Genomic DNA, 69,176 nt, shown 5'->3' with positions numbered 1-69,176 from the left:
GATGAACTGCCTGCTCTGCAAAATAAAAGAAAAAAAATATTATTTATTTAGGTATTTATAAAAACCAAAAAAATAGAGGAAAAATAGAAATAAAGACATGGGAAATGCTACATGTTTTCATAAGAATATATATATATAGCTAGATAGATAGATAGATACAGTAGATAGATAGATAGATAGATAGATAGATAGATAGATAGATAGATAGATAGATAGATAGATAGATAGATAGATAGATAGATAGATAGATAGATAGATAGATAGATAGATAGATAGATATAGATATATAGATATATATATTAGTTATATATTAGTTTTCCAATAAATGATCATGTGTACTTTTACCAGTAAATACCATTGATTTAATTTTATTCATTCATTTTATTTATTTAATTATTTTGGTTATAAGGTCATTAAGTGAATTCATAGCATGAAGAAATCAAACTCTTTAGAACTTCACAAAGAAAGTCTCTTAAATCTCATCCACCGTGCATACAAACTCAGTAATTACTGAAATTTGCCAGAAACAACAACAAAGATACCCTGTGGTGTTTCAACATCTTATACCAACATGGAGTCGTCTTTATCAGTGGGTTTTGCCTTAGTTGTGCATGCACATATGAGCATTGCACATTCCTGTCACTGGTTTCACACCATTCCCCTGATAAACAGCTGGTGTCAGTAAAATTTTAAAAAGACAGCATGGTTTCAAAGCAGCAGTGTGTGCATAATGCAAATCAGCAAACACTGAGGTGTGAAATCCTTAAAACAGATTTTATATGCATGTCTACAAAAGGAGTGTGTGCCACACAATGTTTGAAATTGTTCAAAAATATTCTGTTATGGCAATAGCACAAAAAATTAAAGAAGACAATCAGTGCAGGATTGTGCATGAGTGTATACGTCTTTGTTTAACATGACTTATAGTGACCCAAAATTGATGCCTTTCACCAGGAGGTATTGTATAACCAAGTATTTTTCACTACAAAGGAGTGCTTGAAGTTTGCCATAATAGTGAATATACTCTGGGTGTGTGTGTTAGTATATGTTTAACAGGAGGGGGAGTCTTGTAAATAAACACCAGATCAAAACAAAGCTTGTGTTACTCTGCTATGTATCAGATTTAGAGTTGTAACTTCCGAACCTTTTACCTGCCATTTTTTGTGGGACCCATTGTTGGTTATTACTGTGTGAAAATGAATCACTCAAAATCAGTGCGATAACTTTGAAAGTGCTCTGAAATGTAACAATACATACAATACCTTGTGAAACTACTATTGATCAAATAAAATTCCTGTTTTCTGAATGCAGATACCTAACCCAGACCTATGCTGCTGTTTTTGTCTACATTAGTATGCACAGCCACCTTTGTGTTATCCACACAACACAAGGCAAACTAGAGGAATTAAACTGTAGTATATGACATTAAAGCAATCAGGTATGTTTAGAAAATAAATGATGTAACTGTTGTAATTATTACCTGGTACAAGGATCACTGAATTTGGAAACAGTGGCTGATTTGAGGGCATAATTGTTTTGACATAACTTGAATTTTAAACATAAAGTTTAAAATGAATAATTAGAAACAGAATCAAAACAGAATTTTCAGGTATACAGATTATTTACCTGATGATGGTTAAGTGGTGGAAAAAATAATGCAGTGCCTATAAGATTGCCACATAGTCAATTTTGTTATTATTCTTCCCTTTCCTGCAGCAGTTGTTTAATGCAACATATTTACAATGCTCCTTATCTTGGTGCAAAGTGAACAAAGAAATATAAATTGAAGAGAGGTAAAAAGAGTTTGGAATTGCTGCCACCTAATTCTGCTCTGGGCTGCACCCTTGCACTGGAAGATATGTAGAGCCTGTTAGCTACTTTCATTGGACCAGGTGAAGTTCCAAGCCCTGGCTACCCTCCAACTTCTTCTAAATCAACTTCCATTCACACCACATATTCTCCCAGGAACTTGCCCTTAAAAGATTTCTAAATGAGAAAGGACTGATTTAGCAATTCCTGGATACAAACAAGATGCTGGCCAAGCACAGTCTAAAAGTTTAAGATATTACAATTTCAACACCTTCTCAAATTGAGTCATTTAACACATCAATTTCATGTCTAGTTTCAGAAACAGAATCCTAGAGAGGTTGAGTCTTGGAGAGGTAAAGACTAGGAGGATTTCACAGCTCTGTGAAAAGCTGCATCAGCAGCATATTAGATGTTTTTTGAATGCAAAACAAAATATGGGGATTTCGTCACCTACAGAACATACTGCAATATCTTTTAAAGATTTAACACAACCGGAAAGAATCTGCACAGGAGGAACAAGGGCTGAAAACCAGAACTGAATGACTGTGATCTTTTGGCCCTCAGGCTGCAATATATTAAATTATATTAAATTACTGGCATTCTTCTTTTTGAAAATCCCTTCAGGGGCTCAGGAACACTTCTAAAAAAATACAAGGTCATTTAACAGTCAACTGATCCACACATGCCAGAAAAAACTACCACTCAAAGAAGACTCGTGTGTAAACATCAGTGTTAAAGACAAAGGTCAATTAAAAATAGACTAACTTTGGAGAGAAAAACTGTTTATTGAAAGAAGGGCCACTGTCTGTTTTGTTATCTGAACACAGATAAAAACATAACATTTTAAATAATACAGGAGTGTATAGCCACAAAACAGTAAGGTTACAAGTTTTGAAGCAACAATTGTTTCCATATAAACCTTGTTAATTTCAAGAAGGACATTTTATCTTTCAGCAAGACAAACATAAAACTGAATCATCAGTCAACACAGTTGTAAACATACATGTAAACTGGCATGTCAGATAAGCATTAGATTCATATATATATATATATATATATGTATATGTACTTTCAATATAATATGCTATTTAAATTATATGCAAATCATTGTAAAGATTTTGTTCATTTTCTTGCTGCTTATCTGGGGTCGGGTCACGGGTGTAGTTGCCTAAACAACAAAGTCCAGATTTCCCTCTCCCCGGCCGCATTTGCCAGCTCATCCGATGGATCCCGACATGTTCCCAGGTCAGCCAAAAGACATAGTCCTTCCAGTGTGACCTGGGTCTATCCCAGGGTCTTCCTCCAGTGGGACATGCCCGGAATGCCTCACCAGGGCTTTACCTTTTGGCTCAGTTCCGTATTCACTATGACAGACCGGTGCAGAGTGCGCATCATTGCAGACGCTGCACAGATCCGCCAGTCAATTCCCCCCCTCCATCCTTCCCTCACTCATGAACAAGACTTTGAGACACTTGAACTGCTCCACCTGGGGTAGGACCTTGTTCCTGACCCAGATAGGATACTCCACCCTTTTCCTGTTGAGGACCATGGTCTCATATTTAGAGGTACTGATTCTCATCCCAGCTGCTTCACACTTGATTGTGTATTGTTCCAGCGAAAGCCAGAAATCATTTCTCAGTGGAGCAAACAGAACCACATAGTCTGCAAAAAGCAGAGACTTAATCCGGAGGCCACCAAACTGGGTCCCCTCAACAACGCGGTTGTGCTTAAAACTTTTATCAATACAAGTTATGAACAGAATTGTGAGAAAGGGCAGTTTTGGTGTGTCAACCAGCCCCACAGCTGGTTGACACACGAACACCATGTTATGCCTGAACATGGTGTTCGTCATGGACAACCCATGGTGAGCACAGACATCCAGAAACAAAAAATGGTTTTGACACAAAGCCTGGTTTCTGTTAACAGAATACTTCAATGTTGATGTGTCTGCATATTCAAATTTTCCTTAAATATGTAAGCAAGACCTAGCAAATCATCAGTGCAGTCGTTTTGTACTTTACTCTTTTTGAAAAGTTTTTGATCAATATTTTTATTTTTTATATGCAGTCACAGTTCTGCTAATGAGTCAAGGTTGGAAACTCTGAGAAAAGATCACATGGATTCCACTTTTTGGATCAAAAAGCTGCATTGTATCCCAACGTGATGAGTGTATTGCTTCAAGTTTCAAGGACCTAATAAATGCATTATATCTTTTAGTGAGCCATTCTAGAGATTAATGTCCCCTATACTGCTTCCCTGAGCAAATGATGCATCGCTGTCAGAGGCTGGGTTGGACAGACTTTCAGTTACTTTCAGGATGAGTGTCTCAGTGACTCCTACGCTTGACTTCGTTCCATAGAAAATGTCTGCCAACAACACTTTTCCCGTCCTGGAAGGAAAGGAGAAAAACAGAGTCTGCATGTAGTTGGGGTGGAAGGGGAGTTGTGCAGGATGTTGGTGAACTAAGGCCTTTTTACAAATTGAATCAGGTTCAAGCTTCCCTGTTACTGCAACTTGTATGTGTGAGCTAATTGGCTTTTTTGACATTATGCCCTTTCTTCGACCCGTATGAAAACGCTGCTCTCTCTCAGTTCGCCGAGCCAAGATCTGCTCAACTTTCTTTTGCTAGCATAAAGGTAATTGCTACTGACTTTTGACCTGAAAGTGTTAACTCTGTGGACCACAGTAAATAACATTCAGTCCACTTAAAGCTGAAGCTGCTGCGTATGTTTATTTGGTTTCCTGTTTGCAGGGCTTGCATAGAAAGTAAACAATCTCATATTTAATCTGGTTATCTTAATATGTAACATATCAATGTTTTAACATATAAATTTTCTCCATGAGGCAATGTCCACAGCAAAATGTTGCATTAATTTGAAAATACCTTCTTGAAAAAGCAGTCCCAGTAATGAACAAAGAAATCTGGTGTTCACTGACTAAGACTGTCCTCATTTGATTGAAAACATGTAGTACTCTTCCTGTAGCTTATTATGCCGCATAGGAGCTGGGTTTTACATGGCTGAGATAATCAATTTTAATCCCCCTGACAAGAATAAGCTCTTTTACAGCAATGGTTCCTAAACCCTTGGCTCTGAACCTCAGAACATTTCCTGAAATTCAGAGGGGAAATGTTATGCTGTTGCGTTAAAACACATCATAAATTAGTCATTTTGAACTAAAGTAGGCCATTATCAACTAGCATCATTGTCCACCTAAAATTATATGCTTTCCGGGTCATTAAACTGTATCTAACCCCAACCCCACCCCTGTGTTACTTTCTATGCCAGATTATCTCACACAGAAACTTGAGTAATTGATTGGCCAGGTGTGAACAGATATGCACATATGAGAAGTCAAATTCTCCTCCCTTGTTTTCTCGATTGCTATCAGAATCCCGTATCAACTAGATAAACAGATGGAAATGCTATTGTTGCCAGGTCTAAGATGCATTTTAATGATGCTGCACTGCCCTTCATTGTTCTATTTTTTTTTATTTTTTATTTATTTTTTTTTACCTTTGGCTGCTATAAGCATTCAGTACAACCTGGATCCCGATTAGTGCACATAACTGCCTGATTAACCATCTCCTACTGCACTTTCAGAAAGCTTTCTGGTCCTTGAATTCATATACAATAGGATTAGAACAATCAACTCCCAAGGCAGCGACAGGTCTGACACGTAGACACAGACGACCAGATATCCTGGGATGTGCTGGGAGACTGGGAGAGAGGGTGATGTCATTGTCCCCAAGTCAGTTGAGAGCTGGTTGCCTGGGAGTGATTATGCTGATAAAGCAGGCAGATTCTGTATCTTCACCAAGTAGCTGCATGTCAGAAAAGACTATTATTTCTTCAGAGAGACTGCATAAGGAGACATAGAGACTGCAGTTATTATTGCCTAAAAGGGTACATTGAGAGAAACAAGAAAAAAGCATGAGTGAAGCAGTTGAGTACTTTTGGACTGAGAATAGAAATAGTAGCAAAAGTGACTGTGCATGCAGGAAGAAGCTCTGCATGTTTATGTGCTAGGCAGTGTTTTGAGTCAAGTACTAACAGTAACATGCCCAGCTGTCAACAGTGACTTTAACAGGAGTTCAGTGTCCACCATGTGTACCAATTATTGTATGAACTTATTATCCAAATTACCACAGAACACCTCAACCACAACACTCATTGGTCATTTACTAAAGCGGAGAACATGTTTTGCCCTGTTGATGACTCTAATTCTCAGAGGGTTAAATTTATTCCAAAACTGTCCCATTCCAGAAATGTTCATTACTCAACTAGGTGATATATTTAGAAAACAGACAGTAGTGGAGGCATGCTGAGAAGATGTCATGGGAATTTATAGTTTGTAACTGCAATGTCTTGCTGTTCTGTGCAATAAAATGTTTGGAAGGGTCAGGATTCCCAAAGTGAAACACTTTCCTGGCCACAATAAGTCACAGGACCCCATGTTTCATCATTTAATAACCCAAAACTTTATTATAGTCCATCTAATAGTGAAAAAAGGTGGTAATGCGGCTCCAGAATAATAATAATAATAATAAAATCCCTGATATAGTTACATTGATACATAACTATTTTGTATATCTTTGGGAGTGTGCAAACATGATTGTATTGTTTAAACTTAGGGTGTGTTAAGGCTCACCTTTAATGTTTTGATTTGGTGGTAAAATTATTTTAATTTGGTATTTTATTATTTTTTTATGTAAAGCATTTTGTGCTGCTCTTTTGCATGGAAAGTGCTATAAAAATAAATTTGATTGATTCGTTGATTGATTGATAGACTCTTCTTGCTGATAAACACCAGCTCAAAACAAGCGTTGCTCCATTACAACTTCTGTTTCAAAATCAGTTTAAAAACACTAAAAAATTATATGAACCACATAAAACAACATAACAAGAGGAAACATGAGTTCACGGTTGTCAAAAATTTGAAGGTACCTTGCAAGTACATACATACAAAACCTTCTGTACTCAACCTTTTCCTTTCCCAAGCTATGATATGGAACCATTAATGGCTCCTCTGGGAGTTTGGGAGGAAGGCTCAACCAGCACTGACGCCTGGAGTGTTCAAAAGTCTTTCTTTAGGTGCTTGAGGTTAACAATGTCTGTTGTTTTAGACAAAATCATTTTAGCTTGAAATTCCAATACTCAATTGATAAATTAGCATAAAACGGGAAATCAGCATCTCAGAAAGCATGTTATCTTCTGGAGGGCAGACTTTTTTCTATATCCTCTCAGAACACATGTATTACAGTGCAGTGAATTACTCTGACCTTGTGTTTGAGCTCAGCACATGACAGAGGGGTGGAGAAAGCTTTGTAAGGGGCATGGCACTAAAATCTCCCATGGCCAATAAGACCTTGACTGACTCCACTATTTAGCCCCACAGTGATCCAGATCAACCAGCGGTTTGATCAGGGCACTGTATGAGCTCAACTTTTTAAAATTGACTTTAGTCAGTGGAAACAGTTACAGGTTGAGGTGCCACCGGCAACACTTGGGCTGTCAAAGTGGATAGAGACAGACAGATCCGCTCAGGAGTATCTGACAAAAATATATGATTTTTTTTCTTTAATTATATCCATGTTCAAAGCCACTGTGATGTCTGCACTGCATTAACGTGCCTTCGAGAGTTAAACTGCAGAGCTCATCTATTCTCATTCAAGAGCTCCTGCCAAGGTAAGATACTTGACACAGGCAATGTGCACATTTAACATTTAGCTGACACTTTAAAAATAATTTCTCTGACAAGTAGTGTAATTTTAGGTGGATTTTCACAAATACAGCTTTGCTTTGTCAGAGTTAAGAATATTTATTATGTGGATGTGTGATTTCTTTAAGCAAATATTTAAGACACCCTTCTCATTCATATTTAATCAAATTCATTGGATTTATTTTTACCAGAAATAGAAATTTGTGTTTGTTAACAGCTCTAATTTTTGCCTTTTTTTGTTTTGTTTTGGTCTCCTTAATTTAGACATAATTGCTTTAAATAATTATAATAATAATAAACATATAAATCCTAATTATGTAACACAAAAGAGCAGTTGTGGCTATGAATCTACAGACAGTAAATCCCGTTTATATCTCAGCTCGTGTCCCTTGCTAAGCTAACCAGACTTTGTGCTGGTATGTGTGTTGTGTCACTTTCAGGCCGCTCACTTTGACTGCTTTATTTAGACCTGTACAGTGTGACAGGTTTCATGCCTCTGACCATTTTTCTTCTTTTTTTTCCTACCTGGCTTAAATGAATCAGCTCTGTAGTTTGGACTGAATTCCATGATATTTTTTCCCTCTGTTTTAGGGCCAAGCAATCAATCCTCAGCTGGAAACTTAGTGTTTTATTCATTGTTTCTGCAGTTTTGCAGTTTATCAGAAAATCTTGTCTGTCAAAATGTGTTCCCCCATTTATCATGTGTTAGCTAAAAAAATCTTAACTATTTAACAACACAGACAACACTCTTTTTGTGGCCAGTAAAGGACATTTCCTCTGCATACTGTCTTATTCTAGAGGCCCCCGAATGATTTGTGTTGTCTGCTTCACACACTGAAAATATTCTTATCTCTCTGTTTCTTCAGTGTGCCATTTTTGAAGAAAGGAGACAGTGCTGGTAGATCAACAAAGTCCACATCCTATATTTATTAAAGGTGAGCACAGTTTTGAAATTTTATACTCAACCACCACACACTGATACTTACTGTAACCTGCATTAAGCAGTACTGATAGATTAAAATTAGCTTTTGAAATAATAATAAAAAAAAATTAACTTTTTCTAGTTCTAAGAAACTTAGAATCTCAGAATTCGTTTTGCCCAGGTTAAATGAGCTTGGGTAAAGTCTTTCAGATTTGTTACAAAAGGCAGTTCACTGTTCCTGCTACCACCAACTCATCTCAAGCAAATTGAAAGTTTTTTATGCATGTTTTAGCCTTCTGTAACTTTGTCATGTGTGTGTTTTTCTAATAAAGTTTCATTAATGGTCAGTCTAACTGAGCTGATGGCAGGGCGTGCTTAAAAATGCTAATTTAACATTAGTTTTCTCAATGTTTAGCTTTATATTTCAGCAGAAATTGATACTAATGTACATTTGGCATAAGCTGACCCTTAAAGCCCAACCCACCCTAACCCACCATAAGGGCTGAAAATAAGGGCTGACATACTCGGAGGTCCATAGATGTCCCTAGACATCAAGGACATGCATATGAACATCTTTATTGTCTTTTAAAGAGTTTTACTGAAAATGTGGTCAGGGGTTTTTGAATCCATCATGTCATTTTTTTTTTTGGAAATATAGCATAGCGTGTATCAGACGTTATGTGCACCTCCAACTTAGAATAATGTTTAGTGCTTAAAGCACCAACATGAAACTTAGGGAAACAAACCAGTGTCCTGTCTCTGTTAAGTAAGGGCAAAACACATTTTTGTTTTTAATCTCCCACTTTGTTTTGCTGCTTTGCCTCAAGAGACTTTGGATTTTTAACAAGCTGTGAATTTTTATTGCACTAACTTTGCAATGAAATGTGTAGGCTTTAACAATAAGTCAGAACAGAGGACAGCTGTGCATAGCTTTGAGATGAAACCAAGCAAAGTACAGTTATTAAAAATGAAGTACCATTGAACTCTTATGAGGACTAGAAAATAAAGTAGGCACTATATATAAATGGAATATTAGCATTTTTTTGGACTTATTTGCTGGGCAGAACATGAGAATATGTTTAGTCTAGATTAAGACAAACAAGGGGAAATAGCAAACAATCAAATCTACGCAAAAGCATAAGTCATTATTTTTAGATTTCTGTAGTTAAAAAAACAAAACAGCAGACATACATCCAGTAATGTTTGCCTGTAATATTGCATACAGAAATCTACTTCAAGTTAATAAATGTTATCTTTATAAGTAATATATATGCAAATTTCATTAGTTTCACCAGCATTGTTAATAAATTATTCCAAGTGGCCTATAATAAATGAATAAGAGATTCTCTGAGTTCTTATTTCTTTTCCACTAACCATTGGATCTGTAGAATAATGCAGGCACATTTACAGCTGCACAGAAGCAGCTAAAATCCCAGCTCAATAACAAAAGTTCTTTCATACATTAAATATTCACTACTTGCTGCACGCAACTGGCTTATCCAATAAGTTTTGAGAGCACTAAACCAATTGATCAACCAAATCAAGTCTTGCTTGACTGGAAAAACACTATATTATCACCCACTCTAGAGCATAGCCGTGAGCTATTGAGCAGTGTGAACTCAGCCTGTGTTCATGGTCTGATCGATGTTTTCTCTGGATAGTTTCCCTTGTGTAAACAGTACAGTAAGTTGTTTGGCTCTAGAGATGAACCCTTATTCATCACTTCTAAAGTGAAAGTGTGGGAGTCTGTGGCTGCAAGCTCAGTAAATAAAAGTAGAGGGTACTTCCTACATGCAAGAGCAGAAACAGCATCCCTGAACTTAAAGTTTATTATAGTAATGGATTAGATTTGAATATCGCTTTTCAAGGCACTTAAATTGCTTTAAATATGTACCCATTACTCATCAATCCTTATACAAGCTACATGTGTAGCCACAGCTACCCTGGAGCAGAATGTTTGAAAAAATGGCAGCCGATCCACGACAACTGAACATTCAGACAAGGAGGGCAAAGTGTCTGGCCCAACGACACTATGACTAAGGCAGGGGAGCGGGATTCAAACCACCACCCATTTTCTGGTCATTGGACAACCCGCTCTCTGAGCCACTGCGACTCCACAATCACTCTCTTTGACCAATAATGAGACTTTTCATGAATACATGAAGCATCAGTAATGCAGAGGTACGCTGCAGGGTGTGTGATTAGTGCAATGAGCAAGAGCCTCCACAGAGCAGCAAGGTAATTTGGTCTGTTAATGCTGTAATCAGACAGCATGAGATTGATGTAATCGTATTGTTTTGTTTTAAATTTGCATTGATAGTTCTGACACCTGTAAAATTGTAGGTTCATCAAAACCTTCTCTCGTTCCTCAACTGTAAAAAAAAAAAATTAACCACAAAGTCAAAGAAGTGGCTTCAAAAAGAAAACAAAAGGAAGGATTCAAGTAAAAGATCATAATACAGTAAAGTAACCATTATTCAAAGTTCCAAGAAGTGCCTTGATGAGCATTTATTATCAAGCTATAGATCAGGTTACATCTGCAAAATGTTCTTGCAATATTATCAAACTTTGCTAAATAAAAATATGAAAGCAACACTATGAATTGGAAAACAATTCATTAAAAATAAACAAATAAAAATCAAAGGTACTTTACTGAGGCGGAGCCAAGTCAGAGGGATGTTTTTAAGGCAGTTAGTGTGTGAGAAAGAATACAAGAAAACTATCAGTTTGAATTTTAAGGAACTTAAAGGAGTGAAGCATAGCTAAAATAAGATTAGACTCTTTTTCTACATTTTCCTGAAACCTTCATGGAATGTGTTGTCCCTGAAATTCTTTTTGTTTGTTTTGTTTTGTTGAACTGTTCAAATGGGAAGGAAAAAAACTAAACAACTACCCTTTTTATGTTATATCTTTCTTTAATTTTTAATTGGTCTCCTTTGGTACATCTTCACAGATTCATTTTTCACAAAATAATAATATTGCTCATTTTTCTTTTCAGCTGCTTTATATTGGACCGCACCATTATTGATCAGCCAGAGGAGGCCACTGCTATCCATGTAACCAGTGGTGCTTTCATTGTGCATAGCATGTTGTCGTACCATTTACTAATTAATCAAGCACAGTGTGTTAGTTAAGAATAGGTTATTGTGTATATTGATAATGTATTTTCTTTTTTGTTTACTATATTTAATTAAATATGTATATGTATTCAGTATTAGCCAGTCTGCAGTTCAGCTTAGACACATAAATGAAATAATAATAATAAGATAATAACAAATAATAATAAATACACTAATAAGGCCTAAAGGTCCACACATATAGTCTTGCCTTTTTAACCTTCACTAGCACATGAGTTTCACTTTCATTTATTCACACTATTGAACATTATAAGGGTTTTATTGCTAATAATCTCTACAACTTTATTACAAAATGGTCATTTAGTGTTAAATGTCTCAAAGATCAGGAGGAACCATGCTCTGCTCAAAATTCCTAGAGAAGTGAAAACTAATGATAATAACAGCATATATAAGACAAAGTTTTACATCTTTGAATTATTGATGCAATGATTTTAGAATTCAAGTCTTCCAATAAGCTACTTTTTAAGTTTATCCTGAGGTAATCAGTTTCTAACTTTTTTTAAAAGTTCTTCTAAATCATAGGCAGTAAACACTGTTATTTAAAGAATGTTCAGAGAACTACCAAAAGCTATTTCAGATATTTTATTGGTTCTTTCGCCTCTCCTGAACAGAGTCTTACAACTGAGGAAAAATGCCGCCTGCCGTTGGTGGTCCTCAAGGCTATACACCACCTGAAGGTGGATGGGGATGGATGGTTGTGGTTGGAGCCTTTATCTCTATTGGCTTCTCCTATGCATTCCCCAAGTCTATCACTGTCTTCTTCAAAGAAATTGAGGCGATCTTCAATGTGACAAGCAGCCAGGTGTCGTGGATCTCCTCCATCATGTTAGCCGTCATGTACGGCGGAGGTAAGCTGCAACCAGAACACAAGCGGCCACACACTTAGGTTTTGTAACACTTGACATTTAGCACATCAGGAAGATTTATAGATTGAATCAATTTCTGGCTCTTAGCATGACTGTGAAAGATTTATTCCTGCAGTGTTCAGTTGAAAGTCAATCCTTTGTTTTTTTGCTGATATACAGCCTCACAGGGAGGCCTTTCACTCTCATTTTATCCACAAAGAGGTCACAGATTCTCACACTCAGAGTGCAGATAGAAAACTAATAAACATTTCATACTGAGCTAAAAACAAAGCTGTAGCTCCTCTATGAGTGTGTTGTTGCAACACTATCTGTCTCAGGAGCATATGAATGGGTTTTAGCTTTGTATACCCATGGATTGTTTTCCCTCATGCATTGAGAGCAGAAGATCACAAGGGGATTTGGTTGTGCTCCCGCACTGATGAGATGAATGAGACGCTGGATGATGTCATACACTTCAGGTCAGTCAGGTGGTGATAAATCTCTGTTCATGTGCATGAATGGAGAGAGTTCCCATTTATCCCCCATGAAAGTCTGCTCAGTTGGGTTTCTTTACTAAAATGTGTGGTAAACACGAAAAAAATATTTTAAATTTGTCAGGAAAATTTGATGAGGAAAGCTTTGTCAGGAAAGTTTGAAGAAAGTCGCTTTGAAGTACACCTCTGCTAACAGATAAATAAAGAGACATTTTCGTGTTGTTTACATGTCCATATTGGATGTTTTTATGTTGCAAGACATATCACAAGCAAAAATGTGATTAACTATGACATAAGTGGAATCAGTTTGTTTGGTGATAAGCAGTGTCCCATGAGAGATACGAGAGAAGACACAGTCCATCTGTCTGTAAGCTGTTTCATGAATTTGACCCACAAAAAGCTGGGTTTGACCACTAAACTAGCCACAAACTGGTATTCCAACCATTTGTCTGAAAAACATTGCAAGTATGAGCAGACATGTCTGATGAGTCCATTTCTTGTCATGTGTTTTTTGTCTCAAGACAACATGGCAGATGGCCCTTGCCAGCTGCCAGTGAGGTTCATTGCTGTGGTCACTGGGACTTCACTCCCCTTGTGTGGCTGAACTATAAGAACGCAGTCCACCAAAACTGACTTCCACATACATAATGTCTGGCAAACAGTGATAAAATAATAAGAGTTGCTAATCACTGAGTGCCAAGATCACAAGTTTTCACACAGTAGCCAACAACCACTTGTACGTTTTCATTTTTAGTGGTGCCAAAGCTGCTGTGTCCTGGCTGACTAGGGAAATGTGGTGCAGAGCAGTGTATACCCCAAGGACAGACAGTTTTGTCCCTACTTTTGAATTGTATCCAGAACAGCACTAATTTTATAATGAAGACTGTTTCATGCAATGTCAAAGGAATGTTTTGTCATGGAAAAACACTTAAAAATGGATGAGTTATTAGGGAAACTCCTGGACCGGGACTTTACAGTGGAAAACTGATGAAACGGTAAATATAACACAATATAAAACAATCTTTTCAAAGATTATATTTTTACCTTCTTGAAAATTCTGTATGTTTTCATGTCTAGTTAGCATTAAATGCATTGCATTGTGCCTATACTTTTAAGCAAATTAAAAGAAAACATACTGGCTTTTGCATGCATGCATGCACCCTGAAAAACAATGTTGCTGCATCTCTATTTACTTTCAGCAGTATTACATCCCAAATGCACTTAAACACCTCATCTAGGCCTTATTACTGTACAACAGTAGTATCATGTTTTCCTTAAAAGAATCAATGCTGCTTATTGTTTGGCAACCCATTCCCCTAACAACTAGCTGCAGAGTGACACGCTGGCAGCAGAAACTGCTTGTTGACTTAAAGCTGTGAGACTATTTGATCTGCCTTTCCACTTTATGGTGTGTTATTTAATACACTTACCTGTAACAACACACAGTGGATCCAAGCTTGTGTTCTGTTAAGGAGAGATTTGTTCTAACAGGTTATAACCTGCAGTAGTCTCAAAACACAGACAGGTGACAACAGGAACAACATTAACCTTTCATTCCTGCAATCTGGCATGCTCTGGGTCCACTTGCCCCCCTTAGAGGGAAGGGTCACTGCAAATCAATACAAAGTTGCTCTGAGAGATCATCTTTATCCACTGATGAAATGTTTCTATCCTGAGGGGAGTTGTCTTCTACAGAAAGACAATGCCCCCATCCACTGGTCGAGAAGGATCACTGAATTGTTTGATGAATATGAAAATGATGAGAATTACGTGTTACAGCTTTCACAGTCATCACATCTCGACCCAGCTGAACATCATGGTGAATATCTTTTGGGGAAAAAAATGGTGTTCTATCATTTCAGTGACATTACACAGACTCATAAAATCAATACTAATGCACACAGCATCTGCTCTGGCATCACATAATGGCACACCTTTTTTTTTTCCAAAATCTGTTCCCCCTTCTGTACATGTTCAGGTACAATATTATTAATTAATTCAAATATTTAAATGCAAACATACACAAATGAAGACAAGTTTTGCATAGTGCTGAAAATATAAATATGATGAGAAAATGTCAATGCTGTGAGTAGATGACAGTCTGTTCTCATCTGTATGTTAAACATTCTGTGCACATCAGCAGGAGAAGTTCATTAACGGTCTACTGTTCGTACTTTTGTACTCCTTCAATTTTTGATTCATTACATTCATAATATTCTACATGGGTATGTCTCCAACCTTTATATCCTAAGCAACTCTCCCAGCAAAGTAGGAGGAAAGAACTCATTGTCCGTGTGGAGACTGCATGCATTACAATTTAAAAACCCTTTGTCTTGCACCGTGCTGGCAAATGAGTCTGGACAACCTCTAAACAAAAACTGTCAGCTTCCATTTAGGTTCATTGGGGACTGCAGGGATTTGGCAGGAAGGCAAAAGTGTCTTCTATGTGGATTTCATACTCATTTAGGCTGGCTGTTGCAAGTTCTAGATGAAGATGGTGTTTTGCGACCTGAACCCTATGTGCATTTTAGTAATTTGTCTGCAAGTCTTAGTAATTTTCTTGAAATTATTTTAAATTCAGTATGCATGCATTATATTAGGTTGATTTACTTCTGCTAAATTCAGACATTCGTTTTTCTGGAGCCAAAACTGCCCAAAAATGAAGAGAATTTTTTTTTTAAATTGTTATCATAGCTCCTATGCACAAACAGTGCCAAAATCCTCCCACGCAAGCATAATACTCCCACTTGCACCGAGACACTTCCAAAAATAATATGAAATACATTTGGAGTGCATTTAAAAACATTTTCCAAACAAATTATTTCTCTGTCAATATTCATGAATCACAGAATCGAACAAATGTCTCCACTGCTGTGTTTGTGGTTTTTCTGACAGATCGCATTATTAATGGCATGAGAACACATCTACTGCAGTGCAGCACTGACACAAATGATTGCAGAAGTTGCTTGAATTTGCTAAGCTGTAGCATCTGCGCCCCCTGGTGGTGAAAAGTTTAACTGTACATGTGACATATGTTCAAGATCTCAAAATGTGTGTGTCTGTGATTATTTGTGCATTGTGTTTTGTATGCTTCAGGTCCTATAAGTAGCATCCTGGTGAACAAATATGGGAGTCGTCCTGTTATGATGGCAGGAGGATGTCTCTCTGGAGTGGGCCTTGTGGCTGCTTCTTTCTGCAATTCTGTTGAAGGACTGTACTTTTGCATTGGTGTGCTAGGAGGTATGATCAGTTCATCTTTCTGTATTTCCAGGTCTGGTCATGACTCAGTTATAGGTAGAAATGTTTACTGTCTAGAATTTTTTCAAACGTTCGGAAAAGAAAAGTGAATCTTCATATACTGTTTAAAGCTTAGATATGTCTTTTTTTATATGCTGACACATTTTAAAATGATTTTTCAGGTTTGGGACTGGCCTTCAATCTTAACCCTGCCCTTACTATGATTGGAAAGTACTTCTACAAGAGGCGACCTATTGCCAATGGGATTGCGATGGCTGGGAGTCCTGTCTTCCTCTCTACCCTGGCTCCACTTAACACCTGGTTCTTTGATCAGTTTGGCTGGAGAGGAAGTTTTATGATCCTGGGTGGCCTGCTCCTTAACTGCTGTGTCGCTGGTTCCCTCATGCGACCTATAGGACCTAAACCCAAACCTCCAGAGAAGACCACTGAGAGAAGGACTGTTCTGCAGAAAATTAACAGCTTCATTGACCTCTCTTTGTTTAAGCACCGTGGATTTTTGCTCTACATTTTGGGCAATGTTGTGATGTTTTTTGGTCTCTTTGCACCCCTGGTGTTCCTCTCTAATTATGCCAAGAGTAAAGAAATCCCCAAAGAAAAGGCAGCTTTTTTACTCTCTGTGCTGGCTTTTGTTGACATGGTTGCAAGGCCCTCAATGGGCATTGTGGCAAACACCAAGTGGGTCCGGCCAAGAATACAGTACTTCTTTGCTGCCTCTGTACTTTACAACGGTCTGTGTCATGTTCTTGCTCCAATATCAGTTGACTACATGGGCTTTGTTATTTATGCCATCTTCTTTGGGTTTGCTTTTGGTTGGCTGAGCTCAGTCCTGTTCGAGACCTTGATGGATCTAGTGGGAGCTCAGCGCTTCTCAAGTGCTGTTGGGCTGGTTACTATTGTGGAGTGTGGCCCTGTATTGCTAGGGCCCCCACTGCTTGGTGAGTGTTCCACCATAAGAATAAATTTTATTAATTCATTTGTAGTTTACTAAAGCTGCTTTGTTGACAACAACAAAATAATGAGTCTCTTTTTATTCTCTTCACAGGAAAGTTTAAAGACATCTACAATGATTACAAATACACCTACCAGGGCTGTGGGATCATCCTCCTAGTCTCCAGTGTTTTCCTGTTTGCAGGAATGGGACTCAACTATCGACTGCTGGACAAGGAGAAAAAAGAGGAAGAAAGGAGGGCAAGGGTGGGAGTTAGAGAGCAAAAGTCCAACAGGGACAATGCTGCCAAAGAGGTGGCAGAGGTTAGGAATACCGAAGACTCTGTCTAGTGCTCTGTGGCAAGTCAGCATATACATTTGAATCCAAATTTATAATTTAGTGATGTGTATATTGATGGAAATTGGATTCCTCTGTGGAATAATTCTAATCAGCATTCCTCTGTTGTTTTTTTTTTTTTTTTTTTTTTTTTGATTTGCTGTTTTCGGAGACGGTCAGTGATATCATGAACTTATTTGCAATGCAGTGTAAAATATTCAGATCTACATATCAAAGACCATTAAACTTTGATTTTAAAAAAGGAAAACCCACATAAAATACCTCTTATATTTGAGACTTGTAAATATTATTCAAGTTGCTCGTTTTATGTCAGAAGATGATACGCTATTTCATTTCAGTCAGGTTCTATCACTTTAAACTGCCATCATCTTCTTGAAGTTTATTATATGTAACGTAGTATATTAACCTTTCAGATATGTACCATTTACTATATTGCTGTGTAAAGCTTTATATTTCAAAGAGATCTTTTGTTCTTAGTTTTTCTTCCATGCCACTATTGCTTTATTCATTACATATATTCACTTTAATTTTGTTTTTTTCTAGCTTGTTTTTTCTGGTTCATTTTTATTCGTGTCATTCATGAATCATTCTGAAGTCATTCTGCACGGCTTAGTGTGTTAACAGGATTAGAAAATGTGCCTCTGACTGCAACTTTTATTCTTACTTCAGTATATATTGCACTCATGTTACAGTAACAAATAAATTGTCATTTAACCAGAATATAAATGTCCATTGTGCCTGTTGTCTTTCTTTTACTAGTTACTAGCTAGTGAAACACAAATTGTTTGCTAGTTCTACTTTGATTTCACTATAGTTAACAAGTACCATAAATATAACTTTGATAGTGAACTAGTAAGCTACAAAAATAGTGACTAGTAAAGTAGTAACACTTATCTGTTTTGCACAAGTAAAGGTGTGGAGGGCATTCTCTCCTACCAGCCAGACTGTTTGCCAGACATGTAAAGCCCATGGCATGACATGTTGGACATTTTTCTTACGTGTCAGACCTGTCCTTTAACTAGGTATTTATTTCTTGCCACTTGTGAATAAGTACATACTACTAGTAAAACATTTGTTTCACATGTTAACATTTTTTGCACTTGTTAACATTTCTATTGTACTAGTTCACATTCAAATCTTCTCAGTCAAAGAAAAGTGCACACTAGACTATATGTGCTGCAACTAGTTAACTAGTTTAGGTAATATCATTTCACTTGTTAACATGTGTAACACATGCAGCTAGTTAAGGAGTTGTTGGCACATGCTGACCGAAACGGGTCGTGGCTGAGAATCGGAAATATTAAGCATGTTCAATATTTATGACAAAATATTTTGATGAGTGTGAGGAAAGCCAACTACTCCTGAGTTGTGACTCTGTGGATTGTGACGTAGGACGGAATGTACAAATATGTTTAAAAAAATTATGTTGAAATTTGTTTTCCAGTAAATGTCACTGAGTACTGAAGCTGCTGCCCGACTGGGAACTGTCTGACTGGGATCTGTCTGACTGGGATCTGTCTGACTGGGAAAGGGATAAAATATCAACACAAAGCTGAACTGTTTTAACCGGGACATCTCAGTGTTAAATGATGAGCAGTAACAGCTTTGATGAATTTCTCAACATAATTAATCTGTTTTGTCCCTAAATGCAGAGGTGTCAGGTCACTGCAGGACCCTTGAAAATCTTGGATTGAAAGTTGTTTTGTGTTCCATTTTAAAACATCTAATTATGATAATCTAAGTTAGTTTGCCTGAATAAAGGTGCAGAAAGACTGAATTTTACATTATAATAATGATGGATGTTCAGAGAGGCCCTATTACCCCCTCTAAAATTCTGCCAAATGGTCCAGTCCACACCAGGAACTCTACAGAGAGACAGACAGAGGAGAAAGTCATATGGCAAGCTGTTTTGACATATATTCAAAGTATTTCCCAGAGAAAGTGAAGTCTGGATGCCAGAAAAGGGAGAGAGAAAACAAAAACATAGGAAAAGAAAATGAAGTGAGGGGCAGCTTATTATTAATTTTTTAGAGAAGAGAGGTGAGCTGCACCTAAACTAAAACAGAGTTTGAGCTGATATTAGCAGCAGTTGTCTAGGCAACATGTTAGAATTCATTTGGGGACCACAGATTGATTACTATCAGATATGCATCAAAGTTGTTTCCACCTCACAATAAAAACAGTTCCATTTTGTATCAATATTTTAATTCTTTCTCACTGATCAATCATGACATATTTCGTATCAATGGATTTATTGTAATTTCAGGATTATGAAGATGCTCCTGACATTGTATTATCTGATAAACTGAATGCACCAGATCCCAAAATCTGTAATGTTGATAACAAATTACCTTTCATAATTTTCTGAATTAGCAAAATAAACAGGAGACTTATCCAACTTTCCCTCAACCCTGAATTGGACTAAGTGGTATAAAAAATGGATGGATGAATCAGAAAGCTGTCCAGTCTGCATCTTATACGATACAGAGTAGAATAAGTAAGACAGGAGGTACAATACAAAACATTACTCTTGTTTGTTGGTGTATCCTAGCAAATGGCTTATTGCGTAACAATCATATATACTGAGCTTTTCAGCAAAACTTTAACATTGTGACATCAGTATTGGCAAAGATTAACATCATGAACCACATGGCACGTTCATCTTGTTGTTATGTTATTATTATATTGTTAATATTATTGTGAAATTCCCTCTATCTTGTCTTATTATGCCCTCTTTTTTGTAGTTGAGTTGTTTCCTGTTTTATTTTGAAGTTCCTGTTGGTACTCAGTCTATCATTTTCTTTAAACTTTGTTACTCCTGAGTGTTATTTCATAGTCAGTATATGTATATTTTAGTCAAAATGAGTCTTATGTCTTGCTACCGTGGACGTGACAAACTTTTGGTTGGTTCCACCAAATCTCATTCCAAGTGTTATTGAAAAGTTGGCAGCCCTGGACCCTATGTTGACTAGTTAACGTGTCAGATAGTGTGCAGCTCACTAGTAAAACATGCTAGCCAACTAGTTTGGTCCAAAGTCCTACTGGTGCATTAAAACGCTGACTAATTAATTTTATCCTACTATTGTAGCATGTGGTCTCACTAGTACATCTTTTGTACTCCTAGTACTACTAGTACAGTACAGGGTTGTTTTCATCGAGCTTGTTTTTCTCGTAAGATCTGGCAACAAGGGATTCAGCCCGTGTTACCTTGTTACCAAATCTGACGTAGATGTCACCCGGCGTATTTACTTATTGCACGCGCAAGACCATTTAAACAGTAAACAGCAAAACGGATGGTAACAGTTTAACCAGGTAATGTTAGTTTTAAAAAAAGAAGGTTTTTAGCAGGTTTTACATTTGTAGATAATAAGCCAGTGTAATTTCTTGGCTTTTAGTTATAATTTTTTGAAGAGAATTAGCACTAACCCTGTTGTGAATGTCACCGTTAGATTCGTAAGTTAGTGCAAAGAAAAACCGTTAAAGTTGTTAGCTAATTTCGATGTCAGTTGACTAAGCTAACAAGAAAAACTTAACGTTTAGTTACCGTCATGTTAAGTAGTCGATTGATAATACCTCATAAACATTTCAAGAGTAATTTCTCACAGTTTGTATCAAACCATGTTCTTGGTTTAAAGGATTAGGCCGCTTTAAAGAGCTAGTCAGTACAGAAACAGCTGCTGTATAACATTGTATTTATTGTCATTTCAGAATGGAGAGATGCCAGGGTTTCAACTTCAAACTGTTGGTGCCTCCCAGAGTAAATAACGGCCAGATAAATGCAGTTCGGCCTCAGGAACAAGTTGGCAACAGTAATAATTTCCTGAGTACACTGCAGCAGGTAAATTATTAAATAAGTCAATTATTACTTGACCTTTGTAACTAAATAGTCAGTTACAACGTCGTTGCTTAGCACTTGTGTGCTAGGTCAGCACTGGCATCCTACTTCATGTTATTAATTATTGATGTTAAATATACTCATTAACTGCTCCTAAGTAGCAACAGTTCTAAAAAGTACTTGTCTTTGAATATACATTTCTTCGATTTAAATTTAATTTGCTGTAATTACTAGCAATGTTATAGTAAATCACGTTTTTATTGGAACTTATCTTAGTTTTATTCTAATAGTTTTATAATTAGAGCTCATGAAAATGTATTAAATATACTATAATAAACTATAAAAATAGAACTACTAGTAGTTCTTGGCAATAGTATCTATTATTTAAAAACTGACACTTCTTACAAAACTATTATATATTGAGATTTTACTACCTTTTCTTAAGTAAAATACATTGGGAACTTCTTCCACCGTTCATATCCCTTAATTGTCCTATGTATTCTAAGCTACAAAAAAACATAATTCAACTGAGATAGGTATAGTATAAAAGGCTGTATTAATTAACACTTATGATCTGAAGCTATGTTTTAATGTTGTTCCCCCTAGTGTTACAATAGATGTAATGAGAAAGAGCAGAACATGCCTGTCCTCAATGCCAGTGTGGTTATACCATCCAAAGCTACCAAACCAGGTACATTTTATTTGACAAACATTGGCTACATAAAAAAAAAAAGATTAGCTAGTTGTATTATTATTATTATTATTATTATTATTATTATTATTATTATTAATTATTGATTTACTCTTAAGACTTTCCCAAGATGAAAGTTGTGTCACCGATGGAAAAAGACATGGTAATGTTTTGTAATGCACAAAAATAAAAATAGATGCAAGTGGCGAATTGTTTATTCTGTTATATCTGTTAAGTTCCTACCACTGTGAATTTTCCCCAGAATTCTTGCAGCCCTGATGAGCTTTACTCCAAGCTCTTTGATGAAGTTGAGAAAATAAAGTATTGGAAAGTCAAAGTGGACTCTGACACAGTTCAGAAGGAGCGAAAACTCCAAGACAATAAAAGGACAATCGAAACTCAGCGTAAAGCTATTCAGGAATTACAAGTGTGTATCTCAGAAAAAAGTTTTTTCTTTTTTGTCTTTTTTCCTTTCTCTCACTTACCACATACTTTATACAGTTTGATATTTTCTGTGTATGTTGTGCATTTACAGTTTGCAAATGAAAGTCTCAGCATAAAGCTAGAGGATCAGATCAGCGAAAATGAGCATTTAAGGAACAAGTATGTTGTTGTTTTTTTCTTTTTGTAAATTTTTTGGTTTGTATTTTTTTCTTACCATCTAATAAACAGATTTGTCTCATGTGAAGATCAGACAAATGTGAGAAATCAGGTCTATAAATACAAATAGTTTGCATATAAAACACTTTTCATAATGTGGTAAAATTCTATATTTTAAACAGGAACAATGCCACAAGGAATTTGTGTAATATACTCAAAGAAACCTTTCACTGGTCAACTGAAAAAATGCATTTATGTAAGTAGAAAGTATTTCACTCTCCCAGTATATGCAAATATGTCTTACTAGCTGTGCTTTTCAGTGTATAGAAAATATTGGTGCATTGTTGAATATTTTTAAATCTTTTTTGTAGTTAAATCTGAAAGAGAAGAAACACATCAACTCTTTATGGAAAATGATGGTAGCATTAAGGTAATGTAATACTATATCTAAAGTTTAACATAATGTAATACATTTTTCTAAAAGACATTTTATTTGACACATTTTTTAATAAGGATTTACATCTGACTTTTTACTGTAGCAACTGATTGCAGCATTTGAAAGCCTTCGTGTTCAAGTAAAAGCCGACCAACAAGAGATGCAGAGAGGTATCAGAATTTTGAAGACATTTTATGAATGTGGGGTTAGTTTGTCAAGGAAGTGTCCACTAGTAAGAGAAATTACCAATTAATCTTTTTCCAGTCAAAGAAGGCTTACTGCAGTATGAAGAGCTAAAAGAGAAATATCAGCAAGAAAATATTATGAAAGATGAAGAGGTTAGTCTTGTTGGGCTTTTTACAATGGAAAGCATTTTGAGTTGCAAATCTTCATTATGAAAAGTGCTTTAAAAAAAGTTTGTTTGTGTAATATCAGCTCTTTTATGACTTTGTAACTTGAAAGATGTCACCACAGTTTTAGAAAACAACTGAAAATCTGGCATTTTGTTTACAGATCGTGATGCTACAGACTAAACTTGCAGATAAGGAAACAGAGCTACAAAACGTCCTGTGTGACCTTGACAAAAGCCAAAAGTACTGCAAACAACTTCAGGAGTCAACAAGTAAGCGAGTGACTAAATCTCAGGCTGAGATGTTTGTTTCTTTGTTTATTGCTTTATTATATAACTATACTATAATTATAGTGTTTTGTTGTTATATTGATACTAATTTACATTATTTTGTGAAGCATTTTGTTTAATTTAATTTAATTAGATTTGTTGCAAGTTTTATTCAAAAAAGTTTTTATAAGCATAAAAAGAAAAGGGAAAAGAAGGAAACAATCATTTTAGGTCAAATGACAAATCACCCAAATGGCTAAACTGACTAATAACCAGCTGATAATGATATTAAGAACATTTCTATAAAGATATTTAATAAACTTTTGATAAAAATGTGTACTTTAAAGAAGGTTCACACATGCTGTTTTCAGGTCCAGTTCAGCATCAGTATTAGTACTTGTGAGTTTGAGGATACTGCCTTAACCCTGCAGTTGCTGAAGTTTTAAAGTTTTTAAGGCATACTGTAAATGAGAAAAAATGTTGATAATGAGCCAGAGTTTTGTGACTTTGGCACTTAGAGGGTTAATAGATAAACAAATTGAACTTTTTAAGAGGTCAAAAGTTTTAAAGGAAGCTATCAAAATTGACGTGCTGCTGAGTAGTGCTGTAAAGAAGCCGAGGCAATGGTGCTGAGATTCTTGTGATCCATAGGGAAACTGCTATTGTATTCTGTGTGCTTTAAATAAAATATCAATGGCAGCTGCCCTGGAACAAAGTAAAAAAGAATATGAGCAGATCATCCTAAGCAAAGACATCAGCATGCAGGAGCTCAACAGAGTTAAAAATCAACAAAAAGAAAAGCTGGAGAAGATTGAAACAGCCATGGAAGAGCTAAAGAGTTCACTTAACCTAGAAATGCAGAGGTAGTACTAACTCCTTCAAATTCAAAGCATTTTCCAAAACAACTCAAAGATGCCATTGTGCCATTACAATAAGGTTGTTGCTCTTTCTTTAGGGTCAAAGATCTTAAAGAAAAACTCATGGCAAGCAACAATGAGCTTGAACAGAGGACTGCTATTTTAGGTAAGCTTTACTGACTGGTATGTGTATATATTTTTATTAAGTGCTTTTCCAAAGAAATGTTTGGAATTAACAGGAGAGACAATGGAGCAGGCTGCAAGGAAGGATGACATGATTAAAATCCTTGAAGATGAGCTGGTAAGTTCCTTTCTATATATTATAAATACATATATATATATATATATATATATATATATATATATATATATATATATATATATATATATATATAGATACATATAAAGCACCTTTTTTTATCCCTTAGAACACAAAATCAAAATTCATTGAGTACTTGAAGAGTAAAACTGATATCTTGGAGGCCAGAGTGGAGGAACTTGATGCAGAAATTTCAAGGAAAACTGAAGAAATCCAGATGTTTAAGGTGATAAAAAAAAATAAAAACTTTTATGTCGGTAATGAAAACATTATGTGTTAAATAGAATAAATAAAATATGTATTGTACACGTTTTTGTAAAATTTACTGATACAGAGCGAAGCACAGTTGGCCTGGGCTGAAAAGGATAAGCTGAAACAGACCTGTGAAGATGCTGACAAAGCAACAAAGGAGTTAATGGAGAAGTTCACCATTACTGAGGTTTTTATGTGATTTTAAAATTCCTGCTCTACTTGTCACCCCTTATCACTAGGCATTTGTTTTGAAAATAAAAATATATTTAGTGATGTGTAATGTCTAGTTTAAACTCATTACGTGTGGTTGTACATGAAGATCAAAGTGCTGGAGCTGGAGGGAAAGCTGTCTGCTGAAATGAAGAAAAATGAAGATTACGCCTCTAAGTTGGAACACCTAAAGAAAGACATCACGCAGCATGAGTGATTTCAGCTTCTCCATCAAACTTGCATCTGTTGTACAATATCATATTGTACTGTTGTGATTTTAATTCTGTTTATTTTATGGCATCTTTAAGAAGGAAATATGAAGAACTCCTGTCAAACTTCAACAAGCTGCAGTCTGAGAAGCTGGCCATTCAACAGGAGTTTGAAAATGGATTGTCAAATGTGAAAGCCATTGAGGCAGACAGGAAGGTCTGAATTTTAGTCAAATGAAATAGGCAATATTCCAGATCAGTGGTTCCCGACCTGGGTGTCCTCCCCATATCACAAGAGACACATGAGGCTTCCACTCCACCACAAGTTGTAAAAATTAAATGAGCATATGTACAACATTTTCTAAAGAAATGGGTTGGGAACCACTGTTGGGAACCCAGTCTGAAGTACAGTTTGTATTTGTTTTTTATTACTTTTTTTACTGTGTTATTGTTTGAAAACTGTTTTTAATTAGGCAAGTGAGGAGAAGGCAGTAAAACTCGAAAGAGAAATTCAAAGCCTGGAGGGACAAAACCAGTGTTTACGGTGAGGTTACATTCTTAAAGAGATTCGACTGTGTGTAGTTTTGTGTGTGTAATTACTACTTTTATATTCATATTAGCAATGAAGTAAACACCATTAAAATGAGTATCCAAGGGAAATGTCAAGAAACTGAAACACTACAGAAGAAAATGGAAGAACACGTACGTATGCAGTCAAAAGCAGCATTTAGCAGTAATGCCTTGATAAAGATGTAAATTGAGAAATATTTGGATTTCTCTGTAGGTTTTTATTTGTTTTTGTTTTTTACAGTGTGAGCATTTGCAGGAGAAAATAACAGGAAAAGAAAAGCACATCAAAGCTGTAGAAGCAAAGGTGATTGAAAAAACTGAAACTAATCTATCTATTATTATTCTGTGGAACTAACAAGAAATTATTTCCTTTTTAGATGGGCAATCTTAAAAAAAAAATTGAAATTAAATTTAAAATCCAGGAGGAATACAAGAGAGAGGTTTGTATTTACCATAAAGCTACATAACATCAATATCAAGACACATCATTATTTCATTTTTTTTTTCAGAATAAACTGCTTAAAAAACAAATAGAAAAGGAGACTACAAAATCCAGTGAACTAGAGATGATGGTATGGGGATGTACTTATTTTAAATCCTACAGTTCACAATTTCACTGTAAAACAAATAAATTTAGAAGTATTAACCTTTATAATATATGATGTGCTTTTGTCTTTAGGTTGACAATCTTCAAGAAGAGTCTCAGAACCTTAGAAAAATTAGAGATAAAGATCATCAAAAATTGCTTAAGGATTTTGAGTCAAAGTCAACCTTGGCAGTAGAGCTTGAGAATGAGGTTAGTCTTATTGTTTTTAAACATTTTCAGCTCCCTGCATCCTCTAAATAGATCAAAACAATTTGTGATGCAGATACAAAAGCTCAGATTAACAGCAGCAGAGGCCATTAAGAATAAGGAAGACACTGAGCTTAAATGTCAGCATAAAATAACAGATATGGTTGCACTGATGGAAAAACACAAGGTAAGTTGTCACAATATATTTTTTGCTGGTTAAAATTAAACTGTTGCAAATAAATTAAACTTGTCATTGCTAGAGTCAGTATGACAAGATGGTTGAGGAGAAAGATGCTGAGCTTGAGGAAAATAAGAAGAAAGAGGTGGAGGCAGTTGCCCATGCAAATTCATTGGTATGACAAAAATAATGAATAATCAAAAAGGAATAAATAAAGCACCAGCAGGTCATGACCTAACACCCCCCTCTTCTTTACATCAGGAGTTGGAGCTGTTAAAACAGAAGACAGAAAATAACCAGCTGAAATCACAGGCGAAGGCAGAAGCAGCAGAGAAGGTGTGTCCTAGTTTAAATAAATCCATTTGTTTTTGGCTTCTCACTGGAACAGATTTATGTTTACTCTTAATTGTAAAACACATTACTTTTAGGAAAACCTACAGACAAAGCTAACTAATTTGGTGAAAGAATTGTCTACAGTAAAAAATACCCAGCCATCACAAGGAAGGAGCAAGCCGGTAAAGTCAGCAAATACGCAAGCACACATTGCTTGGTCTGTCATCATTCGTACTAAACCAGGAAACCATTTGAAATATTCTAGTCTGCTGCCCAAAACGATAAACAAGGGAGAGTTCCTGATAGTCCAGAGGAGAGTTCCTCAAAGAGGAGCGTGTTTGACTTTTCCAAATCCAGGAAAACTCCCTCCTACTACAACTACAGGAGTACTGAGGTTTTTAACAAAGCTGAGTTTTTTTTTTTATCAAATATTAAAGCACTTTTTTTTCTGAGTAATTACATGTAAAAACCAACCTAATAATTTCTTTTATCTGCATGAAACAGAGAAGCAGTAGTATTAACGTTTGCCTCTGTTTTCTATACCATTTTTATTGACTCTGACTTTATTATAGCACATTCTCAATGAAGACGTAAAAACCCCTGGAAGTCATTCTAGCAGGTTCGGTGCAGCATCAAAGATCAAGGTAATATTTTGCATCATTAACATATTTTCTACAATAAATGAAAACAATGCACATCTTAATATTTACCCTGAGTTTCTATACAAGTCCTACAGAATTAGGACACCCCCCACTGATGAAAATGCAGCAAGGTTGGGAAAAAGCACCATTGAATTTGACCCCAAGTCTGACAGCTCTGATAATTTTGATCTCTTGGTGAGTGCTGATTTTATTTCTTAAGCTTAAGTTTCATTTGTCAAAAAATAGTCAGAAACCTTTCTGGGTTTGTGATGTGTGTCATTTCACAGTTTCTGAAAAAAATCCTAAATAATTTTTGTGTAATCATCTGTTCCCTGTTTTGACAGACCTTAGCAAATGTTCCAGCTCCAAGTGTGTCTGCAGCACAGTGCAAAGTCAACATCTTCAAAAAGGTAACATGAAGACCAACAGGTTACGACAAATGTGTGGGACATGGTTTGATCATGTATTGTTTGTTTGTGGGATTTCTTTTTTGTTGCCTTTTCCAGCTTCAGAGCCCTGCAGCCCTTAAATCACCTGGTAATTCATTGAAGCTGGCTGCAATTAAAAGAATGAGAGATGCCGGATGGACTGCTGTGACTGGCTGTGACAAGAAAAAGAAAAAGACCAATGAGAAGATCTTTGCATAATTATTGCTGTTACAGGTCAGATAAACTGTGATATTAACAATATTTGAAAGATATAGGTGTGTTCAGTGATTAAAGTACATTGTTAGAGGTGGTGGGATATAATATAATTTATGATACTGAGAGGAAAACTTTTTGAACTTGCATGCAAAAGCGTTCATTAGCATGGGTCAGTTATGTAGTTTTTCAGCAATTTCAGAGTTTAAATTTAAGCTGTTTTTAGCAAGTTTGTTTTTTCCTTTTGAGTTGAACTTTTAAGTGAATACAGTCACCATCTATGTCTTTTAAGGTTTGCAGAAATGTCAGTTTGTTGTATTGCATTTATATGTAAAACATATCTTTACAGGTGTTCACATGACATTGAATTTATTTTCCAGATGTTCATATTGTTCAACATATAGTTCTGTCTGACTATATTAATTTATTCTCTTATTTACAATTTTACAAATAAAGGATGCTTTAAAATCAACAGCATTGTTCTTCCTTGTACTGCCATGATTTTCATGTGAAGAATTTATTCTACAGAATGTTGAATTTTCAGTCTTGAAATCACAATAATTGGATAAGGACAATTTGTTTTTTCCATGCATGGTAATGGCACTTTGAACCGAAAGAAGAGATGTGTCATTAATGAAGGAACTCAAGACGAAATTGAGACTGGTCTGCAGGAACTGGTGGTACATTATCGTAGATGGGATGGCCATCATAGAGTCCTCCAGAAATGACAAGTGTGTCTTCGTCTGCCATGAATCCACCTGTTACAAATTTAATTGGTATTTTTATCTGCTGAAAGTAAATGAAATGGCTTTTATTTATTACATGATGGAAGATAACCTCTTACCTGTGTCCTCTGTATCGTTGAGAGGTTGGTGCAAGTACTGGATTTTATGTTTGCATCTATGAAGCATGATAATAAGCAGTGCCACAACAAAAAGTGCCAGCACAGCACTGAAGATAATTGTCATGCTTTTTTCAGGTACATTAAGATGCACACCTAGAGGCACAGGTAGAAAGTATTAAAATCATTGACAGGTCTAATGAAACCATACAATACAGTTTGTGATTTTAAAAAAAGCAAATTACAAACTACTACTTACTATGTGTGGTTCTGTGCACTGATTCTGTGATTGTACTGAAGCTGTAAGGTGGATTTTCAGTTGTTCTTGACCAATCAGGTGTACTTATGTAACTTGTGGTATGGATTGCATGTGTTGTCAGTGTAGTAAATGCAGGAGTTGGAGTGCTCTGTGTTGTCTTCAGGGTTGTGTTTGTTAGAGTTGCCAGGCTAGTAGCTGCCTGAGATGTCTGATGCTGGCTTGTGCTCTTTGTGGTGGCAGTTGTGTTGGATTTTCCATCATCCACTTTTGTGCTGGTATCTTGTGTTATGTGTTCCGTCGAGTTAGAGAAAACAGTTACAGGTACATCAGAATTTGATGTTGCTGACACTGTAGTATCTAGGCTCAGGTTTAGGCCAGGTGATGGAGTTGTAGTAGTCAAGTTCTGGTTTTCCATTTGTGTAGCTGGCAAAAAAAGCACCAGAAGGCAGCAAGCCAGGGGAGTAAAGATTGTATCCATGGTTATTAAGCCCTGAATAGGGAAGTGAAATGTGAGTTAAAAACATTCATAAAAACACTGGAAACTGCGATGATAAAATCTTTTAGCTTTTCCTAATCACAGTAATGTTCCATTTCAACCTTAGGACTGAATAAATTGAGTTTTTTTCAGCCTGTAGCAATGTTTTGCTTTGAAGAGATTGTGTTACATGTGCTGTACATGAGTTAGTTTAATCACATGTTCCATGTGTAATTAGCAGGAAAATGTGTTATTGACCAGCTCCTTTTTTCATGTAGTTGTGTTAATGGATCAATTTCCACTCAGCTCTCATTTGAAAGCTTGTATGAGTCCAGACTCGGATAAATAACATACTCTAACAAAAATAATAGCTATAGAACAAAAAACAAAACAGTCTTACCTTGTTTTTAAGAACGAGTGAAAGCTAAAAGTTTGGTTCACTTGCTTGGCATTAGGTCTTCCTCCATGACACGGCTGACTGTAAACTCTGTACAAATGCAGGAACGGCCAAAGTCTGGTTATGTTTCATAAAGGCAGGTAAAGTGGGCAGGGCTTTGTAAACTTCCTCTATTGTTAGTCGCCATAGAGACAAAGGACATGGTTATAACCAGTAATAAAGCTCGATTGCTCCCTATCTGTCAGTTAAAACATATTTTATAGACAATGTCACTGCCAAAACATTTACTGTGTAGTTATTTATTTATTTTTTATTTTTGCCTCCTTGTTCCTGTATTCCCTCTTCATCCACAGATGTTCTCAGTCTTTGTGCTAAATTTAAATTAGTATAATAAATTCAGACTTTGTATAAATTGTTTGACAAGTAAAACTTGTTTTACATTTGTTCAAGTTTTTAAAGAGTGCTCAATTTCAGAATAAAACACCAGACAAACATAGAATCATAGTTCGTTCTAAACACCAGTCATTTTGATGATTTGATGACATTGTTTTGATAAACAATATTTAATTTTCCTCTCTGCATCAGCATGAAACAAAGAACAAATTTTCAAATAGATCTAGATTCTGATTTCAGCAAGAACAAATTAACCAAAGGTATTAAACGCAAGACAATGTTGCTGCCACCGTCAAACAGGAAGAGGGAGCAGCTCAGTCTGTATGGACATGAAGATGTAATGACTTGTTTTCTATTCTTAATGTTAAGTTCTTTTCTTGGATTTCAGACCTTTTCACAAACTTTACAGCTCATTCTAACATGAAATAAAAAAAGATACGAATTTTAAACACAATTATTACCAAGCGAGAAGAAAACACACAATGAAGATACCACGGCTTATTCTTTCTGTACTTAAAAAATGACTCAGCAGTTTAGAGTTTTGTGTTTTTTTCTATTTCTTTGCTCATCACATCAAAGTCTGTAAATGCTGAGTTGTCAACTCCCATGTGAAGATCTGTTGCAGTCTTTTCTGTGTCGTCTGAGACCTGCAGTGGGTAAAGAACATAGTATTCAATATGTAACATTACAAAGACACCCTGATATGCTCTTCCTTTCTTAGTAATCACCTAACAAACAGGATCAGCACTTACCTCTGAGTTACTGCAACAGCTGAAGCATATCAAATCTTTTTTCCGCACAAACAGATTAGAGTTCAGTTTCTTTTGCTTGCATCCACCTGTAAAACATTTCCACTGTTGTTTCAGTGTTGATCAAGCATTCAACATCTTTTCAAAAAAACACTATTGATTGTGGTGCATTTTTTCATTCTGTGATGGAGGAAGCGATTAGGAAGTGATAACTAACCTGTGATAATGCTCATGAACAGTCCAGACACCATTGTTGTCAACATGCCCAAAAGAGAGAAGTAAACGTAAGACAGAGAGTACCAGGAGTCTGCTATAGGTGGCCGGTAACTGACACAGAAAGAAAATAAATATGTGATTAATAAAATGGTTATGACTATTGTAGAAGATTAAATATAGAGTCAAAATGTTTGTTTTTTTTGCTTGGAAAATGAAGGCTTTGAATTACAGTATAAGATTTAACTCTAACTAAACATTATTTCCTTTTTTAGTTGACTTCTCTTCTGACTTGTGTAACAGCAGAAAGGCATTTGTTCTCTGTAAAATGACTCACTCAGGTGGTTGGGTCAGAGTCACTGGACTGGTCCATGGAGTTGCTGTTGTGTAATTTTGGCCTATTGTGTTGTTGCAGCCAGCAGTGCTAACTGGAAGAGGATTTGTTTTCTCATCTGTTGGTGGGTAAATCTGGCCTCCAATCCCCACCCACAGAGTCAACACTAGACCTATGATCATTCCAACAAGACCTCCCTGTAAAGTAAATATGTCCACAGTCAACTACTTCCTGGTTGTAGCATGTTTGTTTTTGTTGTTGTTGTTTTTTTTAAGAATTTCTTTGTATTATAAGGACAAGTAATTGTGCTAAAGAATGATCAATTTATAAAATATACTCACTACTGAATTTGTTGTACGGAAAAACATTCCTAATAGATAGAGACCGAGCAGAGGCCCACTGATCATGCCAAATATGGACAGAGCTGCCTAGAAATAGAAAATTGTCAAGAGGCTTGTAGTTCTCAGCATTCAGCTCTTGGTGGTGCAGTAGAGCAAGAAACAACTGCAGAAATGCATCACCTGCAGAACGCTTCCCATCGCTGAAGCCACTCCTGCCATTCCAATACACAACGCTCCATAGAACACGCCTGAAAGGTGGGAGAATTAAAACCATACAAAGAAAATTATTTCAAATTTCAACAACAAAAGCATAGAGTTTTCTCTTGGGTCAAGTCCTTAGAGTTGATATTATGAGTATTAATTTAAAGATTAAGTTTTAAGTACACAACAGTGAGCAAAAATGTTGTGAGTTAATATACAAACAACATATAGGTCCTTGCTGTAGGGTGTGTACATTGCATTAACCCTCTGGTGCATGAATTATTACAAAACAGTACCATATTTTTTAAATAAAACATTTTACTTCTACAGACATGCACATTGATGTTTTTCTGTTTTTTAATCATATTTCAACTTTTACTGAGTGACTTTATCTATGAAAATATTTATAAAATAATATCTTGTCATATTAATATAATATCGATTTTCTTTAAAAAAAAAAAAAAAAAAAACCTGGATCATTTTCTTGTCCTGTTTATCACTGAGGCAAACTTGGTAATTACAATGTATGTATATATACTATATCAAATGTAGTTTTTCTTTATACGTGGCAGAGTATTGGTGAATCACTAATGTCCAATAAAGTTGCTAATTTACGATCCACGCCCATGCATACATTTAAAAACAGCCTTTAAATATGTGTGTAGTGGACACTATGCACCAAAGGGTTAAGATATTTGTGAAGTGCTTTTGTTGCAGGATTCTTCTTACAGAGCGTTCCCATGTCTGTCATGTTAAGATCTCAACAAAAAGAAAAAAAAAACACTATACCTGCTCATGCAGGTATTCTCCACTAAATCTAACTCATAGAATAAATTATTGTAACATAATCTGTTTGACTGTGAAGTCTTCCAGTGGAAACTGTTTAAACAAGCAGTGTTGTGATTACATTTTGAGGTTGAATTGAAAAGGTTTGTCTTGTTCACAGGCAAATTTGCAAGTCATGTTTTAACTTGCATATGGAATTGCTATGGCTTTTTTTGCTGCTAAGAATAACAAGATAAGATAATGCTCCCTTTGACTTCTACTTGATGACAGAGTGCTGTCTATCTTCAGGTCAATACTGTGCTGTTGATAAGAATGTCCTGTTTCCAGAAATGTCTTCTACTAGATTAAAGAGAGAGGGGTAAGTTTTAAAGAAAAGCATTTTGTAATATGCTCAATGCATATTTTCACACATAAAAAAAAGGAAGTGAGAGGGGTTATAAAACTTACTCAGGCCCATGTTCATCCAAGTAATTTGTCTCTCTGTGAGGTTTTTGCAGATTGGGAAAATAAAGTCTTCCACAGTAACAGCAACTAGAGCATTAATGCTGGAAGACACCGTGCTGAAAAATGTCCAATATTAAAATTTTATTAGCCAAAAAGTACAATAAGCAATTTATTTAAATGGCAGATTGGATTTCAGAGAAGATGAGTCTCAGGTAACATGAACAAGTTTCTTGCATTAACATGTTTTCTCAAGCAGCAACAAAAACCAGGTATTGACTGTTGAGTCTTGCCTTAGAAGTAGAATTCATCTGGTAAAATCACTTTCATGTTATGGCAGGATTCCTGACTGTTTTTATTTTTTCTTTATTTTTCATTGTTTGTCTCAAGTCTCACCTTAGGGTACCACTATATGCTGCAGCCACAAACAGGCCTGGGACTCCAGGGTAGTCTGCCAGAATATCCATCACAAGGTAAGGAAGAAGCTACGAAAACGATTTTTATTATAAATGATAGTTCTTTATTTTATAGCTAAAAGCACAATGTGGGTGTGATAAGGCACAAACTGCACCTGTATTTACCTGGTCAGGTGTACTTATATCACCATTTGAAAGTGGGTCACAGTTCTTGTAAATAGAGAACATGGTGAGGCCAGAAAACATTGCCAGACTCACTGTCGCCCACAAACCGAGCATGTTCACATACAAAGACCTGAGAGATTAAAGAAGACTAGTCAGCACATGAAACAGAGCTCAGGGCCAGAAATAGACTGTTTGCATTTCATTATAGGAAGGCTCACATCTTGGCATGTGTCAAGGTTTTGCAGGAGATGTAGCGTTGCACCTGTGACTGGTTGATCGAGTAGATAGACGTCCACATTATGCTACCACCAATGACAATAGTCCAGAAGGTATGTCTCTTCATAGGATCGGGGTCAAAGCTGTGGTGAAAAGTTCAACAGTGGGGGAAAGAGTGCTTAAAAAATGAGCTTGTTAGTTGTTTTTTTTAATCAACCGTATAACCTTACAAAACAATCTTAAAATGTACAGAGCCAGTGAAGGAGTGCAAGTACCACCATGCTCACAACTGAGTTTAAAAAGAGCAACTGTTGCTGTTAGATGGAGTCCTTGCTAACACCAACATACAGAGCATAACAGTAGTCTAGTTTAGATGTGACAGCAGCTTAGATAACCCTTTGAAGGTAACAGAAATGATTTAAAAAAATGACACTTTGGATACTGTCTTGAGTTTGAAGAAACTATTCTTCACAGCTTAGTTGAGTTCTTTCTAGTTTATAGTTACAGACAGGTTTTTCACACTGGCTTTTACCTAAGGTGTAAAATGTCATCTGCATCTCCACTAATCAAAACACTGTATTTCCTTGGATGGAGGAGAAACAAATAAATTGTGAAAAGAACTGGTCCACATATACGATCCTAAGGAATTCCTCTAGAGCAGTGGTACTCAAACTTTTTGAGCCACGACCCCCAAGATGACATACACTGGTGTTCGAGACCCCCACCCCCACGCAATGACTTAGCGATTAATTGTGTGATGTATCAAATGGGTCATCCTGCAGTCATCATCTAAATTTAAGGCTGAAAAACTGTTAGAATCTTCATAAATAAGGAGGATAAGGTGGTTTTTGGTGGTTCACCGCTGCGATACGGCACCTACATGCCCAAAATAAGCTAAATTTGGGTTAACATCTCAAATTGATATAGGCTATATATTTTTTAGAATTATATGATGACCCCCCCGCGATGGATTGGTGACCTGTCCAGGGTGTACCCTGCGTCTCTCCTGCTAAAGTGCTGGGTTAGGCTCCAGCTTCCCCACGACCCTTCATTGGACAAAGTGGTAAAGATAAAGGATGGATCCCCTGAAATTATCTCATGACCCCCCCATGGTGCTCCCGACCCCCAGTTTATGAACCACTACTCTAGAGAGTCACCTGGGAAGACAGAAAAGCTTCTGTCAAACAAGTTTGACTAGAACTATTCTAGTGGCTCTAGCAGACGCAGTATTTCAGGCAAGACATAAATATACTGTGGTCCACTGTGTCAGACGCAACTGTGAGGTCTAAAAGTGTAAAGTCAGCTAAACACCAATAGTTTAGGGTTTACAGAATTTAGTGAATTTCATTTCATCTGCCCAAGTAATTAGATTGGAACATTCACAGTGGTCAAGAGACATGAGTTTCAGCTGTAGCTCAAGCTCCATTGCAACCTTGTGACATCTAAAGTGTCAGCGTGGTGCATTTTCTTTATGCTTTAGGTGTCATGGAAGCAGTTCCTCAGACTTGGCATGGCCTGGGAGCCGTTTCCAGCTAAATGCACAGCTGAAATGTAACATGACCTCCGATAAGCAACAACACCTCTTTCACCTGAGGAGAAAAATATTTGTTAATACTGAATAAAGTCTTAGTAAATGAGCAAACAGGCTTACTGGGAATTATTAAGCTCAACAACCAGAGCAAAAATGAAAGAAAACAGTTGAACATTTCTAGTATATTGGCTCAAAGAATCTTCTCTTCACATCATTTATAGTAGAAAGAATTGTAGGTCTCAGCATTTGCACAAACAGTTATCAGTACTTTTATCATCAGCTGCCTGTGCATTGTTCTTCTAGCTAGTACACATTGGCCTGGCTCTTTATTATGAGTAAGAGTGAGACATTTCCTTAATGACAGCAATCATGTCTAAAAGCATATTATCTAAACAGAACAGAAGGTAGTAGCTTCGTATCATAAATTGTTATCTTTGTGTAGAACATACTGTGTTACCACAAAATAAAATCTACCTCACTGTATTTACACTTCATTTTCACAGACATTTTTATTGCTGCTTGCGATAAATGATTTTCTTTTGATTGCAGTAATTATATGTGAACGTTTTAGAGCTACAACTGGCCAACTTTTATGTCTATTATATTTACTTTGTTTGCTCCATATTAACAAAGGGCTACACAAAGCCTGAGTAATTATAGTCACTATCAGAGGAATCACTGTCTTAAATACTATTGTGCAGGCTGCATCGGGGCTGCAACAGTGGAAAGGTTTTGGTGTAAATATAAACATCTAGCCACAACAGAGAGGTTTTGCAAACCTGATGCAACTCACATCTCAGTATGATGCTGGCCTTTAAATGGCACAGTCTCCTGTAAAGATTCTTTTTGTAAATGCTAGAGCGATTAAGAGTCACAGGAAACACTTGCATGGTCTGTTTGTTGAGTGGTTGCAAACTTAGATGGCACTAATTCAATTCCTCTGATTCAGGAAGCTCTTCCTATTTAATGTTGTACTCTATTTAAATTAAACTATAACACGATTTGACTCTGGTCTTCTTATGTACTTACTCAAATGCATTCAGACGACCTCCTTGGCCAGCATCTTCCCAAATCCTTGTCAGGCCTCCTTGTAGTATAGCTCCTCTTGCTATAACAGCTATAAAACCTGCCAGCATGATAACCATTTGCAGTACATCAGTCCAGATGACTGCTTTCAGACCACCCTGACAATAAAAAAAGAAAAAACATCCAGGTTAACTTTTCAGGTACCTTAGTAGATTTTAGCCAGAGCTGGATGAAGTTACACTAATCCTAATTGCTTATTAACAGGCTGATAACTTAATTTACATACACATAATATTATTTAACTGCAAACTGCATGCCAATATGATAATACTGAAGTTAACATTTATTGTCAAGTGTTTTTGTATACAACATAAACTAAACAATTGGGTATTACATACAGACTTTTTAAATATACTTTCAAAAGGAGACATCACCAACCAAAGTACAGTAGATGATGCACACTGCTCCTGTAGCCACCAGCACTCCCCACAGGTCCAGTCCAGTGACTAAATAATGAGAAAAAAGTAAACATGTTTACAATTTTTTTAGCTTGGTGAACATTCTGGTATTTATTTCATATTAAGAATATTACCTGAGGACAAACGTGTCAGTGTAAAGAGGATTAAACAGAACTGTGCATGTCCAGTATTTATTTTAACAAGCCTAAAAATCTATAACTTTTCCTCTTGATTCTTTTGTTTTGTTAGCTTTTTTTTTTTTTTTTTTTTTTTGTACGTACTTTGATTTAGTGCAAGAGCTGGAGCATAGATGACTAAACCAGTGTACAGAGCCTGAGAAAAGATATCACCATTAGTTAATTAGATGGAAACAAAACAAGTGCATGCTTCATATGAATGTTGCCATGGACCTGGTATCCTACAGTAAATCAGTTTTACATAAAGTCAAACACAGCAGATGCTGTTTGTCATATAACATTTACCCTTTCAGTCGTGGAGACTAGTTTTACTTTTCCTTATTTTATTCTTCTTATTATCAAAAGAAAAAACTGCTTTTTGGTTTTTTCCCCCTTTTTTCCCTTTAAAAAACATGCTTGAGTTTACCGTCTGTACAATGTACATTGATGTTCCAATCAGCCGAATGGGTCGGCTGAAGCGCATCTCCAGGTACTAAAAATGAAAAGAAAAGCTAGGCAATTAGACAACACTGAACAAATAATTTGCTCCACCAATCAGGCTTTAACATCCACTGTCTTTTTTACAAGCCCTTTGCTGTTATGACAAGCTTCTAGATGTATTTAGAAAAAAAGACTTTCTGTGATAGCTAAGTACTTAACAACCTTTTGGTTGCCATGAATTAGACCTGTTGTGAATTAATCCTTAACTAATTTAACTGTCTTGTTTCTGCAGATAACCTACAAAGCACATCTGTTTCATTGCTCTTTACAGCTGAGGTGAAGCTGCACCTGTGAATTTATCTCTCCCCCCAGTATCCCCAGTAACAGTCAACAGTCTGTGGCATGTTCTTACCTCATAGGCACTGGTGATATTCAGTCGGTAGAAAAGCGGGACAAAGATTTCAGCAGTGATGGCAGACATGATGGTATAAGCAAAGGCAAAGAGCCAGAAGGCAACACCAAATCGATAAGCCTCAGCAGGCGTGCCAATGACAGTGATGCCAGACATGAAGCTGGCTGTGAGGGACATGGCAACAGGTACAGCCGTCATTTGTCGTCCACCTAACAAAAACTCTGCGGTGTTGGTCTCCTTGCGACTTCGAAGGGCTTGAAAAAGGCCAATGCCAGATGCCCCCAAAATGATTCCAGCAAACACCACATAATCCCAGACAGAGAAAGTGGGCACTTGGCCACCTGTTCCAGCCATAGTTATTTAAACAGGGACAAAAGAGTTTCCTTTAACACTGTTCTCTAACCTGAAGTTAAGGATAAGAATTTTTAGGTTCAGCGGGATTTCTATATCAAGCAAACTTGGTAAAGTTCAGTATGCGTTTCTAGTCCAGTTATCAACATACTTTTACCAAGTGCAAAAGAAAAAAAAATCAGACATGACAAAAGAGATCACTTTTGCAAAGGTAAAACATATTTAAATTCACCTGCCAAAAACGTCCCTCCTCAGAGTTTTGATCCTTAAATATATCCAAAGATTTCCAGGTTTTAGTCCTCCATTGATTCAAGCTTTTCCACTCCAGCTATCGGTGGTTTAGTGAGATGTTTCAGCCATCTCTCTCTCTGGTCTTACAAGCTCTGATGTTTTCAGCAGACAATAAACATTACTTCACTTTAGTTAATGATCCATCAAGGACACAAGGCACTAAAGCCTGCCATCATCTCACTGATTATAAAATAAAATAAAAAATGATTCTGTGATGTGCAGATTGTGCCTGATGGTATTTAAATGACTCTGTTATAGTTCTATCTATCTTTTTTTTTTTTTTTTTACATTAAAATAAAGTGTTTTAGTCATACATTAAAGTTAACTCTGTATACATCTCTCCAGGTTACTCAGTACCTTTTGGTTATATGAGGAATTTTTAGGAGGAGGGCTGGTTAAATTTTTAGGGTTTGGTCTTTACTTCTGCTGTCACATCATATTGTAACATGTGATGACTCTTTCATTATTGGGCATCTTTATCTTGATTATTCTTCTGAAATTATGTAATGAAGCATGTCACTTTAAACTTAAACACTCACATCACAGGAAAAAAATGTGTCTAAAGTGTAAATATAAAGTAAATGAGAGATTAGAATAATAAGGTTTAAGGCTTCTCCCTAAACTTTTGTATCAGCACATCAGATATAAGGTATTTGCAGACTAAAGATTTATGGTTGAGTCATTGATGTAACTCTAAGCTACAGAAGTTTAAAAAAGTTAATGAAAAATGAAACGTACCGTTAATGTTTGAAAAGGTGCAGAAAAGGTACACAGTTAACTTTTTTTTATTATGCTGTTTAGTTTTCCTATGTGTTTTAATGGTTGACATTATTACAAATTAATGATAAAGGGTGAAAAGCCTTGTACACCAAGTTCATTATTATTAGATGATGATTATATCTTGTAATAAGCAGTGACACTTGTACTCCCTTTTTACATATTAGTAACTCATTTTGTGACTAAACATATGTGTGCTTGTCTTTATGAATCCTTAAAAATAAATAGCAACACTCAAAACAATCACAGGCTTTACTTAGGTTCTTTGTATTCATGAGACTTGGTTCATGCCGGACAATCATTATACAAAAATTGTTGATAAGGCACCCCTATAGACTGGTAATGAAAGGTGGTGAACACTCCCTCTGTCAAAGTCAGTGGTTTATGATGTGCACCGAGATTGCTGCTAGAAGATTGAAGCTGAAACTGCAGCAGATATTATTTTTACCTACTGTGAAATCAGATTAGATAAACCTGCCCTGAAAAAAATCTTTCTTTTTCAATGTCCAGTACAAATACAGACTGTGAGACATGGTTTGTAACTGCTCACATTGCTGCTGGCTTTAGTGGAAATTTTTAACTCAAAGGATCCTTTAAACACAGAAAAAAAATGGACATTTTTGCATAGTAAGAAGTTTTGGTTAATTTTTACTCAAAAGGAGGGACAGATCGGTTTGTTCTGAAAAAGTAAATAACTCTGAAGTCAAGACTTGAGTGGGTTTTTGTGCACTAATATTTGTTTATTCATGCATAAATAAAGTATTTGGTGTTTTGTGACCTCTAGTGGACACTAGTTAAGACTACTTTGGGCAGAAGTACATGGTTATTGAATGAACCTCGTCATCAGGCAAATAATTTTCCATGTCATCTTCTTAATGGCTGAAAAGTTCAGTGGGCTCCTTTTATCATAGATAGAAGATAACGACTTGGATTAAGGTGGGTTATATATTGCTTGCTGTTCAGCAGGGACGGTCACTCAGAGCATCGTAAGGTCTCCAAGTGCCTCAAGCAGGTAAATCTCACACTGAAAGTGAAGGAAAATTTGAAGAAAAGAAACATCCTGTCTTAAATGTTGTTTGTGTGTTTATTTTTCCTCTTTTTTTCAGGATTGATTAGAAGTGATTTATATTGCTTAAAATGGACACAGCTGTCTTCAGCAGCTGGCTTCTTTTTCTGCTGTTTTGCCCAGCTGTTCCCATGTGTCTACCCACTGACTTCACCCTCTATGTGGAAAAACCAGAATGTGACTACTGTGTTGCAATCAACACTACTATCTGCATGGGGTTTTGCTACTCAAGGGTAGGTTTGTCCTTTGTAATGGGGAAAAAAATGTCATTCATTTTGTCAGATGGGGAAAGCAGCAGGAGCTATTTGTTGCATTGAGAAAGAAATCAGGTAAAAGTTCCACATCTAATTAAATTCCCAATCAACATTCAGGAACCTTTCAAAGTGGACAGGGAAGGTGCAAAAATAACAATATAATGAGAGATGATGGTGGAAAATTATTGAAGAAAAGGCTTACTTTGACTCCTGAGTTGCAGACATTCTGTTTCATTTTAACTCACACAGTCTTACACACACTAACACAAAACACTTCACTCATGATCTTCTGAAACACTCAAAGCACAAAGCCAGTTGGGTAATTGTTCTTACACGCTAAGACATGAATTACAGTAAACATACTCATTTGACTAAGAGTAATATAACCCTAAAATTACCGATTGTGGCAAACTTTTTGCCCTAAACAAATGAATACAAATAACAAATAGCTCACATATTATTCGTCAGCTGTTTTCAGTGTGTTTGTGTCTCATACAGGACAGTAACTTGAAGGATAGCCTCCGTTCACGCTTCCTTATCCAACGACGCTGCACTTATGAGAAAGTGGAATACCGCACGGCCGTCCTGCCCGGCTGCCCTTTTGACTCCAACCCTATCTATACCTACCCTGTGGCTCTTAGCTGCCACTGTGGTGCCTGTAGGACTGACAGCAATGACTGCACGCACAGAGCCAGCAGAGATGGAGCAAAGTGTACCAAACCAGTCACAAGTGTCCATGCTCACCCTGCCCTGAGCAACTACATGATACCGTTCTGATTCTTCTGTTCCTCTTCCTCAAATCTCTTTTGTCTAAACTACATGAATGTTTTGAGAAAAGCTTAGTCTAACTTTAGCTTGAATACAATGATATTTGTGTTATCTATGCTATCTATTGCACCCACATTGTTTTAATGTATCATTGTCCAACATGTCGTGCTGTTTCTCAGTTTACAATGGGTGTTGGTCCCAGTGCATACTTTTTTGTCAGCCCCATTAGTTATCCTTTTGTTCACTTTAGTGTGACTGACAGACATTTTTTTGTGTTTACTCTGAAAGGGATTCTCTGAATACAAACCCAATTAAAGATGAAGTCTCTAAATAGCAGTCTGAGTAACCTGTGCTTGACTTAATCACATCCTGTGACTGACCATAGTCATCTGTTTACTATCCAACAAACTCTGAGTTACTACACAATGTCACCTCCTGATACTATATTTGCCTGTGAAGTCCTACAGCTCTTCTTTTAAACCAGATTATCAGGGATGGTGGTGAACCGGAAGGATTTGGCGTACAGTATGCAGCCAGCTGACCAACGCTAAACTTAATGTGTGACTTTGTTAACTGTGACTGTGTCTCATCCTAAGCAGTGTTTATATTAATAGTTCTTGGTCACAACAGACATTTTGGAAGACAGCTGGAGGGTATTAATAGCTCAGTAGTTCACAGAGGGAGAAGGTTTGATAAATCTGTCACATGGGTCGCTGTGACATTGTTCTTTTATCATCTTTTAATGTAACCAGTCTCTCCATATCTTACACAATTTGCCTATTTAATTTGTTGGATTTGCTGCTTTAGTAGACTCTTACATTTTAAAAGATATCAGTCACGACAGAGTAAAACAACACAAAAAAATAGATAGCAGTTTGGTCACAGGTGTGACCAGGAGTCATTACAAAAACCTCCAAGCAGTCTTGAGTAGAGGTGTCTCGTAGGAACAGAAATGGAATGCAACAGATACGGCCCGGTTAAAAATATGGTGGTAAAATATGGGTGTAAAACAGGTTTAGAAAGTGTCATTTTTCTGAGCCTCTCTGTCTGTGACCTTGTTGAGCTTCTGGCAACCTGATACTGTTTAACACTGAAGTCAGCTGACAAACATATCTTTTTCCTTTGGCTATGTCTGTGATAGTATAGTAAAGCAGTATTGCATTATATTTTCCTCTTACTTTAAAAATAAACTCTTCATATTTTGTAATTCTTTGCATTGAAAGGTTCCAGCAATTATTTAAAATATAAAGTTTCCTAGCTTTCACTAGTATGGGTTTGCATATGAGAACATGGAAAACAAAAGATTTATTTTTTTTATTTCAACAGTTGACCTGATGTGACTCTAAATCATAAGCCTGGTAGGGAAAAACAGTTTGAATTGCCCAGCTGAAGTGGGGTTTTGAATACCATAATACCCCAATGGATGAAGGATGAAATGGAATTTGCCTCCATCAGCACTCCATGTGAACCGCAACGTGTTGCACATACCAAACACTCTTTCATTCAGACAAACTACACAGATTTGTTTGTTTTGTGTTTATTCAACTTGAAAAAAATGTTAGATTTTTTTTTCTTTTTTAGCCATGGTAGCAGGCAGGCTGTAATGCTGGAAATGTTGTCTGGTGATTATGTTTACCACAAATAGGTTGAAATATAAGATCTTCTGTTTTTACACTGCAAGCAGATTGATATGTTTTAGTTTTTCTTTAACACCTCTTAGCTACCTCCCGAACTTAGGTAGCAAGATTATCATTAATAAATGGTATTGTCCTTTGAACTTTCCTACTGTGCACCTATAAGCACCAGTGAGAGATTCACATTTGGGGTTTTGTGAAAAATGTTCCAAAATTTTCTTGCTTGATTGTTTGAGCATTACCAAAATTAGATTAGCAAATGATAGCATGCTTGGAGGTGAAGATTAAACTCATATTTATAAGATTTAGCTCCCAGTCCTACATTTACTGTGGTAGAATTGCCAGATTGCATGCACCAGATGTAGTGAGGATATTCTAAAAATGTCTACAGCAAGCTGTGATGTGCATTACTTACGATTTTGGCTTGCCATCAGTTTAAAAAAAGACAAAGAAAATGCTTGCTAATGTATATATGTGAAAATGTTATTTACATGTTCATTTAAATAGAGACAAATGCATAAAACATTGCTTTATAAAATCTTCTAAAGTAAGTACCAAGTACACAGATTTCTAGCCAGGGCTAATTTGCATCTCCTTCCAGGATGGAAAACAAACAATAAACTTTATTAAATTAAAAAAAAATACTGGTATTAAACATACAATAAGATCAGTATTTACAATAAAATGTAAAATATCAAAGCAGGAAGCAGCAATAGTATATAGATGGGAAGAGAAGAAAAATAGTATGTTTGAGGGGCCAATGTGTGGGTGTTGGTGTACGTGTGGGTTTTAACATTATTCTGAAGATATACAACTTCACAGCCCAGCCCCTAAAAAAATTATCTGTAAGTTTTTTCCTTTGCATCGAATGGATTTCTGATAAATGTGATTTTGATCATCTGTTTCATATTGAAGCTTCTTCTATTCTAAGATTAGTCCATGAGTTGGTGTCTGACATAAGCGGGATGAACAAGATGCATAGAAAAGCTATTTGACAGTGAATTCCTGCCTCATCCAAAACTGCATACTTGACTTGACCTGCCCTCTGTTTTACCGCTTGTCAGTCCGGTTTTGTGTCTGCGGTGACCATTTTTCTAGAATCCCCACTGGAATGTGCCTAAACCCCATGAACACTCCTTTCTTTGGCATTCAGCTTGTAATTTTCAATACAAAGCAACTACTTTCAACAGAGACCTTTTTAGAAAATTCTACCTGCTAGCCTGACTTAACCCAGAAAACATCCCTTCAAACAATGCAAAAGGATTCTCTTTAGTCTTGATCTACATGACAGATATGTTTGTTTTACAACATAAAATTTTTTTTATCATTATTTGATTATATTAATAAAGGGGGTTGAAAGAAAAGTGAAACATTCCCACCCTCATTTATCATGTTGATGGGCTGTTTGAAGTTTCAAACACTTCATTGTAAAAGAAAATCCACACCAGAGTTTGAAAATACTTGTGCTACATTCAGAACTGTGCTTGTCAGTAGCCTGGGGCCCTTTGCTACATGTCACTCCATGTTCTCTGATCTACTTCTTGTTGCGCAAACTTCAAAATTAAACACATGATCCCAAAACCCCAAAAATAATTAAGTAGGATTAGCCTTCTATTGCATCATCTTGTTGCACTTTTGTGTAACAGTGTGTACTAGTAATGCCGTTTTCCACATAGAATAGAATAGAATGATATCATTCCCATAGTGGAGCCAGCAACTTCACCTGAGCTTAAAGCCATGATGATTTTAATTGGATTAAGAGTATCTTAACCTTAAGATTCTTTTGAGTAATGCAGCCCATAACAGTTCACTGTTATAGTACACTGCTTAATCACTTCAGATAGACAGACCTCTTGCAATGGTTTAAATATTATTTAGGGGGTTCTTGTGCGTTTTACCTCCGAATTTGAAATATGAGCTATGTGAAATTTGATAATTCATGCACCCTGTGTTACTGTACGATTGGTGGACCTAGTTGATGGATTGGTCTATTGTCCAATGGAAACTACGTACAGGGGCGCATCAATCAATGAACCGCCAAAATTATCTAAATTCTGACTGGTTAGGATTCAATGGGCGGGTCTATTCGAGGGTACTGGGTGAGCTCCTCCTCCTTCCTTTAAAACTCAATGGAAATTTCCAGTTACTCTATTCGCTTCCTTATCGGCGCAACTCAACACTACCAACAGAGAAGTACCGGCTAACGTGCAGAAACTGTCATAAAAGAAGAATACAGTCCTCTTGCAAGGTATTTGCTCAACTTATTTTTATAATAAATTAGTAAGTGTATAGTCTGTAGTTTATAGACGAGATTAATTGCAAGCTTCTTCGCTTTTTGGTACAGTAATGGTATGAATGGTCGTCTCATTTTCGTTTGTTAAATACCGTCCTCTATAAACAGAGTTCATCGTTGAAATGTTGTATTAAACCGGAGACAGCGTAGTTCATAAACAGATGTTGGTCTTCTATTTGGAGTTTGTTTTATCGCTCTGAAGAAAGTTGATTTTTATTATTATTACTAATATTTTTACTATTTTAGTGATACATTCTTATACTAGACGCGATGAAGGATTTTAAAGCAAAAATAAAAAGCAATAAACCACATCGATTTATCAAAAAAATGATCTGTCGAAACTTTAACAACGAAGTTTATACAAGTGCACGCCTTTTTGTTTAATTGTGACCCACTTGATTGAGTGGTAGGCTGTCAAGCCCATATGTGGTTTTCCGGTATGCGAACTAGAACACGCCCACGCGTTGTACTGGTAAGTTGCGGAGGGGACACGTCATAATCCCGTGACTCTGAGGTATACAGATAAGTCAAAAGCCTCTGCTGTGGGTGGGATAAGCTCATTGGACATAAGTCTTTGACTTCTCGGGAACCTGCTTAGCTGTTCTTAATCACTCTTTGTGGGTTTTCTCTCTCTAGAACTTACATTAACTTGACTGAAGAACACTTGACTCCACATCACTTCATCTTTCATCAACTGTCTCCACGTGTTAAAGTCATCATGTCTCAGCAGCAGATCAGGTAAGTCTCATTCATTCTTTTTTCCACTGTATGATATAATGAAGACTGAGTATTTGAGAAGAGAATACTAGAATAGAATTTAGTGGAATAGAATAGAATCTGTGCTACTATTTACTATGTGCTACTTTTTTTTTCATCATTAACATCATTCAAGACAATTGGTGCCTTTTTTATTTTATTTTTATAAACTCAAAGTTTTTCACTGGGTTGGATGGTGAACATTTTATCAGCTGGTATTTATTTTTTTTTATTTTAAAATCAAATGGTAGTCTGAATAGTATTCAGAAAACAAATTTATTGAATCTTAAATAAATTATTAAAATGAAGTAAAAAAAAAAAATCTTTAATGAAAGATTTCCTTTGTCACTTTCTTTCAGCCTCCCAGCCAAGCTTATTAATGGCGGTATTGCTGGCATTGTTGGGGTTACCTGTGTCTTCCCCATTGACTTGGCAAAGACCAGGTTGCAGAACCAGAGACGAGGGCAGCAGGTCTATAAGAGCATGTAAGTATTTATAGCTCAAGTTATCTTAGACGACACACTCACCACTACTCTGCTAGTCCAATCTCTTTGGTGTTACACCTACTACGTCCACGTATAATCCTGCACTATCCTTGCTAATTCCACATTGACACATGCATGACAGCACCATGAATATGTAGAATGAGGGATATTCCTGGCTTGATGTAATGTGACAGCGATCCCTCTGTCATTCTTCTTTGAGGAGGGCCTCACACCTAAACATGCCTTTTGAAAGGGCGGATCCCCAAAGCTTAATGTACCGTTCTACTATTTGCTTTTCCTTTAGTGTAACTTCTATTGGCTTTTTAACATAAGTTTAATAAAACTTACAACCATAAAACTTTGAATAGTGCATTTTTACTATTTGTTTTAAATGATCATACTGCTGTCTTGTTCTAGGATGGACTGCCTTGTCAAGACAGTTCGATCAGAAGGATACTTTGGAATGTACAGAGGTAAGATTTATACACATCTGAGTAATAAGAAGCAGTAGGCTAGCATTAGTAGAAGTTCAGCAAGAGGATTATTGTAGGAAAGGGTAAGCTCTCTGGAGATTAAACATTTCCATGATGGGTTCTTTTTAATCTTAACTGTTCATCTGGAGGTAGTCTCTTTTTTATTAATGCATGAGATTCTTGATTTACTGAAAATGTAAATTAAATCATAATGGTTTGAAGGAGAAATTATATAAATAAAGTTGTAGTTGGATTTAATGTTATACATCCATTTTATTGAAACCAGATGTGCTTTCTCATTGTTGGTAAAAGAAAAGTGAAAATCTACAAAGAAAAATGCAGACCATTAGACCAGGTCTCTGCTTTTGTGAGGAATGCTGTTGTTTGCATCTGTGTTTTTCATATTACAGACTTGGGTCCCCCTGGGATATTGAAGGCTAGCCGATAAGGCGCAGCCACGCTGGAGGCAAATCATTAAATGGTTCTTACTATATTGCTCTATTTTAAAACTATAGGCACAAGTTTTTGTTTTGCCATCTGTTTGTTCTGTAATTTGACTTCTTATTAGTAACTACTTAACCTGTCTCCACTGTCCTGTCCACATGTCTTCAACTGTCATTTTCAAGTCTATAACTCATGTCCTTCATAGACTTTGGTTCAGCTTCCAAACAGCTCTGTAGTGAACCAAGTTTACTTTGGATAAAATGGTTCCTCAGACGAGTCTATAAGATTGCTCAAAGTCTGCTCACATAGTGCATAGTCTGTCCTTTCACTAACATCTCGTAAATCTTGTATGTTTTCGTTAACCTCTTTGCAGACTTGTAGTCATTCAGTAGACACAAAACTTTCCTTTGAGCTTTCTCCATTAAGTGGGTCTTGTTGGCAAACACTTACTTCATTTCAAAACTTCATGTGTGCATCTTCAGCTGGATAATTTATTACCAACAGCTGTCCCTCTGTCTTCTGTTTGTTCTCATTTTCTCCTCTAAACACTTTTTTTTTTTCTTTCTTTTAAAGCAAAACTCCATTTTACTGAAGCTTCTTAAAGTTGAGCATTTGTCTTTGTGTAGATTAGCTTTACGTTTAAGTATTACATTCTAATGTTGTAATGATAGTGACAGGGAATGTTTATTTGTCCATGTTCTGAATGAAACCTGATAGTGGCTTCAGTGCTAACTGCATGTGTTTTTTTCCCTCAGGTGCAGCGGTAAATTTGACCTTGGTCACGCCTGAGAAGGCTATCAAGTTGGCTGCTAATGACTTATTCCGACATCACCTCGCCAAGGATGGGTGAGCACAATCATGAGGAAAAAAAACAAATCACTGGAATTTTATGTTTGTGTGCATTTGTAGTTTTACTCAATGCATGTGTGTTAACAGGAAGGGTTTGACAGTGTTCAAAGAAATGCTAGCGGGTTGTGGTGCAGGCATGTGCCAGGTTATCATCACTACCCCCATGGAAATGCTCAAGATACAGCTCCAGGATGCAGGCAGGCTGGGTAAGAGGCATATAAAATTATTTTAGTGTCTGTAGCTTACTTGAATACATCATTATCTAATGCATATCTCATTTCTCCTCTAAAGCGGCCCAGCAGCAGAAACCAGTCATGATGTCTCCCACAAAGCTTGTGGCCACCAACACTGTGCTCACCCGCTCCTACAACTCTGGCACCGTGGTGTCAGCACCAAAAGCTGTGTCAGCCATGCAGATTGCAAAGGAGCTCCTGCATACGCAGGGAATCCAGGGCCTCTACAGAGGCCTGGGAGCAACACTCATGAGGTAAAGCTTGCTTTTTTATTTATTTTGTCTTTCTGATGTAGAAGCCAATGTGAGTTAGTCTATTTTTATTTACTTTGTGTCACATTTTCAGTCTGAAAAGTGTTTTTTTTTTTTTTTCTCTTTTCTTCTTCTTCATTTCTTTTAGGGATGTTCCCTTTTCCATTGTTTACTTCCCATTGTTTGCAAACCTGAACCGCCTGGGCCAACCCAGTCCTGCAGAGTCGTCACCCTTCTATTGGGCGTTTCTCTCAGGCTGTGCTGCAGGATCTGCTGCTGCGGTCGCTGTCAACCCCTGTGATGGTACATTTTCTACGATGTTTAATCCAAAATGTTACATGTTAAAACTTAATGCCAGCCCTAATTTTTTTTCCCCTCTCCATCTCCATGATTTTTAATCCTTCCAGTGGTAAAGACGAGACTGCAGTCTCTGAACAAAGGGGCCAGTGAGGAGGCTTATAGTGGAGTTGTGGATTGTGTAAGGTATGACAGCACGTCCTTGACAATTACTCACTGTTGCATACTTGGCCCCTCATGTTTGTATATAAATAAACCTATCTCTCTGTCTCAACAGTAAAATAATGCGGAAGGAGGGACCCTCAGCCTTCCTGAAAGGTGCGGGCTGCCGGGCTCTAGTCATCGCACCTTTGTTTGGAATTGCACAGGTCATGTACTTTGTTGGTGTTGGTGAATACATCCTGGACAACTCGCCTCTCAGCTTCCTCTCAATGTGAGACCACTAAAGCCCGCTGAGCACGCACACGACCTGGTGGGACAACTGGCAGCTACATACAATCACTTTACAGTAAAGCAGAGAAATTGTCTGAGTCGGGACTTGAAGATGTGAAGACCTATGATTTTTAACAACCTGTATGGTCGACAGCTGTGTTGCACTTAAACACTTTTGTGACTTCTTCAATAGACGAGGCCATTGTACTTTTAAGCTGTTGGCCTTTCTTCTGCTTGGGGATTCTGAGTCACAATGTTAATCTTTCTTTATCCCCAAACAGTCATGTTTGGTTTCCCTCTGTGAGGGAGGGGAGTTCATGTCATTAAAGAGACCTTTTTTTTTTTTTTATTTTATTTTTTTGCATAATAAACTTTTGTATTGTTTTGTATGCATATAATAGTTGTTTGACAAAGCAAGAACTTGAAATTATTTCAATATTGTTTTTTTTTTTTCATTTCCATTGCAGTTCGTGATTCAGAGCATTTCACTTGGAACTAACAATTTATTAATCATACATAGGGCCCAGTTTACAGAATTATTCTTATATTTACATTTCCTATAATAACTTGAGTGTAGATGTGTAGTGTGACTGATTTTCAGCCTTTCTTATTGGTAAGGGACCACATGGTTCACCCAACTGTTTAAGTGTCCTCATCTGTGCTGAATAGTGCACTGCTGCTGTTTCTGGTCTGCTGAATGCCATCTTTATATCATTGTGAAAACTTGACATCATTTATTTACATTATGTTTGTTTGTTAATACGACTTCACTTGAAATATTTTCATATACTTCATTATATATTAACTTAATGTCATTTCTGGTTTTATGCTCCTGCAGATCAGTTAAGTATTTGAGTCTGAGAAGAAACATATTTAGCCTGAAATGAGCATTACTGTTGATACTGTGAGAAATGACTGTTAGCTGTTTTTGTACACATTGTATACATTAAACTTGCAATTCACCCACTCCATGTTCATGGTGGTGCTTTTACTTTTGTTTTTAAGCAGTAGACAGTAGGTAGGTAGGTGTGGTATTCTTTAAGGTCAAGATCTTTTTACACCTTCACTTTAATCTGTGGCGACTTTGCTGTACTGAAAGTGACTTTTTTTTTTGTTTAAACTCTATTAAGTCTGTGAAATATTTAACCAAGTGGATGCTAATAAAGAAGCATATATTTTGTAGTGAAAATGAATGGGAGTTAAATGAGTATGTTTTAATGATGAGTAAGTAACCCCCTCGCCTTCGTTCTGTTATCAGTCTCGATGTTTAACTGAACTATTTTCAGACAGCCAGTGCCTCTGTGCCAAGGTGCCCCTGATGTAGCTTACTAACTCAGTAATGACTTTTACTGACATCACAATTTGCTTGACTCGTGTGTTGGATGTGAAGCTCTTTGTATTTTAAAGAGGTGCTAAAGTAAGCAGAGTTCAAATATGGAGATGGAAATAAAGTTGAAGAATTAATTTACCTGGAAGGTTCATTATCACTCTGTGAAGAAATGACCTTTGTGTAAATCTAGAATAATTTCTGTTAATTTTAACATTAGTATCCAACTTTTTTATCTAAAAATGAGCAATCCATGTGACTGTAGTGTCTTATCAGTGGACCTACACACAGTTCAACGATCAGGAAACTCCCAAACCACAAAATTTACATCGATGCCACGTTCTGCTCTCTCTTCTAACAAAACAGGAAGAAAGCTTGTGATTCAGGAACAAGCGGAGGTTCAATCAGAAAAAGTATCAGTAAAAGCACCCAGTATTCTTTTTTTTTTATTATGGTTAACAGTGTGATATAAACTATTCTATAATTCACATCTTATTGGCACACCAAGGAAATATACATCCACAAAAACACACAGAATGCAAACTAGCTCACTGTTGTAGTTCAGATGTGCAGCAGAAGAACTCAGCCAGCACATGATATTATTGACCACTCAGATAGGTTTGGAAATTTACAAAAGGCAGTTTATCATCAGACCTTCCTAACCCTTTGGGTTGATATCATATCTACATGTCCTCTATTGTGCTTTACAGTAAAAAATACTTGAGAATGGAGGCAGGGAGCAAGCTCAGCTGTTATGTACACATTCAAATCACAAATAGGCAAATAGTTCAGTAGCTGTTGGCTTGTATGTCTGACTAAATCATACTAAGTAGGCACATCATGGAAATTTACTCTACAAGGTAGGCTAGTCCTCAAAACACTTAAGCACACAATTTATGATTGGCATTAGAGCTAAAAGAGCAAGAAAATGCACAGAATAAATCATGTTAACTACAGATGGGTGTCCATATTTACAGCAGTACTCCTCAGTCACAGCTTTTCCTGTAACAGAGAAGTTGTCATGTACTGCGTTATAGCTACAGTGCAGCTCTGCAGCTCGGTGGAGCACCAGCAGTCTAACAAAAACATGTTAAAAGTGAAGGATGTCACAGAGCTGTGCTAAAGCGCAGCACGTGTTATGGAAAAGGACAGAAATAAATCAGTGTTGCAGTGCTGGTGGAGTTGAGGGGAAGGTGTCAATATAAGAATCCAGCGTATTGTGTTGAATGTGCTCCATGTGGTGAACCTCCCCACCACTTCAGTCTGGACTACAAGGAATGCCGTTGAAACGTAACTTTGGTGTTCCCCTTCTCACGCAGATGCATCAATTAAGAAGGGTTGAGTGAGTGTATAGTGGCCTGGTTGCTGGTGGGTGGCTGGGCGGAGGTCAGCACATCATCTTATATAACCTCTCTGCTGTTCCTGATGGCACAGCACAGGACCATACTGAAGATCATTCCAATGATCTGAAAACAGATGTTTTGGTACAAGTTGAAACACATAATGCAGCCTTACGTCAGCACCACAAGCATCTTAAAAGAGAAAACATGTAAGCTGAGGCTTAAGATTTTGTAAATTCTCACCACCACTCCAGCAATGCCAATTCCAATATATCCAATGATGTGCAGCTTTTCATTAAAGAAGTCTATTATTGCAGTCAGACAGTCCTTTAGAGAGAAAACATTCACACTGAAGTTTCACCATACAATCTGTTCATTGTAATCAGTGCTATAGTGCCACCATGTGGGCTTGAAGCATCACAGCTGACAGGTGTGGTTACCTGGGTGCCCTCTGGAGCGTCTGCACACAGAGCCTGAGTTGTGTCCGATGAGGAACCTCCACAGCAGTTCAGCTGTGAATACAAACAGTAAAACATAAATATTGTTGGATGGTGCTGTGGATGATAACAAAGACAAAGACATAAGTGAACACAAGACATGCTGTACTCACAATCTTGTGGTAAATCAATGCGATTGCGGTGCCATTTGAATTGTTATCATCAGCAACAGAGCTGCTATAAAACTTTTGGACTTCTTCAGCAATCTGTTATGAATAAATTAAAAGGACTAATTAAGTCATCTAAGGTGACACTTTGGCATTTGATTTATCAATAGGGAAAATAATTAAATAATAAACTTTTACCTGTTCCTTGTTCATGAATCCAAACACACCAGCAGTGATCTCTGCCCCAAAGATTATTAGGAGACAAGCAAAGAACTGCAGAGTAAGAAAAGTGAACAGATTACTGCCCTGAAATGGGCTGTTTTTTTAAATAACTGGCATCACTGATTTAATCATATTTCATGGGTCCATGATTTTCTAATAATTAGTACCATGTTACCTTGGCATTTGTAGACAACTTAATTTAAATTAATTATTTACCAGTTATAATCCAATAAAGATAACTGTTTTTATCTTCTCAAATTTACTGTAAGTTATGTCACCTAGAGCCACATTAAAACAGCAACACCACAGAAGAAGAATGCCACAAGACAGCACTTTTGAGCCTTTGAACCTACCGATGCAAGGAGACACTGAGACTCACGCACAGCCCCAAAACATCCAAAGAATCCAACAACCATCATCAACCCTCCTGCACCGAGGAGGATGTACACGGCTGAGGAGACACAAGCAGACAGATTACTTAATGTAGTATTTGTAAAAACCCGCCAGATTATTGTGGCTCTGCAGTTCACGGGTTCAGCTGAGGGTGGCAGCCTGATCCAAACACCTTCACATTTTGGTCACGCAAAATTTATAAAACAAGATTGTTTGTTGTGTTTGAGTAGCAGATGGAACATGTAGGTGGAAAGTTGCTTAGAAGCCCAAAAGCATCAGAGCAGCCTCCCACAGCTCAAAGTCTGATTATCATCCTACTCCTTCACTGTGAATTTTACAGCTTTCCATCAAAATGGCCAGCTGTGTTTGTTGCCTGGCTTACTGCTTCTTTTAAAGGGATGAGTGTGTAAACTGTGTCCATGCTGTACAATTTAAATATGTGAAATCCACAGGAAGATACTGGTTTCAGTGAGGGTTTTGTTGGCAGTTCAATAAATGGAACCACTGAACTCTTTTCTCCTCTGGGAACTTACAAATATAGCTCCAAGCCCTTCCCATATATGGACTACATTAGATGTCTGAGGCATGGGCAGGGCCTGTGCTTTATCATGATCCAACAGAACCCCATGTGATGGAGTAGACTCCACAGAGAAACAAGGTTTCCGCTTGACTCTTTTGATGCATTAGTCCGGTTTCCAGTTACAGACTTTTTCTTGCATGCTCTTGCAGAGTAAAGCAGATACCATCTGTCTCATTAAATGGCAAATCAAATTTTAGAGCATTTGATTGCTGTAGAACCAGACCCTCTCAGCTCCCTTCAAGCTTGGGTGACGTCACCTCCTCTGCTCCCCTACTCTCAGCCTTCACTACTGAGACCTCTACACTGTAACTATACACCAGGCTGGTCCCTGAGGTCCACACTAAGGGCCTAATCAGTCACACAGGCAGCAACAACTGCAGCAATTTAATTAATCCACATGGGTCCAATGCAAGCTGTTGTTTTCCTGCTGTCGAACAAAAGGGGAGGTAAAGACGCAGTGAATCATCTGCTGACCTGCAGAGAGTTGGAAGCCCAAGATGCAGGGTTTCAAAGTGAATACCCTGTGTTAACAATGAAAAGTATGATAGGTCAAGAAAGCTTCCACTGTATATAAAAGGTGTCAGCATAGAACTGATATAACCTGCATATTATTTTCCATCAGTTTATCACTGACTACAACATTCACTATTTAGCCACAGCACTTCCTCTTTGTGAATCTGGTGACATCTCGCAGACACCTGCCAGTTATTAACACACATCAATGAATGTAAACATCTGTAACATGTCATGGTTTTCTTATACACATGTGATGGCTGTGTACATATTGGAGAGCATAGATGTGACAGAATGGAAAGTGAATCATCTACAGGGAATGCCGCCCCTTTGCCTACTTGTGGTATCACTATGTTTAGTGATGAACGCAGGCAGCGAGGCTCCAGTATTTGGCTCGGGAAGTTTATCATATTTGATTTGTAGTGGCTGATCCTCTGCAGGATCATTGAAATGTGCTGATGCTCAGCTTACGCCTCAGTTCAAATATAGAACTGTCATAATTTCAGCAGTATGTGGGAATTTTTGCAGTCCTAAAATAAAATGAGTTAGACCACACAAACCTGTCAAAGATGCTCAGTTGCTTCCTGCTATCAAGCTCCTTTTCATTTAGCTATGCTGAATGAGATGTATAAAGCACTGAATCAAGATAAGAATATAGACATGAGCTGTTACTAATATTTTACCTGCTGCTTGCCAAGAGACAGTGTTCCAAATTGTTGAATAGGCTGGCACAACTATTATAAGCATGCTGCTCGTCCTCATCTGTGATGTGGCTATTCTTGTTTCTCGGGCACACGCAGAGATGGCAGTAATGAAATAAAAATGCTTCGGTGGTTTACTTAGGTAGATTTTTTTTTTCCTTTTCTCTGAGTCCTCAACACATTTTAGCAAAAATATCTTCACGTTCTACCCTTTATAGTAGAATGCATTTGACTAGAACTAGAACTTTTTTATCCACACCATTTGTATCATCTCAACATCAAGGTAATTTTCAAGCCAGCTAATCCTCCTCCTCCTCCATCCTCGACTTTATTTACGTGATATGTTAGAAGCCGTCGGTTTAAGAAACATTCTTAGGAAATGAGCTGTATCACTTTTTATTATTTTCAGTGAATTTTTCTTTATTCAATTTAAAGTCAGAAAGAGAAGAGATATTTATATATAAATATATGTATATATATATATATATATATATGTGTGTGTGTGTGTGTGTGTAATATTTTGACAGTCATGCAAAACAAACTGATGCACCCATATAAATGGCACGCGCTGGATCATAAAGTAATGTTTTGAAGCTTTAAGTTAATCCTGTTGGCTGTTGCCATGGAAAGTTTAAGTTATATACAAGCAGCTGTCCACACACATACATGTTAATGGTAGTTTCTTGTCATTTTTAATGTGGCCCCATCCTACTGCATAATGCTTTATTTCTACTCTGACTGGAATCATAATTAACACAATGTACATCATGTCTGGCTAAATGAAATGTGAAAGTAGTGATTAGAACCAAAAACAGTTCAAGTCCCAGAATATTTGCAAGTCAAATCGAAGCAAAATGATCTTACCTGCTGTTACTGCTTTACATTTTAAAATAGATAACTGCCACATCACCGTGTATCTGGATAAAATGCATGCCTGTCTGCTTATGTTTGTTGTGTGCTGTTTCTTTTTTCTGTTTTTTATATGAAAAAGTTATTTTGTTTGATTTGTTTTTTAAAGGCTGTTCTTCATGATATCATACCAGCCACCAGAGGAGTCTTAAGGATAGTGTTCTGCCACCTGACACACCCAACCTGCTTCTCCTGTCCTGAGGGAGGGAACCATGACAGCACAGCAGGGAGCTGATGAAGTGAAGTCACCATTTTAGGTCATGGTCTGAACGGGACTAACAAGAGAAGGCTTCATTCTAATCATCCGCTCCTACACAGAACAAGAAAGAGAGGGCCTATTGTATTGATTGCTGAATACTGAAGGCTGTTTGTCTTGTGTACTGTATGTTTTAATAATCTGCTGTGTGTTTAGTGGGAGTTTAGCAAAGAAATTATTCATTCAGTATTCAAAAGCAACCTGACTGCAAAACGCTACAACTTTACATGATATTTAGGAAAAAGAGACAGATTTTCTTGATGATAAATAAGAGGTTCTGGTTTATTTGTAACCACTGTATAAGTCTTATTAGATTTGTTAAGTGATGGTTTTAACATCTCGTGTTCATGATTCACCATTTTGGGCCTTACAAAGCCATACATGACTAAACTGTGACCATAAAGCATAGAATCACTGATCAGAGGGAGTGAAACTAGGTAATGAATAACAAGAGAGAATCTAGTTAATTTGGTTATTATTATCTCATGTTTTGTATGGGAGAAGTTGATGCTCTTTACTATCTAGTAGCCATGTTTGGTATTGAAGGTATTTCTGCTCTGGCTTTACTTTGCATTAAAGATGCAGTTTTTGGCCTGATGCAAAAGAGAATGAGTGCGAGCATACAATTCTACTGCACTCTAGAAATCTGGCTAAGCAATCATGTAGATAAAACATAAACATGAAACAAGAACTTGCGGTCCTGAAAGCTTTGGTCATGGTTAGCAGAAAGCTAAACTATTAGCAACATGCAAAAATATGTGCCATCTAGCCACTCAAACTGCACCCCATGCAAAACCTTTAACATTAACAGGAAAATGAAGTTAGCAGTTATAATTAAGGAGAAAAATAGTAGAATACATTAAATATCCAAACTGCAGTTCAAAGAGTGCATGGTGCCTCTCATAGTGACAGGTGTTTGATGTGTTTGTTTTTAGAGTTTCAGTGGTGTACGTCTGTCTTTTGTCTTTTTAATAGCTGTTCAGTGCAAGTGCATGTTGCCAGAATTACAACTTTTCAGAAGAAGAAGCCAACATTGAATCAGCTAAAAGTATCTGCATTGTATCTTTATTGCCAGTCTGAAAAGATCTGTGATTGGTCCAGGTCTCCTGTTACAGGCAAGCTTTAATATAAGCTGAAAACAGAGCTGTGAAAAGGTGCAGAGATGTACTTTCCTCTCAACCATCATGAGCTATAATGTGCTGTATTTTTATCATGTGTCAAAAACAAAAAAAAAAAAAAACTAAAGATAAAAAAAAAACAACTTTTAATTGCACTTTCTTTATCCTTGAAGTGGTGGAACAAATTACATGTCTGTTAAGCATTCAGCCCTGTCCACCTATCTGATGTTCTGCAGATATTTTACAGAAATACAAAATGGTAAACTTTGTGGCATACCTATGAAGAAGGTGTCGGGGGCGCCGTCGCCAGTCAGGAGTTCCACCGTGTTTGGGTCAAACCTGAGCCACAGTCCCACCGCCAGCACCAACAAGCCCGACAACTGAGGATTGATGAATTTTAAAATGAAATATTTCTTACACACACTTACACACTTCTGCTTAATAATAATGACATTTTAAGATCACACACTTTGAAAACATGAATCAATTTTCACTTTTCATTTAGTTTGTCTTGAAAACATTTCACAGTAACACTGTGCAGCCCCTCATGTTCATTTATTTAGAATATTTTCAGTTAATTGACATTCTGCAGGTGCTGCTCTTGTGTTTGTCTTGTCAACAAAGTAGCCGCAGATATTCACTGCCTGCTTTTTCTTCCGTTTATTCAAAACAAGCTCCTGCTATGAATGTTAATGCTGCGCCTCTTGAGCAACTACAGTCTTTTTTTTAAACAGAAAGTAGAAATAGAAATTCAAGTATCCCTTTTGTGAAGCATCATTCATCCCTGGCTAAACTTGACCTTAAATAAACTCTGAGAAAATTCCCAAAAAGGTGAGAGTTTTACTTCAGGGAACAACTTTGACCACATGAACTACATCTGAACATCAGTATCAGAGACCCATCTCCCACAGTGCGTTTCAGCCACAGGCTGTGCCAGCCTCACAGCGCCTGGATGATGTAACTCACACTGGCATTGGCTACTTATTTGGCTCTGAACCCCAAAATGACAGTGCAGTCTATTGCTGCTTTTGGGCACGACCACAACAGCTCTGCTTTCAGCCCCAAAACTGCTACACAAAGAAGCTGCTGTCAGTTTGGGTGACAAAAGAGATCGCCTTACAGAGCACAGAAGAGTCAATGCAGCCTCTTTAATCCAGATATCATTTAACAGTAAAACATCAGTATCCACTGACTGCTGAAAGAGTTCTAGACATAAATGAGTGTTAGATTGAGCTCAGGCTGCTTTGCCTTTACATCTCTGTATCAATATTTACATCCATCACAAACTGTAAAATTAAATGTAGCTTTAGTTATCCATTGTTAGTTCTTCTTAACTACATTTAAAGCATAATCAAATAAACGTGGTGCTGATACACCCAAAAGCTGAGGTTTACAAACTGCAACTTGAGACACAACAGATACTCGGGGGGGAAGAAGAAACCTGTTTCTGCTGCACACATCTGTTTGTTTCTCTCTCTCTCTCTTTTTTAAAAGACATTTCACGCTTACTTGTGGCTTACTTAATTGTTTATCATTTTTTAGATTCTAAGAATTATCAAGAAGAGAGAATATATAAACTACATTTAGAAGAACAACTCTAATTCTGCTTATTTGCCATGTGTGATGAGCAGGGGCGAACAAGATGGGCCAGTGCCCCCCTTACAGCAGGCTTGGGACCTCTGTTTCACCCCCTGCTGAGGGCAGAATCTAAAGCATTCATTTTTTTAAACCAAAGTGCGGCTCAATTTTCCAGTCGGACCCAATAATAAAATGCACCACCAGTTAAATAGCAGTTTACTGATGTATGTAACAGTGTTATAAGCCTAAAAATCCAGGGCTGTCATGCAAAGAGATTCATTTGTGGAATTAACATGTTCATTTTGTTTAACAGATTAATGCATATACAACCAAATTTGGCATAATCTCAACAAGAGAAGCTGATTTTCGGTATATAGGTGTCCCATCACATGAACTGAACCCACTGAAAACTACTCCAGGTTGTCCTGCCCCCTAAAAGGAAATAGATCTAATTTTTGAGTTGCTCTTATATTACTATTTATTTATTTACTTATTTACTTATTTTTTCAAATAATCTGCTGACCTGATTATAAATAAACAAGCTTTTTTGTCACATAGTTATAATTAGAAGATATAACTGTAATTGAATTGTGGTGATAATATTACCTTATTTATACAGTAAACATTTAAATCCTTGAAGGCTGTCTTGTTTTTTTTTTTTTTTTTTTTTTTTTTTGCCCTTCGTCCAACGTTGCCCTCTGTCTAATGTTGGTCTAGAACTGCCACTAGTGATGAGGTTTTACAAGCCAAAAATATTTAAAACCACAGCTCTGAAACATGTTTACAAAATAGAAGGTGACATCTTCAAATAATAGTGTCTATACAGGAAAAAACATTGAGTTGAATTCACAGTAGCAGAGCTGTAGGTAGCCTAACTTATATATATATATATATATATATATATATATATAACCTGAATACTGCAGCAGGAAAGTCGCAGCACTTTGTCAAATCCTGAGTGGATCTGTGTTGGAAAAGTAGCAGCACACTGCAGCTCTGATATATTTGTTGCAGAATGACCTGAGTACTTTCTATTCAGCATAAATAATAATGAGTATTTTAAATGGTTAGTGGCCTGCAGGCCCTGACGGGATCAATTGAATAAACATTAAAACACTTTATGTGTATTTAAAAAGATTTAGCTTTTAATAGATTGTATTAAAAGGATGTGATCAATCATATGATTTGGGTTAGAGAACATATGGAGGCAGGGCAGTCAGAAAGAAAGCAGGTGCATGGAGTCTATCTGCAAGACGACATATTCACTTTCAGATTTTCTGCTGAATAAGTGACTAAACACCATCACGACAATTATTCACAGGCGGGCTGCTGTATCCAAGATGTTGAACACGTAAACACCAGATCGAGGCGGAGCTGACTAACAGGTTTTTACATGAAAACATCATTCTTTCACCCCAAAAAAAAACACACCAACGATAACAGCAGCAGCATCCCAAGAAACAAAACGGATACAGGTGATGAGGGTGTCTAATCATTTAAATAGCAGTAACACTGTTTCCTTGCAAACCCGTTTGTGGAGTGGACTCACCCAAAAGATGAAGTTGAAAACGAAGAGCAGATATTTCACGCATTTCATCCCACCTTGCACTTTGCTCATGATGCCACCGGATTTGTCGATGTGTCCGATCTAAAGCCTTCTCGATTTCGCAGAATCTAGTTTCTTCCAGTTGGACATCAACCCGTGCAATGATAAAGACCTGCCCCGTTACACCGCACACAACATGCGCACAAAGCGTTGCACAGGCTGCCGCCGCTGCCGCCGTCTTGCTCCGCCCATTAGTGGCGCGAGTATTTATGAGGTGGGGTTCAGAAGCGATCTCGATCCCCGAGAGAGACATTGAGGGTCTGTGAATAATACAAGTTTGTTGCCAGTTTAAGTTTATGATGCATGAGGGTTGATTGAACAGAGGGTGGGCATGGTGTGTTTAACTATTATAACAAAGGCAATATCTCTAGTTATGACTAAAACTCAACTTAGATCTGTGTGACAGGGGCGCCTGTTAATGCTCAAAGCTGCATAGTTTAAATTACTTGGAGCAATAATAACAATTTAAACAAGCTGTTTAGTTTAATAGTGTCATAAAATATGCTTGTTACATTAATTCTACACACCTAAGCAGATACGGAGATGGCTCAGTTAGGTTTATTTCCACAAATTTGATTAGATGTACGGATTCAAATTAGCTTTCCTGGAGAGTGGAGCAGTATTTGCTTATATAAATATCCTTAGAAGCTGGGCAAGAGTTCATAGCAGAGTAGGCCTAACTGCTCTACCCTTCATGGGTTACTGATATCAGTGTTTATTATGAAAATAGTATCTTGTGTCACCTTAAACACAGTTTTAACAACGCTCAACAGAGCTTAGGAATATATATAGAAACAGCAGTTGTGGCTTGATTGCCAACAAATGCAAAACGGGAGACTCCTACCGATTCAAGTTTTGACAGATGGGGTTTAAAGAGAAATATAATAACTTGTGTCTATAGAATCACCACTTTTCCCAACCAGCATGTCTTGGACATGTGAAAAGAAGCCAGGACTCCTTACAAAGATGGATCCCAGCCGTAGCGGAACCTTCTTGCTGTCCTGAGACAACACTGCCCTATTACACTCTGAGAAAGCAGCTTGGGAATGAAAGTATCTAAATTTGACCAGAATTGGGTCACTCTTAAAGTAATAATAGGTCCTGGGTTTTGGCTCTAGTTACCAAGATAAAGCTTCAAGTTAAAATGGAATCAAAAGGATTTTACTTACTTTTTTATGCAATATTATCAAGACATTTTCATGAAAACTGATCAGTTTCTGGGAGGGTTGGTCCCCTTGCTGTGGAGCTTTCCATACTATTGAGATACAGTCTCAAACATATACAGTTTTAAAGCTTGTTAGATATAATTTGAATAATATTAAATTGCAAAAAAAAAAACAAAAAAAAACAAACAAAAAAAAAACAAGCTCTAACATCAGATGAAACAACAAGGTTCCATAATAACAGGGCTTTTTGGCTTTTCCTCTTGTGAACTGCTGTAGGATCATCCCTGTAGAGATTCTAGCAGCCTTCCAGCACCCAACTCTTGAAGTGATCCTCTATTTTGTATCCAAAATATATTTGGTATACCTTTTTACTGCAACTGGCATACTTCACTTTTGAGATGCAAATATAATGTTGCCCCAAAAGTAGCAGAAACAATCTGCATTATTTACACAGCTTCAAGACATCTTGAATTTTGAGGGATTTCTCAAAAGTTGTAGACCAGTATTTTCATTACACTGCTTTCTAGTGGTTTAAGAAGATTGCTTCCATCCTGTTCGCTTACATGCAATATCGCTGGAATGTCTGGAAGGAATTTCATATCATTGGTCTCAATCGTTCACTCAGACCTATGGATGAACAGGACGAACTCACAAAGAGTCAAAATGCCATGAGCTGGTTTTGAAAGGATAAAATGGCAGAATCCTGTAATTTTCTATCAAAAGTGAGACGGTTTATTTTACCATCCATAATTTGCTCTGCAGAAAACAAGTTTCTGACATCTGATTTTGCAACTTTCCAAGGACTATTACAGTTTTCTAAAAGTTTTACTGTTTGTTTCTGAATTTAAAAGCAAGCAACAATCAGAAACTACCTGCAAGTAATAACTTTACTTCAGCCTCCTGTTATTGTGAATAATTAGCATTCTATTTTAATTAGTCTTCAATTATAATTAGTGAAACATATTTTCAAATCAGACGAGCATAGTCTTCCTTTACTTCCCTTTTCACTTGCAGATTGTACAACTTTGTCCAGGAAAACAGGGACATGACTTCATGTCAGACACATCCCTGAGCTCAAGCTGCAGGCCAGCTTATTCTTTGGTGTTACAGCCAATGTCTTCCATGCACTTAATCTTTATTGGTCTGTTAGTACACAAATTCCCCTTTGTACACACCAAAGTAATAAGACCTGCTTGATTAATTTGAACATGTCTGCATTGTTCATGCATAGCATTGCTGCATTGCTCTGAAAGCAAGCCAGTTCCTCTGAAGGAAGAGAGAATATGGCATCTTACCAAAACTCTTCCATGTCATCTCTGCAGGCTGGAGGGGGGTCAGCTTGGGTTCACCCACTCTGACACCCAAGCTTCTCATGTTTGTGCTGCCTTTGTTTGCTGCATAGATGTAGGAGGGAAACAGCGACCCCACTGTTTGAGGTTCAGTTCAGGCGGATCATGAGACACATCACATCACCTCCTACTGCCTCTATTTTCAGATAGACACATAGATTGATAGATAGACTTTATTGTATCTCTGTTGACATACAAATGACTTGTGTTTTTCATGTGACTCAGAGCAAAATCATTGAGCTTTAATCAATGTTGACCTAATATCAGTTTGAGCCTCCAACCCTGTCATGTAATTATTCCAGTGGACTACATCCCAAACTGACATCATATCCTAAGGGCATAAAAGGGTCAAAATCCCATTATTACCCCATAGCCACCCTCTCTGTGCCCTCCCTATCTTCTACTATGCTTGATATGTAAATCGGGTGTAGTAGTGTAGCCAGATCACCATATGGTGCAACTGTGAGCCTTCTTAATGATCAAACAGACATCCAAGGTGAAGTGTGATTATGGTAAAATGCTTCCTGCACTTGAGATTTTTTTCTCAAGACAGCGATTCATGCTAATTCAGGAACCAGAAATAATTTTAATCAAGGTGACAAACACTGCTTCTGTCACAAAAAAAGGAAGATTCAAAATCAGTGATAAAGTGTGATAAAGCAGGACTTATACTGTGATACAGTCCTCTGTAGTTCTTTTACAATTTGTATCAACTTCTGAATAACAGAAATTTACATTTGCATGATTTTTAACACACATCAGTTAGAAAACAGAGTACTAAAATGAACCAGGACTAGACACAAAAGCTTAAAAAATCTTAAGATTTCATTGTCTCCATCCAGTGGACAGGGTGAGAAATGTCAACACAAACTATAAGCTGTGGTTTATGTTCTTTCCAACCATCAGCTAAAACCACATATTTCGATGGAGGGTCTCAGAGGAGCTCCAGACCCCCAAGATCTCTGCTGCTATCAGGTGAGCGGTAGGGTACACCCTGGACAGGTTGCCAGTTCATCAAGGGTCAAAAACAGAAAGACAGACAGCCAATCACATTTCCATGAACTCACTTTTTTCCCCCCAGTTTTAATTAAATGTATTTGCTATGTTGTAGACTTTATACAATGATAGGTAATACTGCTACTTTTCTAATGTGTAAAGTTTTCAAGTAAATATTTAATCTTAAACTAAAGAGTTCAGTCAAATGTTTGGACAGAAACAACATGTATGGACAGGTGTGACCAAATGTGCTGTATTCAAAAATTTTGCATGATATATTCAACACTTACTGCTGTATTGAGCTTTTTAAATTATTTGATACCATAATCATACCCGAAGATTCACTTTCAAACTTTTTTGAGACTTAGAAAGTTAAAATAATTTTGTCAAACTAGTAATATTCTATATCCAGGTTTAGGAATTAATGGCTAATGTCAATTAGTTGTTTTTGTTAACTTCATATTTATGACTTATTTATTAGCAAGCTCACTGCCCATCAATCAACAAACAACTACAACAATCAATTAGTGATTACAAATTTCATTACTCATTTTTTTTGACTGGTGAAATCCTTAATGCATTGGGCATGTATAAGAAAATAGTGTTAAGGGACAACTTAATCTTCATTTTAATTTGCGGGTAATCTGTAAAGCAGGAATGGCATCAGATACATACATTTCCATTCCCCATGTCAATGTAAGAGAGACTCTTTTACTTGTTCCATTGTGATTTATATACAAGCATTCCAATATATACAAATCTAAATATAATCCCCATGCTTTAAAAGGTGAATGCATACCTAATGCTATTTATGCTGCTGTTGATACATGACTACTTTTTGTCTGTTTGCCAATCAGCCTCATATCTTACAAGTTTTTACTAAAGTTGTATTGTGTATATGTCACACAAGATGTAAGAACATTTTTTACAGAACATGCGAGACTTTTGAACATATATGCAGCGTAAAATTTACATTCCATCCTAATATACAATCATTTTTACTCTTGAATAGAAACAAAGATAAACCTCTTTTTTTCCTACGCCTTTGCCTCGTCTTTAAACTCAGCACTGCGCCTGCGCAAATTGTTTACGGTCAACTAGCGTTTAGCTTTAACTGTAGCTGGCTCAACTTTGGTGCTAGCTAAAGCAAATTCCAAAAGTGAGAAATTCCACTTAAAAATGGTTTTAAACGGCGAACAGGTTTGTTTTAAGAGCAACATATTATCTCTATGTAATCAATGAAGCGTTGGTGCGGTTTTTAAGCTAGTGAAAGCGTAACTTTTTTCATAATTCGTTTTTAAATCAGCAGACATTTCATTTAACATGCTTGTGCTTAAGAAAAAATGTACATTACAAATTAACTTGTGAATATTTCATCCAATAAACTGTACGTATGCAGCAAAACTGTTTTATGAGAAGACATGGGATAAAACGTAATTTGTCCTGTAGATGGGAGTGTTGCACTTTGCTTTATAAGCAGTGTAGTATCACTTGATCCAAACACACACACACACACACACACACACACACACACACACACACACACACACACACACACACACATATATATATATATATATATATATATATATATATATATATATATATATATATATATATACATACACTCAATTGGTGTAGTTTCCTTTGTGTCAGCAGCTGATTGTTTTGTTTAGCTGCAAGTTGTGTGATTGTCTGAAACACACCCGACATCTTATGAATACAAGCTGTGTGATACAAAGTTGGGCCATTAACTTAAAACAAGTCTAAGACTGACTTAATGCCAGCAGTGTGATGACAAGATTGAAACAGCACTGCCAAAGCAAATGGCAAACCATTATAAAATCAGCAAGTTAGTCTCATGAATCATAGGCATTCTTATTCATGTTTTCATCTTTATCCATTTGTTTAGTTGCTGATGTAGACTAAAGATCAGGAGTATGAGTACAAAGCAAAGCCAAAGCAAAATGGCTTATTTAATTATGCCTATCTTTAAATGTGGGGAGAACAGCTACCATGTATTTTACAAACAAACAAAAACATGGATTATCCTATCATAAGAGTTAATGGAGCAAATACAAATAGTGTAACAGAGTTCAAGTATGTGGGCATTATAATAGATCCAACGCTCAGCTTTAAAAAGCATATTAAACACAGCCACAGTCTGAGAAACAGTCTAACTAACTTCAGATGTATCAGAAATTCAATCACACTGGAAGGAGCTAAGATGTTTGTGAATGCAATGATTTTGTCAAACTTTATTGTATCTTCTGCTGGTCACAAGAAAATAGCACAATTCTTAAACCCCTCGAATCTCTATAAAAACAAGCCATTAAGATACTGGATAAGAAAACAGCAATATCACCACTGTTTTATGCTTGCTAAACATAAGATTTTAAGGTTTGGTAGCACGATAATATATGCAAATGTATGCTTCGTTTTTAAAATAATTCATGGTGCTGCACCCCCACCTCTTAAGCCATTTCTGTGCCAGACTTCTGAACAAACAGCTTGAACAACAAGGTCTAGTTGGCAATTTTAGAGACCTCTCAAGAGAAACAAAGAAATGGATCTTTAGAAATCAAGCTTGTCAACACTAATTCCTTACATTAATGCTTTATGCTTCAGAGTGACTTTTTGAAAGTTTTTTTTTTTTTACTTTTTTGAGTGTGTTAGTTTTGTAGTTTTCTTTCTGCCTGCCACAGATGGAAATTAGCTAGAACGCTATAATCTGGTACAGAGCATCTTTAACCTGTATAATGTTTTTGTACATGGTCCCTGACAAATAACCAAATAAATAAAAATAAAATAAAAATAAATTAACATAAATTAAATTAGTGGTAGTAAAATAAAGCCATGTGGGTTTTATCTTTATTTCTGCATGCAAGCTTAAAAAATACTACTGATTATAATCAGCTTTATGTTTTCAGGAAGGGTTTCTTTTGAGCTGCATAAACAACTTCATAAAACACAGTGCATGTTTGTATATATTTAATAAATAACAATATCAACAATATAATTTGTACCAAAGTATTGTTGATGCCAGGCCTGGGTCAAATTGTATTTGCAAAGTTTTTTTTAGTTGCATTTGTTTGCATTAATTGTGTGTGCTGTAATGCATAGTGTATGGTGAGACAGAAAAATACTACAAGTAGTATAAATGTGTTGTTATACCAAGCATTTTACAGGCTGTTTCTCTGACAGTAGCTCAGCTGCTGTTTATTGGTTACAGCACAGGTTTAAGCTTGTGCTGTCTGGAACTGAGCCACATGCTCTCGTAAACTGAATTGCAGTGTTTCTGGAAGCTACAGTTTACAGAGAAGCAGTGGTTTGGTTTCTGTGTTCAGAAACCATTAACTAAATCCCACTAAGTTAAACCTGCTGTAAGAGGCAGGAGAAATTCTGCATATAATTCAGAGCAGATTAGCTCAGATCAGCTCAAACTGGATTTTTAAATTCTGGAAATTTTAATAGTGTACTGAAAAGGTTATTTGTTATAAAGCAAAATGCAGAGATCCATTTCAGCCATGTTTTAACTACTGCAGGAGTGCAAATGTTTGACCAATGTTGAAGATTTTTATACCACACAAGGAATTGAAATGAACTACATGTGTTTGTTAAAAAAAATTAACTGGACAAAAATTATTCTCAGTATATTCACTGACTAGTATCTCTATATTCTTTCTTTAAATGCCAGTAATCAAGGGAACTCAGGCAGCTGGATGACTGTAAGCAAACTTACAGTCATCAACATTTTCTGTCTAAATCTGATGTGGCTGTCTGGGACAGATCTCTTGATCATCATATATCTTGTTGAGCTGTTGTTTGGCTCCTGTTCAGATGAATTTAGGCCTCATTTTTTAAACTGGTGAAAAGTAGAAGTTTGGAAATGATGGAAAGTAATACTTGACTTTTAGTTTAACCACAGGACTGAAGAA

At 36.7% G+C, this 69,176-nt stretch overlaps 8 protein-coding genes across 13 annotated transcripts in view; 4 read left to right on the top strand and 4 right to left on the bottom strand.

The window, feature by feature from the left end:
- The first annotated feature begins 12,220 nt into the window (after positions 1-12,220).
- slc16a1a (solute carrier family 16 member 1a) lies at positions 12,221-18,144 on the top strand. The gene is made up of 4 exons (XM_041980734.1): positions 12,221-12,437; positions 16,025-16,168; positions 16,348-17,121; positions 17,229-18,144. The coding sequence occupies exons 1-4, from the start codon at positions 12,221-12,223 to the stop codon at positions 17,462-17,464; spliced, it is 1,371 nt and encodes a 456-aa protein (XP_041836668.1). The 3' UTR covers positions 17,465-18,144.
- A 2,538-nt stretch (positions 18,145-20,682) lies between these two features.
- Positions 20,683-28,661, top strand: sycp1 (synaptonemal complex protein 1). 2 transcript variants are annotated; one of them, XM_041978277.1, is made up of 33 exons: positions 20,683-20,783; positions 21,180-21,309; positions 21,913-21,997; positions 22,117-22,160; positions 22,260-22,424; positions 22,533-22,600; positions 22,780-22,853; positions 22,969-23,027; positions 23,137-23,203; positions 23,298-23,371; positions 23,547-23,655; positions 24,350-24,515; positions 24,608-24,675; positions 24,749-24,810; positions 24,938-25,054; positions 25,163-25,267; positions 25,400-25,503; positions 25,599-25,716; positions 25,973-26,043; positions 26,120-26,201; positions 26,311-26,373; positions 26,447-26,509; positions 26,579-26,641; positions 26,749-26,865; positions 26,939-27,049; positions 27,123-27,215; positions 27,302-27,376; positions 27,469-27,555; positions 27,639-27,782; positions 27,946-28,017; positions 28,102-28,209; positions 28,359-28,424; positions 28,521-28,661. In XM_041978277.1, exons 2-33 carry the CDS (start codon positions 21,181-21,183, stop codon positions 28,659-28,661), a joined length of 2,970 nt encoding a protein of 989 aa, XP_041834211.1. In that variant the 5' UTR covers positions 20,683-20,783; position 21,180. The 2 variants fall into 2 exon arrangements, with proteins under 2 accessions (XP_041834211.1, XP_041834219.1); XM_041978285.1 differs by lacking the exons at positions 20,683-20,783; positions 21,913-21,997; positions 22,117-22,160; positions 22,260-22,424; positions 22,533-22,600 and having other exon boundaries at positions 21,223-21,309.
- Positions 28,502-30,745, bottom strand: si:ch211-105j21.9 (sialomucin core protein 24-like). Its single transcript, XM_041978296.1, has 4 exons — positions 30,631-30,745; positions 29,756-30,245; positions 29,500-29,652; positions 28,502-29,413 (listed from the first exon to the last, which is right to left on the bottom strand). Exons 2-4 carry the CDS (start codon positions 30,231-30,233, stop codon positions 29,286-29,288), a joined length of 759 nt encoding a protein of 252 aa, XP_041834230.1. The 5' UTR covers positions 30,234-30,245; positions 30,631-30,745; the 3' UTR covers positions 28,502-29,285.
- Positions 30,746-30,953: 208 nt separating this feature from the next.
- Positions 30,954-39,280, bottom strand: slc5a8l (solute carrier family 5 member 8, like). The gene is made up of 15 exons (XM_041978052.1): positions 38,927-39,280; positions 38,501-38,566; positions 38,179-38,230; positions 37,878-37,945; positions 37,443-37,597; positions 34,885-35,025; positions 34,667-34,796; positions 34,482-34,570; positions 34,092-34,204; positions 32,838-32,905; positions 32,658-32,744; positions 32,320-32,513; positions 31,987-32,096; positions 31,773-31,858; positions 30,954-31,667 (listed from the first exon to the last, which is right to left on the bottom strand). The coding sequence occupies exons 1-15, from the start codon at positions 39,278-39,280 to the stop codon at positions 31,554-31,556; spliced, it is 1,827 nt and encodes a 608-aa protein (XP_041833986.1). The 3' UTR covers positions 30,954-31,553.
- On the top strand, positions 34,949-42,766 carry tshba (thyroid stimulating hormone subunit beta a). Of its 3 annotated transcripts, XM_041978074.1 has the most exons (4): positions 39,003-39,111; positions 41,309-41,357; positions 41,452-41,644; positions 42,164-42,766. In XM_041978074.1, exons 3-4 carry the CDS (start codon positions 41,483-41,485, stop codon positions 42,440-42,442), a joined length of 441 nt encoding a protein of 146 aa, XP_041834008.1. In that variant the 5' UTR covers positions 39,003-39,111; positions 41,309-41,357; positions 41,452-41,482; the 3' UTR covers positions 42,443-42,766. The 3 variants fall into 3 exon arrangements, with proteins under 3 accessions (XP_041834018.1, XP_041834008.1, XP_041833999.1); XM_041978084.1 differs by lacking the exons at positions 39,003-39,111; positions 41,309-41,357 and adding an exon at positions 34,949-34,995; XM_041978065.1 differs by lacking the exon at positions 39,003-39,111 and having other exon boundaries at positions 40,860-41,357.
- Positions 42,767-46,224: 3,458 nt separating this feature from the next.
- Positions 46,225-51,547, top strand: slc25a55a (solute carrier family 25 member 55a). Of its 2 annotated transcripts, XM_041980686.1 has the most exons (10): positions 46,225-46,315; positions 46,997-47,098; positions 47,476-47,601; positions 48,019-48,074; positions 49,274-49,364; positions 49,455-49,573; positions 49,659-49,854; positions 50,000-50,154; positions 50,259-50,334; positions 50,426-51,547. In XM_041980686.1, the coding sequence occupies exons 2-10, from the start codon at positions 47,079-47,081 to the stop codon at positions 50,583-50,585; spliced, it is 999 nt and encodes a 332-aa protein (XP_041836620.1). In that variant the 5' UTR covers positions 46,225-46,315; positions 46,997-47,078; the 3' UTR covers positions 50,586-51,547. The 2 variants fall into 2 exon arrangements, with proteins under 2 accessions (XP_041836620.1, XP_041836621.1); XM_041980687.1 differs by lacking the exons at positions 46,225-46,315; positions 46,997-47,098 and having other exon boundaries at positions 47,516-47,601; positions 48,485-49,364.
- A 790-nt stretch (positions 51,548-52,337) lies between these two features.
- On the bottom strand, positions 52,338-61,894 carry tspan2a (tetraspanin 2a). The gene is made up of 8 exons (XM_041981690.1): positions 61,671-61,894; positions 58,821-58,923; positions 54,427-54,524; positions 54,050-54,124; positions 53,858-53,950; positions 53,688-53,759; positions 53,491-53,574; positions 52,338-53,373 (listed from the first exon to the last, which is right to left on the bottom strand). Exons 1-8 carry the CDS (start codon positions 61,737-61,739, stop codon positions 53,308-53,310), a joined length of 660 nt encoding a protein of 219 aa, XP_041837624.1. The 5' UTR covers positions 61,740-61,894; the 3' UTR covers positions 52,338-53,307.
- A 6,321-nt stretch (positions 61,895-68,215) lies between these two features.
- The window catches only part of ngfb (nerve growth factor b (beta polypeptide)), a 22,580-nt gene continuing 21,619 nt past the window's right edge, over positions 68,216-69,176 (bottom strand). For both annotated transcript variants that reach the window (XM_041980910.1, XM_041980911.1), the window contains exon 3: positions 68,216-69,176. This exon is cut by the window's right edge and continues 1,144 nt beyond it. The gene's annotated coding sequence lies outside the window, so the exon portion shown is untranslated.

The sequence above is a fragment of the Melanotaenia boesemani genome, chromosome 3 (assembly GCF_017639745.1).
Source record: "Melanotaenia boesemani isolate fMelBoe1 chromosome 3, fMelBoe1.pri, whole genome shotgun sequence".
Lineage (NCBI taxonomy): Eukaryota > Metazoa > Chordata > Actinopteri > Atheriniformes > Melanotaeniidae > Melanotaenia > Melanotaenia boesemani.
Note: the sequence above shows the minus strand (reverse complement) of the source record. Positions and strands in the feature narration are given on the sequence as shown.

Excerpts from the sequence above, each read along its gene's own strand:
- slc16a1a (XM_041980734.1), top strand. The coding sequence starts at position 12,221 with ATGCCGCCTGCCGTTGGTGGTCCTCAAGGCTATACACCACCTGAAGGT. Across the intron at positions 16,169-16,347 it reads TTGCATTGGTGTGCTAGGAG|GTTTGGGACTGGCCTTCAAT; the intron begins GTATGATCAGTT and ends ATGATTTTTCAG. Across the intron at positions 17,122-17,228 it reads GCTAGGGCCCCCACTGCTTG|GAAAGTTTAAAGACATCTAC; the intron begins GTGAGTGTTCCA and ends TTCTCTTCACAG.
- sycp1 (XM_041978277.1), top strand. The coding sequence starts at position 21,181 with ATGGAGAGATGCCAGGGTTTCAACTTCAAACTGTTGGTGCCTCCCAGA. Across the intron at positions 25,717-25,972 it reads CCATTGAGGCAGACAGGAAG|GCAAGTGAGGAGAAGGCAGT; the intron begins GTCTGAATTTTA and ends GTTTTTAATTAG. Across the intron at positions 26,374-26,446 it reads TCAAAGCTGTAGAAGCAAAG|ATGGGCAATCTTAAAAAAAA; the intron begins GTGATTGAAAAA and ends TTTCCTTTTTAG.
- si:ch211-105j21.9 (XM_041978296.1), bottom strand. The coding sequence starts at position 30,233 with ATGGATACAATCTTTACTCCCCTGGCTTGCTGCCTTCTGGTGCTTTTT. Across the intron at positions 29,653-29,755 it reads AGTGCACAGAACCACACATA|GTGTGCATCTTAATGTACCT; the intron begins GTAAGTAGTAGT and ends CTGTGCCTCTAG. Across the intron at positions 29,414-29,499 it reads CAACGATACAGAGGACACAG|GTGGATTCATGGCAGACGAA; the intron begins GTAAGAGGTTAT and ends AATTTGTAACAG.
- slc5a8l (XM_041978052.1), bottom strand. The coding sequence starts at position 39,280 with ATGGCTGGAACAGGTGGCCAAGTGCCCACTTTCTCTGTCTGGGATTAT. Across the intron at positions 37,946-38,178 it reads AGCTCTTGCACTAAATCAAA|TCACTGGACTGGACCTGTGG; the intron begins GTACGTACAAAA and ends CTCATTATTTAG. Across the intron at positions 37,598-37,877 it reads GCATCATCTACTGTACTTTG|GGTGGTCTGAAAGCAGTCAT; the intron begins GTTGGTGATGTC and ends TTTTATTGTCAG.
- tshba (XM_041978084.1), top strand. The coding sequence starts at position 41,483 with ATGGACACAGCTGTCTTCAGCAGCTGGCTTCTTTTTCTGCTGTTTTGC. Across the intron at positions 41,645-42,163 it reads TGGGGTTTTGCTACTCAAGG|GACAGTAACTTGAAGGATAG; the intron begins GTAGGTTTGTCC and ends TGTCTCATACAG.
- slc25a55a (XM_041980686.1), top strand. The coding sequence starts at position 47,079 with ATGTCTCAGCAGCAGATCAG. Across the intron at positions 47,602-48,018 it reads CAGCAGGTCTATAAGAGCAT|GATGGACTGCCTTGTCAAGA; the intron begins GTAAGTATTTAT and ends GTCTTGTTCTAG. Across the intron at positions 49,574-49,658 it reads CCAGGATGCAGGCAGGCTGG|CGGCCCAGCAGCAGAAACCA; the intron begins GTAAGAGGCATA and ends TCTCCTCTAAAG.
- tspan2a (XM_041981690.1), bottom strand. The coding sequence starts at position 61,739 with ATGAGCAAAGTGCAAGGTGGGATGAAATGCGTGAAATATCTGCTCTTC. Across the intron at positions 53,951-54,049 it reads GATTCATGAACAAGGAACAG|ATTGCTGAAGAAGTCCAAAA; the intron begins GTAAAAGTTTAT and ends TATTCATAACAG. Across the intron at positions 53,374-53,490 it reads TTGGCATTGCTGGAGTGGTG|ATCATTGGAATGATCTTCAG; the intron begins GTGAGAATTTAC and ends ATCTGTTTTCAG.